General features: G+C 41.0%; 1 protein-coding gene across 1 annotated transcript; it reads left to right on the top strand.

Annotated features, from left to right (window-relative positions):
- Positions 1 to 4,724: 4,724 nt before the first annotated feature.
- ITGAV (integrin subunit alpha V) lies at positions 4,725 to 50,417 on the top strand. Its single transcript, XM_062506775.1, has 30 exons — positions 4,725 to 4,879; positions 8,808 to 8,935; positions 20,920 to 21,011; positions 21,553 to 21,667; positions 22,898 to 22,959; positions 24,502 to 24,547; positions 26,054 to 26,179; positions 26,913 to 26,957; positions 27,130 to 27,173; positions 27,263 to 27,319; positions 27,716 to 27,768; positions 28,164 to 28,366; positions 30,446 to 30,637; positions 30,747 to 30,792; positions 31,343 to 31,444; positions 32,166 to 32,224; positions 33,211 to 33,365; positions 34,765 to 34,902; positions 35,390 to 35,457; positions 36,575 to 36,722; positions 37,065 to 37,157; positions 38,174 to 38,253; positions 39,959 to 40,039; positions 40,952 to 41,057; positions 41,751 to 41,909; positions 42,869 to 42,982; positions 43,281 to 43,394; positions 43,487 to 43,594; positions 44,595 to 44,717; positions 45,097 to 50,417. Exons 1-30 carry the CDS (start codon positions 4,725 to 4,727, stop codon positions 45,190 to 45,192), a joined length of 3,108 nt encoding a protein of 1,035 aa, XP_062362759.1. The 3' UTR covers positions 45,193 to 50,417.
- Positions 50,418 to 55,154: the final 4,737 nt, after the last annotated feature.

Below are 55,154 nucleotides of genomic sequence, written 5' to 3'. Positions count from 1 at the left end.
TGGGCTCCACAGCTGCTGTGCCAGGTCAGGTCAGCTGTTTCAGTGGAACAACAAAAGCAGAAGTACAGAACTTTCATGCACAATATACCATGTGAGACAAGTGCACAGCCTGTTGATTTCAATGATTTCAATCTCTTTTCCCACACTAGGAGCAGAAGGCCAGTTCCATCACGCTCTCTAGATTAGCAAATTCTCCCCATCCCCTTCTAAAAAGTTTTCCTGGGACCTTTCCCAGCCAAAGATCCAAGAGCCCCATATCTCCATGGTTCTCTCCAGGGAGCTGCATCACTGATTACCCAAGGACACTGCACTCCTTCTGGGAAAAGGTGTGATGACTTCCCAGGCTGTTCCTTCTGGGCTGGTGTGTTCTCACACCCTCTTCCTTAACAGAGCAGCATGGTATTTAGCTTTTTGTCTCTGTTGCATCTTCTACATGCATGCATATTATTAAAACATTTTCAGAGAGATGGTGCAGAGAATATTGTGGAGCTTGGGTTTTTTTCCTGATCCATTTCTCCTTTTTTATATTATTTCCTGTCAAAGCTTTTCTCTAGGGGACAAGTACTCTTTAAAAATATCTAAGTCTTTGGGGGTGTTACTGAGCAGCATCTGGATAAATTTGTTTGGTAATCTGCTGAATGCTTTGTGAAGCAAAAACTGAGTCACGTGTGATTTATAATGACCAACTTTGTCAGACTAAAGAAATACATATCCTTGGGTAAATCAAGCAGTGCTGTCCCGGAATTTGATGCTGTGAAATCCTAATCTAAAAAAAAGGGCCTGGTGAGTAATGAACTCTATAAAACACAAAAAGGGTATTGCAGAAAGACTCTGACTAACACTGGAGTAGTACAGCTATCAGTATTGAACTGATAAAATCAGTTCAAAGTGAAGAAATCAGGAAAAAACCTGGTACAGCTCACTTCCTTTTGAACTGGGAGATTTCAGACTCCGAGCTAGGAGCTGATTTAACAGATGTAGCCATACCCTTGTTGTTCTAGTGAAAACATTGCCCCATAGCCCCGGGCTAAGGACAGCTTTTGCTAACAACCAAAGGAGATTGGGCTATTGTGAATTGCTCATAGGAGCAATACAGCAGATCAGGCCTAAACATCTCTAGTGGTTTTCTCCTGTTTCACCACTTAATGCTTCCACCGTTTTCAGAAGTAATGTTTTATTTTTCCCAATGGATATCGAAAATAATACTAAACAAAATAGAAATAAAAAGGCACTAACTGACTGAAGCAAACTAGTACGTGAAGTCCATCTTATACTTCGTTTTCTACTGCCTTATTAGAAACTGAGTTACTTCTTAAAAGGTCTGTTCAGAGCAGCTAAACCTCTTGAAAAGCCCAAGTGTCTGGATGCCACAAAAGCAAAATATTTACTAAAACTCTCACAATCGATGAAGGCTTTTCTGGGAGACTCGTAGTAGTCTCAATGAACAAATGAGTGGTGATCCTTTCTTTGCTTCAGATATTCATTCTGCTGGTACTGTAAAGCAGTGTTTTAGAGGCTGAAGTTTATTGCTCACGTACAGGACCCTTTGCTGACCCTTTGAAGCAGGACCACAGTGGTTTGCACATTTGCAGTTTCTACCAAATTGTGGCACTTTGTGCATTTCTTGCTGCTGCCTTTCATGTTATGAGGTGGAGACTCAAAGGAAAAACATTCTGAAGTACTCTGTGTTACAGGCTGGACACTCAGGAATAGCAAAAAAATAACACCTGCTTACCAAAAGTACTTTGCATCTTGCAAAGTTTTATTCAGCTGCATTAATAGCTTGTTGTCTGAGTAAACACTAACAAGACCAGTAACTTGTAACAGAAGTACCAGTTTAATCTGCTGGACAGAGTTGGAGTCTTTAGACTCCAATACATTCTGAAATAATTGCATTCTATTTTAAATACAGGCAAAAGGTTTGGTGTCTTGGAAGGAATCCGAGTCCTGCCCACTTCTTAGCTGTTGATTTTCACCACTGAGTATCCTAGCCTGAGAACTGAAAGCTACAGGTAACAAGTAAATATAGAAACACGTAATTAACTTGTTTGCATTCTGTACTATGATCTCATTGGCTCTTCCTTATCTATTTGTTAGTCATGCTGAGAACTAAATCGGCAAGGGAGGAAAAATCGCATCCTCACTGGAAGGTGTTCAGTGCTCTACATAAACAGCAAAGTCTGGTTTTGACTTTCACTCGTCTGTCCAGGATTCTGTCAGACATTTAGCTCGATGCAAGCAATGGAATCAATCACTCAGCCTCTCCTCCAGCAGAAAGCACTTTCCCTCATTTACAGTAAGGTTGGCTTTGGTTAGAAGCGCATCCCGAGCCTGTACACTTGGTTACCTTTCCCAGGTGCAGGCTGGGGGCTGTGATGCCATCCAGGGAGCTGCGGCTGGGCTCTGGGGCTGTCTGGACGGCTTGACTCGGACTGTGCTGTGAATTCGGGTCAGAAGGCAGGCCCGGGAGAGGAGCAGGGTGCCCGGTGCTGAGTCAGGGCACTGGGGGGCAGGGAGCAGACACAGGCACCAAAGCGCAGCCGAGAGCCAGAGGCTGGAAGGCAGCAAAGGCTTTGGGAAAAGATTTGCCGTGCCTGAGCAACCCCGACTCTGTGTAAACATCTGAGTAACTCCAATAGCCTGGCTTTATAACTTCTGACAACAGGCAGAAGTGCTGCACAGCCAGTGCCCAGGAAGCCAAAACTGCTCATTCACTAAAAAAAAAAATTCTAGTGTCTTAAAGATAACTTATCCTTCAGTTGTTGCTAATACAACTGACTAGAGAAAATAAATCCTCCTTTTCCCTCAGTTACTGACTTACTGATCAAAGTATTGGAAAGCACTCTTTTAGTTTATTGCCCTGTTTATTAGAGTTTGGGAACTTATTAACTCATCTGCAGTTTTGCTTTGATCAGGTCTGTAGTACAAAAGCTCTGACATAAGTCGGTAAATAACAATAAAAGTAATGTTGGGTGTTTTCTTTTTTTAAAACTGCTGAGGCAGCAAATTTAGAAAAACTAGCACCAACTATCAAGTCTATGTATAGGAACTCCCCTTCTTGACAGAATTTTTGAGGGGCTTCCTGAAGAAATAATAATTAATTAATAGCAAGAACAAGTGAATGGAACACAGGAGTAAGTGGTGGTTCTTTGGGTTTTCCTCTGTTATTGTGGAAATATTTTTCTTTTGGGATTCCCAGTAGACTAAATAGGTGCCCTGGTAAATACGTATGGGGATATTTTTAACTTGTGTTTAGGGCCTGAAACATCATTATTTGTTCTGTTGCTTTTTGTCATGTTCACATGAGAAAAGCAAGAAGTTTAGACTTTTGGTGGCAGTAAACACTAGTCCTGTTACGTTGTACAAATTAGTATTCTGAATTAATATGAATTATTTGCTCTTTGTAGGTGTTCAGCATGTTTTCTTTTACCTGCTGTACTCAGCAGCTGATGAACTCTTGTGTCAGCTGAGGAGGGCAAGGCTGGGAAGGGTTTGCCAGCAGCCTGCAGCTGACTGAGCCAGGATAATAGTACTAAAATGTTATTAAGTGAGAGATGATACCAGAGCTACAAACTGCAGCTGAAGAGTTTGGAGCTGTGCTGGATGCTTCACCCAGCAGAGACCTCCATCTGGGAGGATTTGCAGATCCACTCTTCCCAGCCTTTCACCTCCTGCTGGGCATTCCTGTGGCTGGGGAGATGCTAAATGTTTGAAAATCAGGGTTGTTTTTTTTGTTGTTTTTTCTTTTCCCCACCATGGCTGGGGCAACACTGGCACTCCCTTCACTCGGGTTAACAGCTTTCCTGAGAGACTTGTTCACAAAGGCTTCACCGAACACACTTGGCAAGGCCTGGCACGGACACGTGCCCCTCTTGAAATTTCTAGCACTCCTTCATAGGATGGTACAGTGGTTTGGGTTGGAAGGGACCTTAAAGACCATCTCATCCCACACCCCTGCCATGGGCAGGGACACCTTTTACCAGACCAGGTTACTCACTGCTCCATCCAACCTGGCCCTGAACATTTCCAGGGATGGAGCAACCACAGCTTCTACGGCTAACCTGTGCCGGGGCTTCACCACCGTCACAAGAAAGATTTTCCTTGACCTTCCTCCAGCCCTTCAGCTCGGGCGGAGATAAAAGCAGGACGCCTGAAGCTCGGGCAACTCCGGGGCCGGAGTTCGGCGGGTGCCGTGCCAGGCTGGATGTGCCGTGCCGGGCTGGCTGTGCCGTGCCGGGCTGTGCCGTGCCGGGCCGGGCTGTGCTGTGCCGTGCTGTGCCGTGCCGGGCTGGCTGTGCCGTGCCGGGCTGTGCCGTGCCGTGCCGGGCCGGGCTGTGCTGTGCTGGGCTGTGCCGTGCCGGGCTGGCTGTGCTGTGCCGTGCTGTGCTGTGCTGGGCTGTGCCGTGCCGGGCTGGCTGTGCCATGCCGGGCTGGCTGTGCCGTGCTGTGCCGTGCCGGGCTGGCTGTGCCATGCCGTGCCATGCCGTGCCGCGCTGTGCTGTGCCGGGCGCTCCCCGCCCGCTCCCGGCGGAAGAGAGCGGCGGGCCGGGCTCGGAGCGGCCAGGGCCCGCCCCCGGCACCACATGATGCCGCCTCTCCTTCCTGCCGCCCCCGTCCCGGCAGAAAGGGGAAGTGACTGCGCCGCGCTCCCCGCCCCGCCGCGGGAACCGCGCGGGGCCGGCGCTCCCGGCAGAGCCGCGCCCGCGGAGCAGCGGGGCCGGGCCATGGAGCGCCTGGGCATCGTGCTGGTCCTGCTGGGCGCCGCGCTGGCCCCGGGCAGCGCCTTCAACCTGGACGTGGAGCGCCCGGCCGTCTACTCGGGCCCGGCGGGCAGCTACTTCGGTTTCGCCGTGGACTTCTTCGCCCCCGACCCCTTCTCGTAAGTGCGCGTCCCGTCCCGTCCCGTCCCGTCCCGCCGAGCCGCTCCCCGGGTCTCCGGAGCGTTGTCCCGGCGCGGGGCGAGAGCCGGGCGGAGCGTGGGGAGCGGCCCCCGGCCCCTCGGCAGCCGAGCCGCTGCCGCCGGTCCCGGGCGGCTCTCGGAGGGGACGAGGCTTTGCTCGGGCCCCGGAGCGGGGATGGAGCCGGCGCCTGCCCCCGGCGGTGCCCAGCGGGGACCGCTCCGCATCCCTGCCCCGCTCCCCGTCCCTGCCCCGCTCCCCGTCCCTGCCCCGCTCCCCGTCCCTGCCCCGCTCCCCGTCCCTGCCCCGCTCCCCGTCCCTGCCCCGCTCTGGTGGCCGGGGAGCCAAACCCGATGGCGAGCGGCCCATGGGACACGGACCTTGCGCTGCGGGATTTTCTGCGTAGCCTGGTCTCATGCAAATAATGGTGGTGATAAACGCAGTGTAGACAGATGTGGTTGTGGTGCTTTGGTTCCTGAAGCTGTGTGCCGTGGCGTTTCAGAAGATCGCTGTTCTCTCTTGGAGTGTGCTTTGCGGGAGTGCTGTGTTTGAATTGTGCTGAGTCTGTGCGAGTCACCAAGCTGCTGAGGAGTCTAGAGAAGGAAAAGTTCCCTGTAAGCACCGTCCAGTCTGCTTCCTGAATATGTTCCCGTTTCATGTTAAATATTAGGCAGTGTGTAGTCGCTGTTGCGTTTCAGACCTTTGAATCCTCGTGTCGCTAGCTGCACAGCCTCTGTTCCCAGAGTGAATCAGGCTCTGGTTCTGAAATGTGAGCTACAGTAACATCCAGCTTTTGTCACTTTCCCCCACTCCTCTCCCACCTGAAGAAAGGGCTGTACGACTGGAAAAGCTCCTGGCTTTCATCCTGCTGAAGAGATATTCTCTCCCTGCCCTTAATCTTTAGCTTGTAAAACTTTATAATCAAATTGTGCAGCCATTGAGCAAACCTTTCTGCAGTACATCATCTAGCCTTGTTTGCATTTTTTTATTGCCTACATATATTAGAAGCCATCCTGTCTTAACTTGCACGCATTGCACCATCTTTCTCTGCTATCTTAATCCTGTAAGTCTTGGTACTAAAAGAAAAAAGCTTCTAATTTTGTCCTGCCCTTTATTTTTAAGTCACCATGTGTGTCTGCAGACAAGAGACGGGTAAATGCATGTAATAAACTCTCTCCTTTGCTTTCTGATAAGGAATTATGTGACCCAACTCTCCATGAAATCATTATTTGGAACTTTTCCATTATTTTTATAAGAACTATTGACCTCAAAGTGCACTGCTGTAAAAGGAAACAGTGGGGTTGTCAGGCAGTATGAAAAACTTCTGTATATTTATAAGGGATTTCTCGCCTCGATTTTTTGTCATCACTAAAAGTTTGTTTGTACCTGCTAAGCTGAACACTTTATTTTACATTAAAGTTCCTAACTGAACAAAGTAGCTATGCAACTTGTATAGGAACAGGCTCCAGTGGTGTTAAATTTTCAGTTTATGCCTATGGACACTGATATTTTGCCTCCTGAAATAGCCAGAAATACTTGTATGCAGTGTCCAGGCATATGGGGTGTCACGTGGTTTCTACATCTTTCTTTTTGCTTTGGTGAGCTTTTATTTATCACCTATTTTATACACGAGCACCAGAGATTAAGTCAGTTTTGTTGGGCTAAAGCTATTTTGGATTGTCTAGCCTGACAACAAAGGCATGGTATTAGTTCCTGAATGCTCAAGCTGTGGTTCCTCAGTCTATTTTGACCTGCTGGATGCCAAGCTGAAGTGTATTTAGAAGTCCAGCTTGGAAGTCTTATTCTAGGAGTGGAAGTGGTGGTGTTGTGTCAGGGGGCTGCGTGGTGCCTGACAGTGGGCACAGCTTTTAGAGGAGCACAGCTCCATAACAACTGGACCAGGATTCCACGCACCCTCTGTTCCAGAGCAGTTGCACTTGATAGCCCAGGGTTCACCTCCATGAAGTCCCAGTTTCTTTGTTGGCCTTGGGAAGCTCTGGAAAGGGGCTGTTCCTGAAAGCACACCAGAGGTGCCAGAACACTGCCAGCCTTGCCCCAGCATTAGGATGGGGTGGATGGTTCAGGAGCATGATTAGGGAAATTGGCAGTATCAAAGCGTAGCTGGTGCATTCCCATGGAAATACAATTGTCCCTCTGTTCCCTCTTTCCCAAAGTATGTAGATTGGAGACTTCTTAATATTTGGGTAATTTGCATATTATTATATGAGCTGTGACAAAATCTGCTTACTTGGTCTTTGATGATAAAAATGCATTTTTTTTTTTATTTGGGGAAAAGACCTTCGTGGAGCCACAAAATGATTCCTTTATTTGTAATCTTTTTAATGAACTTCATCACAAATATCAGCTTAACAAAATTTTAAAAGATATAATTAGAATGGGAATAATTAAATATTTTAAACAAGCATTTAATTTGGGGGACTTCTCAAAAGTCAGTAGTACAAGAGTAAAATGGAAGGTAAGCTTACCACTTGTTTAATGGATTGTAATTATAATAATTGATATGTTTCCTTACTTGGCATTAAAATGTTTATTTTTAAGCATTTCTGTTCTGCCGGGAGAGTTGATTTTAAGTTGATTAAAGTATTTCAAATTCCTGTTCTATAAGTCTAGATAGTATATGAATGGCAACTAAGGAAAACAAATGGATTGCAAGCTAGCCTGGATTTTCTACCAGGGTCCATGCTGGGACATTTTTAAGGGTCTGAAAATTCACACAGGTTGAAAACTGATAGGTCTTCATGCAAACTGAGCTTTGATGAGGAGCTACATGTTTATACCTATACTTATCTCTTTACTAAAAAGGAGCCTGGAGATGACTCTGAAAACCAGAGCAAGTTTGATAAGCCTGAATTTGCTCGCCATAGACATTCTCTCCAACCAGTCCTGCAGCTTGTTCAGCAAACCCAGTTTCCAAACTAGAGAACTGTGATGCCTGACAAGACTTGCTCTTGCAAGCTGCATTCCCTCCTAAGCAGTCTAAAGGGAAGCAAAGGAGCAGACTGATTCTGATGAAAGCAAGCACTTGATTTTGTCTTCTAAGCATGACTTGATGCTTTAAATTGACTTTCTCAGTCAAGTGCTGATGAGTCAAGTGGGTCTCAGAGGTGCTGGGGCTCCTGGAAGGTGCTGGAAGATGCCAAGAGCCTTGTTCAGTCCGTTTCTTACTTTGACACTTCTGAATTTTGCCACCTGTGCAGGCACAGTCTGGGGCAGTTCGTGCTCAGACTGCTCTGTGGAAGCAGAGATGCAGAAGAGCACAGCAGATCCTAATAAGAAAATGATGACTGTGCAATGAACGTGGGGAAGGATTCATCAGCATGCAGATCTGTGGCTGAGCCTGGCTGGCACTTGGAGACTGTTTTTACAAGAGCACTTGCTGGGGCAGGGCTGACTCATCACGTTCAGTACATGCTGAGCTCCCAGTGCACTACTGCTTTGTTTATATATTGTTTCCATTTTTGACTGACTTCCTGAATTACCCTTACTCATAAAATTAACCAGAAATTATGCCAGCTGATGGCTTTCGTAAGGTACAGAAGTACACAATTTCCTGTTCTGCTGTACACGTACATATCTTTGAAAGGAAAAAAAAAAGAATATAAAATGTGTTTCTCCCATCTAAAATGTAATCCTAAGCAGGCCTGGATACTTTAAATTTATAATATCTTTTTTTTATCCCTGCTTTTGGTAAATGGTATTTCTATGTGTGCTTTTGCATGCAGAGTAGAGAACCTCATATGAATTTCTCTGTAACTGAGAGTAGTTCAAGTTGGATTTAGATTAGAGTAGGCAAGACTTTTGCTTTATTAACTCTTCAGCTGTCATAAAGTTATAACAGCTGTTCCTTAGGTGTTGAAACCTTTGTTTTGCTGCTTCTTTTTCCTGCAGGACATTTCTTCTGGTGGGAGCTCCAAAAGCAAACACTACCCAGCACAACATTGTAGAAGGAGGGCAGGTGCTCAAATGTGACTGGAACTCAAACAGGAACTGCCAGCCCATAATATTTGATGCCACAGGTAATGTGTGGGTCACTGTGGCGGGGATGGGAATGTCTCTGCTCTAATGCTGCTGTGGGGAAGCAGAAGGGAATCAGGTCCCTGTGGGATTTTTTCATGGTCAATGTCAATGTGGCTGGCTTTTGACTGGCAATTAATCAAGGCTTGCTTGTGCTTTCCTTTTCCTCTCCTCTCTTTTAGAATTCTGTTGTCCCTGGTATGTGCTGAAAGCCTGAGTGAGCAAACATTATTCTTCTTGTGTTTTAACCTATTTATATTTCTCCTCTGCACTTTCCAGCAATCCTAAAACATTTGGCAACCTAATTCCAAATGAACCCCGAGGGGTTTTCTTTCTATCAAGAATGTGTCATATGAGGAAAGATACTTTTCAATATCAGCAAAGGTGGTATAGGCAGAAATGCCCAGAAGTGTCATCTGAAACCAGGAATCTGAACTAAAAACTGTGGAAAAATATCTTTTTAAAATTTTTCCCCTCAGCTATAGCTCCACGGTGTTTGTGACTTGTGTGCTAGCAGCACTCAGGTGCCTCAGGCCGTAGGCATTCCTTACCCTTTTGTGAAGCACAGAATAGCCCAGCAGCAGCACTGTGGACATGAAATATTTCACTCATTCTTCATGCTCTGATGCACATAGTGATTTCCACAGGCTGTGGCAGGTCATGAGAATGCACTGCGTGTGCTTTTCTGCTCCAGCCACTCGGTGCTGAATCTTGTTTTCCACAGCATCTTTCAGGGCAGCAGAAAAACCTCCCCATGTCGTGGGAGGGGATTGGCAAGAGCCATGTGGGAGGGCAGAGGAAACACCTGTGCCTCGAAGGTCTTCTTGGTTGTAATTCATTCTTGTCTCTGCCAGTATTTTGACTTGGCAGCCTAGAAGTTGCTAGATTGATGCAGCCTTTTTAAATTGAGTGCAGTGGAGATGCCCTTCTTCCAGTTCCACTGTCAAGGTATGCCACTAAACATTGTTAGTGTTCAGATTTCTGAAATCTTCATATCTTTTTGTGGAAACCACTATATTGCCAGTTCCATTGGAAAAAAAAAAAAAAAAGGTATGTAATGGCACCCACAAACCCCAAGTCATTATCATTCCTTCTTAACTCAGTTGTCATTGTCTCATATCATTCTATAGGACCATATCTGCCAGATTGGTAAAAATCTCTGATAAGCTGCAAAGTCTGACATTTTTGTCTGCATCAGTGTCAAGACAGCAAAACCAGATTATAACTATCTTCTTTTTGTTGTTGTCTGGGCTAATTGTTTACTAGCATACAAGTGTACTTTTTGTTAGTTTGGGTAATTTTAAGAAAGAATCTCCATGTCCCTGGTTAATAATCATCATTAATATCATAGCCCATAAACTTCTGGTGGGGGAAGATGAAGCACATGTGTAGGTTCTAGACACATCTTCTAATGGGAATTACAGTGGATTTAAGGGTTTATGCCATGAACATTTGCAGTAGGCTTTTCCACCTGCCAGGTAGAGTTGATAGAGGCCACACTGCTTTGCTGCATGTCTGTGCTTAAGGTACATGCTCTTGGGCAAACAGACAGTGTTTTCCTCATCATTTGCCTTTAAGGAGCAGGCATGTTAATCACTTGAAATTTAACAGTAAAAAATAGCAGGTCATAACAGCTTAAGAGGATTTCTTTCAGGCATGCTTTAACTCACTCCAGCTTTGAGGCAATGAATGGGGGAATAATACATTTGTCAATTATTCTTCTGGTGAAAGGGGGCATTGTATTTCAGATAAAATAATAAATGCCCTGAGTCAAAAAAGAAAGTGTCTTTTTCTTTGTGCATAACACAATGCTCGATTCCCTGTGTTCTGGTGACAAAGTGACTGCCAACACTGTAAGCCCCTGCCTTGTTAGGGAACAGGGCTTAGGGAGGACTCCTCACCCACTCTGGGGAAACACGAAGAGGAAGATCTGACCACCAGTTCGTGGTGCTGATGTGAAAGGGCTTTTTGCAGATGACTAAATGCAGCCTCTGCAGGAATCCAGGCTCATCCACCACTGCTTATCATTTGTGCAATACTACTTGTAACTCCAGAGGTACTGCTTAGCCCTGCAAAAGCCCTGATACAAAGCAGATTTTTTATTCCCTCTCAGATTTATGGGGAAAAAAAACAGGTTCTGCATCATTACTTATATGTGTTTCTTCAGAGTTCTTTTCTAATTGCTTACAGCCATTAAATCTGACCTGTGAAAATAATGAGAATGCTTGTCCTTGTGGCTTTCCTCAGCCTGTGGATGCCACACTCTGTGAAGCTGGATGCTTCATAATTAACAGGAGTCATGACCCTATTCCTGCTCCTGCTCCCTTCTGCCAGGTAGCAGAGCTGGAAATGCCAGAGCTGGCCAGGCAGTGAGTGAGGGCAGGGCAGAGGCCCTGTTCCTGTGCTGGGAAGGGCAAGGTCACAAGGGAATGGAGGAAAGAGCAAGCCTTGTTCTGACAGAGTAGGGTTGTGTTTGTTCCTTTGTCTTGTATCACAAATAAATATCAGAGTAGGGCTTTACAGAGGTCTGGCAAGCAAGGTGTTTTTCTCTACGTGTAGTTCTATTACTATTAATTTGGACTACTTCTTAAACATTCCTTGTTTTTTATGTGACTGTTTCTGCACCTTTATGGGTCCATTTCTATTTCTCATCTGTACAAGGGCCATGCTGAGCTCACTGGCTGGACAGGGCTGGGTTTTATTTTCTAGCTCTTGCTTTTGGCTCTAACATTGTATTTGCACAGCAGTGTGGCCATTTATGTGATCAAATGCCACAGCTCTTCCATAGCCCAGGAGGGAAGGTAGCAGCTCCTGGAGGATAATCTGGAGGAGTTGTTCCAGCCCTGATGTTGCAGCAGCATTGCTTGCTTGCTTGCTTGCACTTCCCCTCAGCCCAGCTGCCCTGGAGGAAAGCAATAAGTCATTTGTCTGATAGTTCCTGTACTACAGAATTTACTACTTTGTTTATTCCTTCCTGTGGGTGACCACTCAGCTCTCTCGGGAAGGGAGGTGGGCAGTAGGAGTCCATTTGTGCAATGTCATTTATGTAGCCCTCATGCTGAAATTACAGGTATTTTCCTCTTTCTCATGCCCTTCTCCATCAGTCTGTGACATAGGAACAAAAATCAAACAAAAGCAGTCATGGTAATTTTTAAAACTCTGGCTAAAAAAGCGGCATTCTTTCACAGCATATTTTCTCATTTAAAACAGCAATCTATTTCATGGAATCACAGAATGGTTTGGGTTGAAAGGGACCTTAAAGATGGTCTAGTTCCCACCCCCTGCCATGGGCAGGGAGAATTTGTGAAAAGAAATCTCCCCTTGTCCTGGATCTCTCAGCACAGTGCTTCTGCTCACTGAAAATACACTGGAGAATGTTCTGTCTGTGTGTGTTTCTGTGCACATTATACTAATTGCTTTTGACATTCTGGTATATATGGTGCCTTTGGAAGGCAAAATGTTTATATGGCACATTAACACTTCCCAAATGTAAAGATGCTTAGCTGTGGGGCTTCCCAGCCTTTTAGCAGTGACATCAGTTGGCTTTGATTTAACACAGTCATGACTGTGTGACAGTGGCATAGCAGACATGTGTGGTAGAATCTGCCCTGAAGTTCAGGGGTGCACAGGGCTGTGCTGCATGTGCTTGTGTCATGGGGCTAGAAATTGAATGCTTCCTTAAAAACAGGCTTTCTCATGTCATCAGGCAAGTGCTTTAGGCTGGCTTCTGCTCTTAGGAGCACATAAAGGCAGTAGGTTAAAAGGACCCAAGCACCAGAGCAAGCTTCCTCATCTGCACACCCCTGTTGGTCCTATTGCAAAACTGAAAGATGAAGCAGTGCTGCTGTTACTTTAACACGGTACCCTGCAAGTCTAGATAGAAACAGGTTTGATTTAAACACTTTTTTAACCCTGTTCCTGTTTATGTTGTTGATTCAGCAGTGAACATGCCTCTGTCACAAAACTAAAATTTCTGGTATTGGTTTACTTTGATATCTTGACTTCTTTCTACAAGTGACAAAGCATTACTACAATTTCAATTCAACGGTTATTCACATACTTGGATTTTTTCCCTTCTGTCCCAATTAACTTTCAAGCTTTCAGAAAGTGTAGGAGGGCCTGGTTTTTCAGGACAAGCACTAAAGGGAATTTTATGTTCTCAAGACAGCACATTCTTCAAAATTGTCACAAGCACAAGCAATGAAATTAAATCCTTTCTTGTGCAAGATGTTTTACATTGCACATTCAAATTAACAAAAATCACAGGTTGTAGCTCAAGGTAAATATTTATATTCATGCATTCTTATCTGTCCACGCTGGATAATTTTGTGGCCGAAAATTTAGTTTATTTTTTGTTTAAATCCCTAGAAATAGGGGGATGCTCTGAATTTTCTGAAGAAGGAAGGAAAGCAAGTAGTAGAAAAACTGTTTTTACAGCTGGTTGAGCCCTTTTTACCAGACTGACCAGAGACGTGGTTTCTCTTTTAAAAAGCTTAACACTTGGCTTTTTCTGCCAGCTGCTCAGCAGCATTTTCCAGGAATAACATATTTCTTGTGGGTAAACTGTGAAGGGAATGCACTTAATAGAGCAGCCCATTTTCTGTTTCTGATAGTTCTGAGGCCAAGGTCCAAACCCATTTGTTTTAAAGATGTTATCAGTCTCCCTCTCCTTTTTTTCACCTCCAAAGCCTTCACAGACTGGCACAGCAAATTTTTTTATAGATAGTACAGACATTGCCAACAGTGTTTCCATAATCTTCCTCAGGGAAAAGATTCTTGAAAAGTTAAAGGGTATTCCACAAGTTAAAAGTTATTTTGTGCAGTTGTCCATTTCCTGTGTATAAAGTTAAACATATATTTTCTGTTCAACAGGAGGATCAAAAGTTCACTGAGCCAGACAGCAAAACCAGTGAGCAGAGGGGTGGCCAAATGTGCTTTTTAGGAAAATCAACATATCATCTTTATGTTTTCACTTATGTGTTTTACAGTTAGGCATGCATGGAATGGCAGGGTTAATACACTTTGCTAATTGTCTGATGTTTAGATAAATGCCTCCATTATTTGCCTCTGGAATTTTAGAGGACCATGCTGAGTTTTCATTTCAACAAACAAAAAATTTTTCAGAGACTCATGTAACCAGTTGGAGTTAATCAGGCTACACATGTGGCAAATTAATATAAATCAAAAATTTCCTGTGTGCTTGTTTTCCAAAAAGAAACAATCTTCATAGTTATTTGTGTTATTTTATTTTTCTTATTGGGGTCCTAGCTCATCATCAGTCAAGAACTGTGGAAAGTGGGTTGGTAGAAATAAACAGCATTTCTTCACGTGTCTGTGGCTTTTCATAAAAGCTCAACCAAATTATTTTATTACCTGCTGCTTTTTTAAAAAGAAAACTTTACTTGAGAAAAGTATCTGCTGCAGTACAAGATGCTTGAAACTGTAGCTCTTTATGTCAGCACCAGAAAGTGCAGTCCTGAGGCTGCCTCAGGAGCTGCTGCATTTGGAATCCTCTGATGAAACGCAGACAGCTCTGTGAGCTGCTGCAAAGGAAAATATGCTCACAAAACCAATTTGAACTTCCATGCTAACGAATTGCAGATTTCTTGAGCGGCATTCGTGTTAAGCCCAGGAAGATTTGCCAGTTCAGACAATGGATTGTTTTGCTTTTCTGAGACCTGTGGTAAACCAGGGATGCGTGGCTGAGTGGTCATTCCTCCTCTTGGGGAAAGCTTTCCTTACTGCTCTCATTCTCCATAGCAGATCTCGAAATTCAGGACTGGGGAAGACTTACAGGAGCTGTTTAATACTAGAAGCTAGGAGCATCTCAGATGTTTTCATCTCACTGTGCTGTGTTTTTACTGCTTTGGGGAAAGAATTCAGTGTGGCCTCTGCCTGGAGAAAGTTTTATCTCTGACAGTTGTACTGTCCCTCCTCTTCCTCTTTCCCACGTTTTGATGCAACAAAGTAATTTTAGATAAACTGTCTGTTCTTAAATGCTTTTGGATACAATTCTTTGGCAACTGGATATTTTGTTTTGTGCTAAAAGAGGAGGGAGGAGACTTCTGCCAAGGAAATACCCTTGTAAAGAACTCTCCCTATTCCTCCTTATGTTTGCAGATTTGTTTTTTTTCTGTCCCCCAAGTGGGTGATTCTAGACAATAGGAGGCTTTGTTTTGAAGCTAAACCACCAGTTTGGCATGGCTGGATCTATCTGTGACCTATTTAGCTTGAAGTGGGTATTTTAACTGCCCCGGGCTGCTTTGGGCTGTGGCATTGCACCCGGTAAGATCTGCTGGTCCTGAAGCACACCTTGAAGATCTGCTGATGCTGAAGTTATGGCTGGAGTTGGGTGACCAGAGCTTCCATTTCCCCCCTGGAGATTCTGATCATTTGTGCAAAACAGCCAATTGTTCAAAACTCCATCATTTCCACTTACAAAGTAAGGAAGTGTGAGATAGGTTGGTATTCTTTGAAAACAGTTTGCTTTAACAGAGTGCTGCTTTATTTTTGGCTGATTGCTTTATTGGTATCACCATGGAATCCACAGAGGAATTTCAATCTCAAAGGCCATTGATTTAGTCAACACTAAAGCAATAAATCTTGTGAAGACCGTTCATTGATTGGGAGTGAAGTGGATTGATTTTTGTCTGGCTGAATCTCTCATTAGCTCACTCCCCCAGAAGTTTGGCTGTTATCCTTTTGCTGGATAACTGAAGGTGCCTTGGGATCTGGGTGCTGCTCTGAATGCAGAATGTAGCAAACCTCCTCTGCTTGTTGTTGGAGCTGGCAGCAGGGATCTGCTCGTGCTTTTGTGATCAGGCAGGCTCCTGCATGGCCACTGCTGGCTCTGTGTGCGTGTGGCTGCACCGCAGGGCCGTGACGAGTTGGGAAAAAAAGGCATCTGACTTGTGTTAGGCAAGGGAAAAGATGTTTTTGTTCCAGCACCGCCCGAGGAAAATCGTGGGATTCATACCTCAGAAGAGGGAAAGGGAGAAGTGGGAAGGTCTGTATTCCCATCTGCCTGAGTCATTGCAAAACACTGGGGCTAAACCAAGGTTGCTAAAGCATCAGCTGCCTCCAGCACGGGGAGTTTCAGATGAAGATGAACTTGTGTTCACTTGCTCCTGCTGCATCAGCGGAGGTTTGAATCATTCAGATTTTGGTTGTAATGATAGATGAAAGATACGTTACACTGCACAGAGTTCTCCTGTTATGAAAAGAAGGCTCTTGCATATTTTATAGTTTTGGCTAGCTGCATAGTTTCCTTTTACCTAGGAGCTATAGTTACCTTTTGCCTATCCAACTTCATTCATATTGAACTGGCATAGTTACAAAGAGGTTTATTTTAACGAGAGATCTGTGAACTGGGTAACTGCATTTTGCAACTTCTCAGGTGTTTCTAGTATGGTGACACTGAACCAGGTTTCATCAGTTCAGTGCCTCTTGACTCATGATCATCTCTGTCAAGTCTGGCTGGAGATGGGGTGAATGTTTTAGTTCAGTTTGCTCATTGCCATAAAAACAGATGGGCTGCAAGTTACAACTGGATCCACTTACTCAACAGCAGGACTGTCCTAGTAACTGCTTTGTTCCTGTCTGCATATACAACTGATAACAATTACCTTGGGAAAAGAAGGTGCCAGCTATCCAAAGGTGATAGTTAAAAGAAATCCATTGCTGAAAAAACTTGGTATCTTTTTCTTAATGTTTGGAAGATGGATTTCTTCTCTTCTTCTGCAATTTCTACCCAGCATATCTCCATATTAATTTTAATTTATAAATTCAAATCCTATGGAATGTAGTAAAGAGACAGTGCTCTATTGGTCCACCAGCAATGCAGCATTTTTTTTATTTTTTATTTTAATTCTGTTCTTACCCTGACTACCCCATCCCTCCACCTGGAAAGTACCTTGTGAGACACAGCACTGTTGACTTGACATGTCAGCCCTTATTCCCTATTGAAAGAGTCATGTAAAATCATCTTGTGATGCCTGCTACAATCAGGAGGAGCAAAGGAAAGAGCAAGGCATAAGCTGCCTTTACAGATAGGAAATAATACCCCATGGTCATATGACATAATCTTGGAATTAACGACCCATCAAGTACAAGTCCCTATAGCAGTTCCATTATAGTCTGACAAATGCCATTGTATAAAAACTCTGAATGTTTTCTTGAATGCATATAGTCAGAATATAGTTTTTCCTGGCTAGATATATTTGTTTGAATGCCTTTTTAAAGGCTTTTTCAAGGCAAGGTTGGCTGGAGCTCTGAGCAGCCTGGTCTAGTGAATGGTGTCCCTGCCCATGGCAGAGAGGTTGGAATGAGGTGACCTTCAAGATCCCTTCAAACCCAAACCATTCTGTGACTCCATGATTAAAATGCACATCATTGGCTTAAAGACATGTGTAAGGTATTTTTGGGATCCTCTGAAATTTTAGAAATACAAGAAAAGGCTATAAGAAATACAATAAAGAGGAACCCCTATAGCACTAAGGCTGATTATAATACATCAAATCATGTTCATTTTGTTTTGAAAAAAAATTATATATATGTATATATTTATTTATTTATATGTATATATATATTTATATATATAACTACCACCAAAAATGATACAAAGATAAAATAATAATCAGGCTCTTTGTAATAAAACACAGAAATGCTGAAGTCAGTCCTGTACCTTCCCATGACACATCTACTTTATGGGATAGCTCAACATTTAACTGTGGTTAGAACTGCTTCACTGAGGGCTCATATTTAAGTGTTTTAATGTTTGTTTTTCCCAGTCACGAAGAAAAGCTCAAACGGTTTCTTGTTTAAAGTGAGGGGATTTTTGTTGAATGGGTGTTTTCCAGATTTCCTCATAAAATTAGTTTCTCTTTGGATCTGACAGAAAGGTTATCATCTATTTGCACAGTTTTTCCTGGGAAGAATTTTGAGTGAGGTAAGCTAATAGGTATAAAATAGATAAAAAAGGTTACTTTTCTTCTGTAATGGAGAGTTAACATCACATTTGGCCTGTAGCATTTTTTTACCTGAGACATCTGTCAGGGTTTGCAGTGTACATACCTACTACTTGATCTAGATCTTCTGTCCTCATGCACTTTCAGTGTTGCAGCCATTTTCAAGCTGAACTCAAGGCCCTCTTCTTAAGACCCCCCTACTTAGCTTTACAGAGCCTAAAGAAGCTTTGGATAGAAGAGAAACTCAATCTAAGGCATCTGAGCCTTGTAGCACATCTTGGTGTGTTGTGTGAGTCTGCACTGACACGGGGCAACTTGACTGAGATGTTTGCAATATGTTTCTACAGCAGCAGTGTGCTATAAATAAATAAAATCCACTTTGCCAAATTGTCTAATGGAACACATTTTTCTGTGGGGTGGTGGGGTTTTGTTAAGAATTCTTCATTTGTTGTTCAGGCCTTCAGAAATTACGATGCTGGCTTCTGAAGTCATGACATCTGGCACACAAACAGCATTTGGCACATCATTATCTTTGTGGTCATGTTCTTTGCTTTCCGGTTTGGAGATTTGGGATTTTTATGTGCCAGCTTCTGGTTGTATCTGAAGCATGGAGATTTCTAATATTATCCTCAATTTAGAGCTGAATCAGGGCTTTTTAATACTGTAGAAAGATATTTTTGTGCCCTAGACATTAAGGGAGATGCTGTCCTGGACACTGATCCTTCTTGGCAGCTGAAGAGTGCACAGGGAAAAGGCAGAGGAGCTGTTTGGGCAGCCTGTGCTGGTTGTTCTGCTGGCCCCCCTCTTCTCCAGTGCAGTCAACAAAGACCATGGGCAGGTGGCACCAGCAACCAGTACTTGGCTTTCTTTTTATTGTATTTTTTATTCTCATAATTCAGCCCAGACTTGAAAGAACTAATTTTCTTAACAGCTGAGATAAAATCAGATTGTTGATAATGCAGAATGGCTTCTTGCTCACTATTGCAACACAACCTTTCCTTCTACTTCCTGCCTGTTGTTTTAAGCTTAGACACCTTTATATTACTAGAACAATAGGATTCTGCTTTATACTATGGAACTGCTCTACCAGCTTTCGTTTTACATACATAGTCTCGTGTTAAGTATCCAACAGAAAAGTATAACATGCCACTCTGCAACTATTCCCAGGTTTTACACTGTTTAAAGCTATATTTGGCAAGTATAGCTGAGACATTTCTTTGTATTCAAGAGCATCTGGACAAGTAGAGGGTGGAAGCCAAATCTGTCTTTCCAGGCTATGTAACCCTGGGTGTGGTTAAAAGATGAATTAACCACTTTTAAATCCCTGTTGGTCCCAAAAGGGATATAATACCCAGCCTTGTGTTGCTGTCTAGCACTGCTCCCCTCCCCTTGCAGCCAGCTGGGTCGGAGCCTCATCCTGCTGAATTCTTTTTAGGAGGGTTCATTCTTAGGTGGTTCATGTTGTGGCCATGTAACCAGGGGAGTAGTACCAGGAGAGACATGAGCAGCAGGAATGAACACATGGACAGAAGCAAATGGGAGCTGCTGCCCCTTTGGTGGCAGCTTCATCTGAAACTAAACCAGTCATGTCTTTGAGCAAAACTATCTGTGGGTGGATTTTCATAGTTAAGGCAGGGAACAGAAAAAAAATGGTGATAAAACAGGGATTTTTAATTTTGTGTGTGTGTGTGCCAATATTTGGAAAACATCTTGATCAGGTTTTGTTTTTCTGTACCATGAAAAGGTGACATGCAGGTCCCCAAGCTACATTTTAGGCCGTGCAAGGGTGAGGGTACAAAGGTTCAGTGTACATCAATGTGTACAGATGTGCTGATCATCAGGCCCTCCAAGCCTTTAGCACCAGTCCAGTAAGAGATGGAGGGGAGGTAACAGAGGGAGGTGGGGCTTTTATGGGGCTGTGATGACATTAGGAGAAAACCACAATAGTTCTCTGTGTCACAATGTGCTTGGCATTGGTTTCTGTGCAGTTCTAATCTGAGAGCAAAAATAGTTCAGATACTTGCTTGTTTTGGCTGACTCGGCAGATTAAAATCTCTTCTGTCTTTTCCATGGGACTTTCCTAAAGGAAGTAACACAGTCTCTGCAGACAAAACATTCTTTACAAGGTGTGGAACAAGCAAGGAAGTTTTGATTCAAGTGGCCACAGTCTCTGATTCATAGCAGGGTTGGGTTTGGGGATCCCCCCTGGTACTCTGGAAGTGATACGTGGCTTTTGCCTCATGGATTCCTGGAGTTTCAGGCTCTATAAACCAGCCATTTAGGGAACTTTTAGGAAAGATATGTTTTTCAAAGTGTTACATTGATTTTCTCATTATGCTGGCAAAGTTTCCCTCATTTTGCCAATGAGAGTACAAAAGAAACACCAAATAATTCTGTGACTTTCAACATTCACACCTGCAGAAATATCACTTGTTTCTGGCAGCCAGCATCACAGAGCAGACACCAGTGCAAATTACTCTGTCTTTCACTTGCTCTCTTTCCCCATATCCTTTAAGCTTTCAAATTCCCTGCTTTGTGCATTGCAGTGACACTCAGAATAGAGGTGTTCCCAGTTGGTAGAATTAGGAGAAGGATCTCATTCCTGATTCTAGCCAAAGCTCACATGATTTAATCAAGGCAATATTACTTTTAGAAGCATTAGTCCTAACGGGGCTTTGGCTCTGGTTCTTGAGCAGTGCTGTAATCTGCTTGGAAATCAAATATCTCAGCTATGAGGTATTCACTGTGTGGCTGTCAAACATGCTGTGAACTTTGAGCTCTTACAACTAATCAGCTTTGTACCAATGCTCTGTGTGCAAAACCAGCTGCTTTGGGCCCTTGATATTAAAAAATACTAATAAATCCTTTTTAAAACCTGTTTCTATCAAAGTGATATTCTCCAAGGTTGCTGTTTCTGGTTTTCTCCGTATGCATCAAAACTAATGGCTTAGTGGGTGTTTTTTTCATTTTTACTGTACAGGTTCCTGTGAAATTATGTTTCTTTTTTCTTTTCTTTGTAGGTAACAGAGACTTTGCTCCTAATGATCCGCTGGAATTTAAGTCTCATCAGTGGTTTGGAGCCTCTGTGAGGTCCCAAAATGATAAAATTCTGGTAGGTGTTTGATGCCCTTCAGATGCATTAGTACTGAGATATTGCAGTGGAAGAAAATGTCAAGAGATCCAGATAATTTGGAATTTAAACAAAATGCCACTAATCAGCATGAATTGTCTTTTCTTCAGAATTTCTTAGCTGGGTTTTGTTTAACTCCTTATAAACAAAGGTTTGAGCATTTTTTCTAGTCTTAAGGAATGTAGGAAAATTAGTTTGATGAAGTTGTGTTACATTAGTTTGATTGAGTTTGATGAAGAATGTATTACAAATTCTTGATAAACACTTCACAGCTGTTGATTTAAGAAAATATTATTTCTAAAATTCTTGATAAAAATTAGCTGTTTATAAAATACAAACTGACGGTAATTCTGCCCCACTGCTGATAGTATATATCTCCTCTAATAAGACAAGATCTGCCAGGATTTTTTTGTAGCTTTTCTGTAGAAAATCAGAATTTCACTGTATTATTTGATAAAACACAAAATCCCACCAGGATTTTGAAGAGGAGTTTGTTTCCTCACTGCTGTGTGTTCTTCCCTAGGCCTGTGCCCCATTGTACCACTGGAGAACTGAAACAAAACAAGAGAGAGAACCTGTAGGAACTTGTTACCTGCTTGCTGGGTCAAAATTTGTGGAATATGCTCCATGCAGGTCAAGTAAGTAAAGGGCTCTTCCCTTGCTTTTCTCTTTGGAATTCCACTTTTGTCACATTTTGTGTACATTTTGGAGCAGGATCTTTTACAGCTATTTCTCCCTTACATGTATAGCAATTAGAACAAAACTTTAAAACTAGATTCAGACATCTGGATTCTCCTCCAGTTGAGGTTCATGATTTTCTTGTTTACTGTAGGCCAGAGGAAAATCTTAGGTCCAAGTATCATTGGACTTGAGGACTTCTGTTGTTGAAGGGACAAATTCTGTAGTAATCACTCAAGCAAAATTATGTAGCAAGTGCTTTTTCAAAGACCAGCTCTAGAATTTTTATGAATCTCAAGTAGTTTGTCATTATTCAAGTGCATTAAGGTACAAGCTCAGTTTAGAAGATGAGGTTTTGCAGAAATAGGTTCTGGTGTCCCTGTGTTGTTTCAATTCTACTAACTGTTGAACATTTGGAGTCTTATTTTCCAAATGCTTTGCATTTATTTCCTCTAGTTGAGCTGATAGATTATTCAGAGGTTTTTAACCTGAAACTTGAATGTTGAAGTTAGGATTGGCTTTATATTTGCTGAAAATCATTTGTGAGCAGCAGGAATAAAATCCAGCCTGGTCCAGCATAACAAGAATTTAAATAAGTAAATATTAAATCAAATAATGCTAGTTAAGCAGTTACACTTTCAGATAAGGAGCTTCCAGCATTTCTACTCTGAAGCTGTGTAATCCTAAAATTGATTCAGCCCTAACAATTCTTGCTGGGATGAGTCTCAGTATGGAGGTATTTTTTTAGCCAGGTGTGCTGTTTTTTGGTTTAAGCCAATTCAGCTTTCTTTTCCATACCAAAAGGAAAAGCTACCCCTCTTTTCCAGACATCTTATTTCCTGAATAGAAATTGCAAATATATGTTCTCCAAGACTTTTGAAGATTAAATACAAAGGAGTATGGGGTTGCTTTTTGCTTTGACTGTGCTAGTCTAGAACATGTGCTAATGTTACGTGTCTATTAGGCCAGCCCTAAAGTTGTTATTGTTATTTGTTTGAGAGTTGTTGATAAAGAGAAAATACTGATTACAGAGAAAATTATTCCAAGTTTCAAGTTTAGGAGTGCAAGTTTACATAGGAAGATGCATGTAAAAAAGGTATCTGCAGAATCAACTGAATACTGATAATACTTAATTTATTTATTTTTCTCCTCTTTCTTTTCTATCCTTTTTTGTTTTTTTTCTTTGATAGCAACTATTGATGCAGATGGACAGGGATTTTGTCAGGGAGGATTTAGCATTGACTTTACAAAGGTATGTGATTTTTTAAAATCATTTTTTGTCATTGCAGGTCAGCAGACAGCTGCAAGTTCACAAACACTCCTGATACAGAGCACTTAGAAGTACAGCTATTATGAAACCAAATGTTACTGCTCCTGGCAGGGAGCAAATCCACAGCCAAACAAAATTTATAAATAAACCACTTTATAAAGAGCTTTTATAAACCTGTTTGTCCCTACATTTTCACAGCAGCACACTTTCACCTCTTGTAGGAGCCATGTCCTGAACAATCAATCTGCTTTCCCATCTTCCTGCCATACCCCTCTGCTGCAGCTGGTCTTCAAATGAATTCAGCTGTTAATAGTCAGGATTTTTGAGTCATGGGATTGGTGCATAGCTTGTGTTACTTCTTGAGGAATAACTCAGGGAAGTGGTAAACAATGTGCTTGTGAATCATGTTTTCTCTTCAGCTAACAGAAGCACAGGGTTTTTTTACTGATTGTGTTTCTTCTACTTTTGTGTTCTCCCTGCCTGTTCTAGTTCTTTTTTTTTGTTTGTTTTTTTACTTCAAATGCACAATTACTTTTGAAATCCAAGCCCAGTAAAACACTGCACAGATCTGTGAATGTACTGCAGTGTTTTATACTGTACAGTGAAATTGTTGAGCAGTCAGGACGTGTTAAGACCATGCAAGCCCTATTTGTGATGTGGCTCTTTTTTTGGGTTCTCACATCTCAGGATGAGGTCATATCCCATCACTCTTTGCCCAAGGCCACTCTTGGTTTTCCTCCAGAGGACACTGCCAAGTGCAGGATAGGACTGTGAATTTTTGGGTTATTTTGCACACACCCTCAGATTCACTGTGCAGATTCCAGGCCCAGTTAAAATCAACTTTGGGCTCTAATCCAAAACCTTAGAGTGGGCAAGCCAGGGTGTATCTCCAAATGTCTGACCTAGATTTTTCTGAGTGGTGAGTACAGGAGTTTTTAGGATTAAAACCTGAATAAATGACTTAATTATGCAGCAAAGCCTACAGCCTAATTCAATACTTACAGAGCAAATTCCCAACCCCGGGACAGCTAATGTGGTTAAAGTTTCATAAAATGGTTTGTGAATTGCAGTTGTGCCAAAAAATATGGAGTGGGGGAATTACATCCCACTTACTCTGAGTTAAGCTTTTCTAATGATAAGTTACAGAAAATGGCAGAGGCAGAAGATGACACTATTTTGTGTATTGACCTGAAAACATGATGTAACACTCTGAGTTTTCTCCTAATTGTATTCCTGTTGCCATGCATTTATGGGGGAAGAAGGGTCTGTTAGAATAAAAACAAAATTCTGCCTTGCATTCTAAATGGGTGAAATAGTCACTGAAAAGTTTTGGTTAGCATTTTACACGATGCATTTCTAATTAATCACTCCTTCAAAAAGGAAAATGTGTGGTGGTCAGCAGAGCTAGTGATGTGTATGCATGGGATTTCTTCCCACAGGCACAGGATGTGTTGTCTGGCTTTATATGTGCTTCATGAGTTTTTCATTTTTCTTTCTGTCTTCCTTGTTTTATTCCCTTCCAAGGGAGACAGGGTGCTGCTTGGAGGACCTGGAAGTTTTTACTGGCAAGGTGAGATATATCATTTAAGTCACAGAGAAGTTGACCTTTATGATTTTTCTCTTTATTATCTTGGTCATTTTGATCCACACTCTTCCAGCTGCTGTCAGAGTCTTTGTCAGTAAGAAAATTGACAGAAACATTCCTTTGTCCTTAAGAATTTCTTGTGAAAAATCAAGGCGACCACAGATAAAGGTTGTAGTAATAATAGCAGAGATGTACTTTGCATTTTAAGTAATTCCATGGTCATTATAAAGGCATTTTCCCTGGAACATGGGATTTGTTTTCATCACCAGGATAAGTTTCCTTTAGCATATTTTGTTTCGCTATCTACACGTTTTATAATCTGACACACAGACAAAGTGTGCATTTTCAGTGAGAAATATCCCCTTCTAAAGGGATATTCCATTGTTTCCTCTGACAACAAAGATGCTTTGCATTTGTGTTAATTTGGTTTGTGTGGGGCACATTTTACTTTGCATTACCTGTATACTTTGCTCGTGTGGGATTCAGCTGGTGTTTATTTTGCAGGATTATTCAGCCTTTAACTGCAGCTCTCTGTCCAAAGGAGGGTGCTGCTGTAACCAGGACACAGCTGCCAAACTCTGCTGCCTGCTTTCTAATGTAACTTCTAACATTTATTAATAGATTTTCTGTATCATGCCAGCCTACATTTAGGTGCAGCAGCACAGGAGGCTTGTTCCAGTCCTGTGTTTTAAATTACAAACAAAATTGAATGATTGAATCTTAACAGCAGATACAATATCATATAAATTAAGTTCCTGTATTATTTGCATTGTTTCTTGGCAAAAGTGACACTTCATCTGCCAAAGCAACCTTAGCAACCTTATCTTCTTCTACTACCACAAAAACCCACTTGGCTCTGAATAGAAGATGATAGTATACTTCTGAAAATGAAATTTTTGGTCCTAAACTATTATTGCACATCCTGAGATGCTGGAGAAGGAGTCTTCCCTTCACTTCACACACCTATGAATATGTATGTGAAGTAAGTGCCATTTTGGGTTTTTTGGTGATTCAAGTTTTCATTTGAACTTTAAGAAAATAATGTAATGGAGTCACCACCTAGTGGCTGATGAAGTGAAAATGGAGAACATGACAATACTGTGCTCATCTCATTTTTGTTCATTTTGTTGGCTTCTTGTCTGCCAAACCAAGTTCTTCTGTTGTGGTATTTGAGCAAGGAGCACCCAAAGGGCTCAGTTCTGCACAGCCATAAGCATGTGATATCTCAACACTGCCTTTTAAATCCTGCCTTAGCATAGGATTGTCCTCTGTGTTCAATGGAACCCTGTGTGTGCCTTTGATTCTCATTTTTGCTGAAGCAGGATCCATATTTCCACATTTTATTGGTGTGTCCTTGTGCAGTTGGCCCCTCTCTGCTCAGTGTTGTGCAAGAGCCACTGCTTTTGAGGGCAGCATTCTGCAAATGAATCACTTCAGTGAGGGAGTTCACAAATCCTGGTTGTGGTTTTAAGCTGTTTTCTCTCTTTTTAGGCCAGCTTATTTCTGATCGAGTGACAGAGATTGTGGCAAAGTACAACTCCAAAGTCTACAGTACAAAGTATGATGAGCAGTTAGCAACCAGACCTGCCAGTGCTGCTTTTGATGACAGCTACTTGGGTACGTGGTGGGAAATGAGAAACCTCCACCTGGAACACTCCCTGCCCCTGTTGATGCTTTCATCTAAATCACACACCTAATAATTCAACAGCTGACAGATAACAAGGGTGACATTCCTGAAAGTGCAGTCATTTGCATATGATGGAATTGTAGTTATTTATTGTAGTTATTTTGCCATAGGCTTGACTCAAAAAGCACCTGATGGCAAAATAAATGGAAATATTGACATGATTTTCTGTGCTCTGTGATTCAGGGTGAATATGGGAATGGCAAAGGCATGATTTTTATGTGAGAGGTTAGTCACACGGGTGGGTGTTTGTTTGCTTGTTTATTTGATTGTTATTTAAAAGAAGCTGTTTCTAAATAACCTACCAAAACAAAATAAAAATGTTAAAGAATTATGTTTTGGAAGAAAAACAATGAGGAGTGGGAAATCATCATTTTGCTTCATGTATGTCTAACCAGGCTCAGGAAAAAAAACAAGGATATACCAGGCCAATTCCCAGGATGATAATTTTAAAATTTTCATCTTCTGATCTCAAATTCCTGGATACTGATGAATTACAGCCACTCGTAGAGCTCTTCATAGTCTAAACTGCTTCGAGGCAATATTTATATCAGTGCATTTTAAGATGAAGAGATGAGGACTGTGCGCAGAGACACCTGTGAGAAGCGTAAAGAGAGATGAGAGGTTTTAATAAGGTTTTTAGAGGTTTTTGTCATGTCTCTGCAGGTTATTCAGTGGCTGTTGGAGACTTCAATGGGGATGGCATTGAAGGTAAGCCCCTTGCTTCAGTAAGAACATCATGTTCATAGGCTGGGCAGGTCTTTCAAATCAGTGGTGCAGTGCACAGGCAAATGCACCAAGGGCTAGGAATGAGCTGCTCTGTTCAGCAAAGTCACTGGGCTTTGGGACATGACTTTTATCTGTGTCTTGCTTTATGTTTCAGACTTTGTATCAGGAGTCCCACGAGCAGCAAGAACTCTGGGCATGGTAAAAAAATTTGAAACATTAAACTTGACAATAAATAAAAAAAGGTGACTATTGCTGGTATTCTGTAATGTGTATTTCTTCACATGCAGGTGTCCATTTACAATGGGAAGAATATGTCTTCCATGTACAACTTCACTGGAGAGCAGGTGTGTGGGTTTGCTGAGTGTGGTGGGTGACCAGGAAGCCTTTCCTGTGTTCTAACAGTATTTAGGGTACTCGATAATAGTCTGTATATTACTGTATATTGATTGCCAAAGCAGAATTTTACAAAGTCTGAGGGAATTCTAATCTTATTTAAATAAAGGAAATGCTCCCTATTTTGAGAGCTGGGGAAAAGGCTAGATCATGAAAGGGGAAATGGGAAAAGTAACTGATGGGTTTATTTTCTAACGGAGTATGGAAGAGAAACAAAAAAGAAAGGAACAAAAAGGTTTTGGCATATATTAGCATCTCCCTGATGTATTTTGTATACACATTTGTGCAAACTTGTTTATGTTTGTACCGCTGCAGCTCACAGGTTTGGTTTGGATTTTCTTTTCCAGATGGCTGCCTATTTTGGGTATTCAGTGGCTGCCACAGATATCGACGGGGACAAGTAAGTGTCCTCCCTCTTCTCACCAGTGCCAACTTGTTTCTGAAAAGAAAAGAAAATAGCTTTTATTAAAAGGTCTTTCCCACAGTCTAGATTTCTGTCTTCATTGCTGGTTTAGCACATCTGCACTGCTCTGTTGCTAACCATCCACATTTGTTTTAACATTTGTAGGTTTGTTTTTGTATTTATCTATATAAATACATGTGTCTATTCACGTGCTTAAGGTCCATTAAATTTCCACGTGTTTCTGCTTACTTTGTCAATAAATACTTGCCTTCAGATGAATTTAAAGCTAGTTAACCTTCATCTGAGTGTTGACTTCAGTGCTGAGTTAACAGGTGCTGAAGAGAATGAATTTCCGTGCTGCTACCGAAGAGCTGTGTCCTTTTGTGGTCCAGTTACACAGATCTGTTTATTGGAGCCCCTCTTTTCATGGACCGAAGTTCAGATGGGAAGCTTCAGGAGGTTGGCCAAGTCACCATCTGCCTGCAGCAAGCCTCGGGAGGCTTTCACACGGCCAAGCTGAACGGCTTTGAGATCTTTGCGAGATTCGGCAGCTCCATCGCACCCCTGGGGGATCTGGATCAGGATGGCTTCAACGGTAGGATGGGGATCCTTGCTCAGGATCTCCTGGGAGTGGAGGGAAGCCAGCCAGCACTGCCAGTGTGGATGCTGCACACAAAGTGGGCGCTGTAGCTGTGGGACACTGAGGTCTAGACTCCTTTCGATGCTTGTATGCTACTCCCAGGAATGCTAACAGGAGTTCCATGGATGCATCGAGCAGAGACTATACCACTGACACGACACCATGGATGCTTTAGCTCTGCCACTGAACACTTCTTTGGTTTCTAAGTCATGCCCACAGTTAGAAACTTCAGTAAAATATCCGAGTCTCCTCTGTAACCTCTTAGGGCATCTTCAAAATAATTCTCTTCCCGTTGTTTAAAGACCATTTTCCTCCCTAGAAACAAAACGATGACAGAAAAGAAGGCTTTATTTCTGATTGCTGGTTAAAAATGTTCATATATATATAAAAAAAAAAGTACAGGGTTTCTGGGGTTTTTTCTTATTCAAAATGGAAGGGTTTGGTGGAAATACTGGATAGCAGCTACAGCCAGATGTACCGAGAGCTGAGTGTCTGGAGTGAGTAAATGGAAGAGAAGTTTGAGTCTGACACAGCTGGAGCTGAGGATTCTCTAGCCCCTTGCAGAAGCTTCTTGTTACTTTCTGATAGGAATGAAGGGCAGTGAAGCAGACAAGAATCATGTAGTGTTGGGATGGAGATTTCCAGGAATCCTCAGGAGAACACTGTTTTATTCCCTTTGTCCTCCAGTGTTGCCTAAGGAGTAGTGGGAATTTGACTTCCACCAAAAATCTTCATTTTTTTCCAAACTGCTTGCAAGCTAAGTATTTTCTGTAAGGTCACAAATTGCAATAGGTGGTTACTTCAAATTCCTGGTTAGCTCTAATTTATTTTCCATGAAATCGTAAATAATTGTGTAGAACTTTTTAGTTGCTAACTGGAGGTAGAATCAATATGAAGTTGCAGTATCACTGCAGCTATTTACAGAAGATATTGGACAGCTGATAGCCAAAATTCCAGTCACTTGATGAGATTATCCCAAACATTTTTTATTCCACCATACTTACATTTGAAATACACTGTAGAAAAGCAAATCATAGCAAAAGCTGCCTCTCTTTTATTTTTAATTGCTGTTATTTAGTCTGTCTGTTTTGGGTTTTATTGCACTGCCTTATTTTGGGAGTGTTAATTAAAATACCTTCCATCATAGCATGGTGCAAGATAGGAATTTTTGCTGTCTTCATTAGGTTTGTAAATAGGAGTCAAAAATACAAAACTGTAAACTTTTGAGTCCTTACTCTTTTCATCAAACTTTCCCAAATTTCAGAAAAGAGGAAGGAGAATCCTAGTTATTCCAAGTAGTGTTTTATGTTTGGTCCTTGAACTGTCAGTGGAAATGTTGAAATTAGATCAAATGTACATTTCTAAAGCTGTCCATACAGATAGTCTAATTAGTATTTTGTTTCTTACTGTTTATTAATCATTAACAATGAGTACTTTTAAATTTAAGAGATAGAATAACTGCACTAACTGGAAGTTCTCCATGAAGCATGCTGCCAAGCCATGACTGGGGTAGACTGGATTTTAATATTTACCATTATTTGGTTTAGGATGATTTAAATTTTCCAGAATTATTAACATGTCCCACCCTTTGGAGGAACATGAGCATGTAAGTGGAATGGGAACAGAGTCACACTTAGTTTTGTGGTTTGGCACCCACAGTGACTAACTCTGCTTGTTTTAATAATCTCAAAAGCATCCCAAATCCATATGATTTTACTGCAAGTCAGTCAGGAAAATGCAGAAGTGTTTGTAGAACTATTTCTCTCCTTCCCATCCCCATAAAAGCCTGTGATGTGTTCTTGTTAAACATTTATACTTTATAGAAAAAACAGCATCCAATAATAAAAGAAAAACCAGAACAAATAAAAGGAGCAATAAACAAACAAATGTTGATGAGCACTTTAAAGGCTGGTTGCATTTCCTCCCTACTGACACACACTGAAACTGTAATATCAGAAATTATTGATTGATGTAAGCACAAATACGTTCTAGTTTGTGTCTGGAGACGTTGATGAGCCTTCTTTTGACTTTCAGATATTGCAGTTGCTGCTCCATATGGTGGAGAGGACAAGAGAGGACTTGTGTATATCTACAATGGAGGAGCCAGTGGTTTGAATGCTGTCCCATCCCAGATCCTGGAAGGACAGTGGGCTGCTCGCACTATGCCCCCCAGCTTTGGGTACTCACTGAAAGGAGCCACAGATGTGGACAAAAATGGATATCCAGGTCCTCTGCTCCAAATGTTACTTACAATAACTCAGTAGCAGCCTCACCTCTGAGAAACAGCACATCTCAAAAAGCAAGTTTTAACGTGTAATGTCTCCTCTCTTTCTAGACTTGATTGTTGGAGCCTTTGGTGTTGACACAGCTGTTCTGTACAGGTAAGGGTCCCTCTGTGCTTGTACCTGAGTGAAAGCTCAGTGGAGTTCTGGAGCTACAAAAGACAGCAGGATCAGGGAAGTCTGAAAATCTGCCACTCCACCATCCAAACCTCTGGAGGTGAAAAAACACTATACTGCTTTGTTTACTGAGTAAACCTATCTGCTGTCTAAAATTCATCTTTCTCAATAATATATAATCAGGAGAAAAATAAGCTGTCTTCAAGGCTTTCTGAGTGACAGTTTTCTAGATTCTGACACAACAGCTGCAAGCTATTACTCTGCAGTCCCAATATTCTCTTCCCAGCTTGCTCATTTTGGGAGAATATGTTGGTCTGTGCTATAAGTAGGTAGGACTTCCTCTTTACACAGTTGTCCATGTTGTGGCTGATGGAAATGAAAGGGCACAGAAAAGCTTCATCTAGTCAATGGTTATTTGTTTTTCTTGTGGTTTCACTAAATACTGTGTGTTTGTGTATATTGCACAATTTGATGGGGGTAGCATTGTCAAACGTGGTGTTGAGTGCTCTTCAAGTGGATGTTTTCTTTGCAGAGCTAGACCAGTTATTAGAGTAAATGCTGCCCTGGAAGTTAATCCAACCATTCTAAACCCAGAAAACAAAGCCTGTTCACTGGGAGATGTGAAAGTTTCTTGGTAAGCAGAGTATCTACAGTCTCCTTTGAGGGGAGGGATTTCTTGGGTTTTAATTTTGTAAGCTTCCAATTTTGAAAGGTCTCAGGAAGTCTAGTCAGCTTATTAAAAAAAACAAAAAACAAACCCACAGATTTTTCTGAAAGAGCAGACAATGCAATACCAAATAAGAACTTTCTGACAGCAGTTGGAGGACCAGCACTGTCTTTAGTAGATGCCAGACTGACTCCCAAAACCTGCAGGGGACTGGTAGTCTCTCAACAGTTGTCCCTGTTGAGCAGAGTAAGGTCTCTCCAAGATGTCAGCACATGACAGGGTATTTGCAGTGTTTTTACCCACTAACCTACTCCCTTGGGCAATGATCTGCTCTGTAAACTAATTTTGCTCCTGGTTCCCAGGCTAATACCCAAACTCACTTTCCCTTGCTACTGCTAACTTTCTTTTCAGGGTCAGTATGATAGCTTTAAAAATAAGACTCATTTGATTACAGAAATAAATATTCCAGTCCACAGGTGATTGTCCCTAGACAAAACAAGACTCCAAAGCTTTGCATTGCCTGAAATTCTGTCTCCTTATTAATAGTTTATAGTTTCTCTTCCATCAGGAGGAAAGAGCTTTTGGAAATGAGCCAGAGTCTCAAAAAGAGCAGAATAAATAGTGAGGAATTTTAGAAGAAAATGAGAGAAAAAGTGTGTGAAATTAATTTCTTTTCCCTCTGAAACAGCTTCAAAGTAAAGTTCTGCTTAAAAGCGGATGGCAAAGGAAAGCTCCCGAACACACTCAGTAAGTTCTGCTCATTTAAAAATTGGAAGCCTTGTTGTATTGTTTGCAGACATGAGCACTGGTCATTGTTATTTTCATGACAAACAGCTGGTGCCCTTTGCAGCACACTGCTGCCACTTGGATGCCATGTGCATCTGTGGTTTTTTTTTTTTTGGCTGTAATAGTGTAGAAGTCATTTGACCATACCTGAGACTTTAAATATATGTTCAGCTACCTGGTTAACTAGCCTTGGAAAGCCCTTTGCACTTTACAGAATTTACAGTAACTCTCTTTGAGGGGAGTTTTAGGCAAGAATATTTAAATATGTGCATTGCTAAGCCTGAGAGATACAGACAAGCCATAGGGAACTTGTCACATCTGGTTGACATCATGAGTTTCTGATTGATATCACTGACGTTTTAATCAGAATCAGGAAAACATTCTTTCAAAAAAGTTTTTAAGTTATCTCCAAGGGATTTTGTAGTATGGCAAGCAGCCTGCTGCAATCAGGTTTTGTCGACTGATTGCAAAATCTTTTCCTCATTTTCTGTTGCATGTACAGAGCTGATGTTATCTGGGAAGGCTCATATAAATATCTGTTATGTGTTTTAAGTTTTGTTATCTATGTCTAATATTTCAAGTAATTAGATTAGCAGTAGTATTTAAAAATACAAGTGTTACGTGCAAAACTGCTTGAAATTTTCTAGGGGAAAAAATTCTAACTTTATTTCTTCCATTTCTACAGCAATTTCAAATTATAAACGTATCTGTGTTCTTGCATATTTCCAGCATTTAACGAAAAAGCAGAATCCAATTTAGGACAGCAGCAGTGCTTGAGAACTAATGTAGTGACAGATTTCACATGGAAAGAACTGGAAGTTTTAAGAGGGGCAAGCACTAGGTTGTCTTTGTAGCTGAAATCAGTGTTCAGCTCCATTTCTGAGGGAAATCTGCACTGAGTTTAATGGAATGAACTACCCCTAACCCAAACCCTATGGCTTGGCCAGATTTCCAGGTGGAGCTGCTGTTGGACAAACTGAAGCAGAAAGGAGCTATAAGGAGAGCTCTCTTTCTCCACAGCAAACAGCCCAACCACTCCAAGAACATGACAATTACAAAGGGGGGAAAAATGAACTGTGAGGAACTTGATGCCTTCTTGAGGGTAAGTAGCCATTAATGCTTTAGGCAAATAATTTTTGGTGTGTTGTCTATTATAAGTTCATTGTGTTAGGTGTTAAAAAAAATAAAAGAAGAAAAAAAATGCTAGAGAAACTTCATTTTCAGTGCCTAGACCCAAAATTACTGAAACCATACATCTATCCCAAATTACTGCTGCTGTCACAGGATGAACAATGAGTCTTATTGTGGCTAAGGCCCTGGTCCCTAAATGCATTGGAAATTCAATTCAGAACTTTGTTCTGGACTTCTTGGATAAGTCATCCGGGCACCAAATTAGTTACAATTTCCAGGGAACATGAAAGTCAATAAGCAGAAGTTGTCCCATCTACTTTGGAGGTTAAAATGTGAAGAAAATTAATGGACCTGCAACTGACGAGCCAAAAAAAGCAAATAGCAGAGGAGATGGGGAAAGTTGAAATACTAAGTTTGCTTTTTCTCAGTCTTTCTGTTTTCATCCCCACGATTGTTAGCAGATGCTAACACAATTTAAAAGTTTAAATCAGTAGAAGAAACATTGTGTGTAACTATGTAAGTTCTATGCAGCTCACATTTATCTCTGACATAAAAAATACTTGCTTCCCGCTAAAAAAAATTCAAATAAAAGTGCTAGCAACCTTTAAGGATTCACAGAGGGTAGGTAATACTTTCTTTGACCTGACTTTTGTGAGTGGGTTATAAATGGCATTAAACATCTCAGATCTCAGGATTAGTAAAGATTTAGCACATTTCCACCTGATATTTTCATAAAGAAAGTAATGACACATGATCTACATGAAATGATCATAAATGGGGTACAAAACCAGTTTAAAACTATGAGTAATCAATGTGTTTCTCCTTAGAAAGACATGGAAGACACGTTCTGAAATAAGATCCTGAAGTGAGCTGTGCCAGAGTCAGTAGTTTTCATTACTCTCTGGAACAAAGCAGGGTTTGCACTGAGCAAATCTGTGACTAATGTAAAGCTAAGAGATGGTTTGTAAGCTCTCTGAAAGGCAGGATCAACATTTCATAAACAGAATGATTTCACATGAACAGCAGAAAAGTCAGCCACTTCCTTGTGCTAAGTAATAATTTTAGGAAGGAAAAATTGTAAGCACAAAGATGAGTATCTCTGAGAGATCTTAGAATTAGACTGAGGTTGGTCTGACAGGAAAGAGCAGAGTTGTGTGGCCCTCAGGCTCCATGTTACTGGATTTCCATGATTTTATCTTTCTGTATGCTCCAGTTTTCCATTTGATAAACAAGCATGTTACTGCTAAAATTGTGCAGGTTTTCTGACAACAGGATTTCTACTTTGAAAAGAGCTCAGAAGCTTAAATGTTGTTTTGACCTCTCCATTCCTACTACATTTTAATTGTGATTCAAATCTTTGGTTTCCTCAGGATGAATCTGAGTTCAGAGATAAGCTGACTCCCATTACAATTTTTATGGAATATCGTCTGGATTACAAAACAGCTGCAGATGCAACAGGATTGCACCCTATCCTCAACCAGTTCACTCCTGCTAACATGAGCAGACAGGTACACTGCTTCCAGGGCTGATGAGAGAGATCTGAACAGACTTTGGTTCATCTTAGGGAGAAAGGCAGTTAGAGTTGTACTGGAAGTGTTAATATTGAAGGCTTGCAGTGTTTCATCCATTCTCATACTATGCTGCTCCATGTACTTTATGTTTTCCCCTAGAGGTCTCTTAAGGTAATAGTTTTTCTGTTTCTGCCCTTTTTACAAATCTTTACACTTGTTTGTAAAGAGGATAGTGAAGATGCAACTTAATATGAAGAGATTATTCAAAGTATGGACAGATGGTTAAGGTGTAGACATCAGTCCTAGAATTGCAGCAGGGCAGGATGAGGCAGTGTCCCCCACATATAAAATCTAATGACATGAAAACATTTTATAACCAGCTATGTGGATTTTTTAAATGTGGTGGTGAAACAGTGTTATTGAAAATGTATGTTGGAACAGATGAAGGAATTTTTACAACAGTTTGTGTTTGATTTTTGCACAGGCCCATATTCTGCTGGATTGTGGGGATGACAATATCTGCAAACCAAAGCTGGAGGTGTCAGTCGAAAGGTAAATGCATAACAAAAACATAACAAGGAAAAGCAATTTCCCTACTCGAAGTCTGAAATTCAATAGCTGGTAATACTTTTGTTTAAGGGATGTGTTGAAATAAGTAGGATTCCTCATTGTATATGACCTAAACTCAGATTTATATGCTTTAAAGAAAACCTATTTTCTGCTTGGTAACCTAATGTCTTTATCACGTAATGCACCAGTCCCACCCCAGCCTCCACTCTAAGTAGGCCATATTCATTCATTTATTTATTGGCTAAGCTGGACATGTGTAGTGAGAATAAACCACTGCTAGCTGCCATTGTAGCTGGGTTCTGTTGTTTAATATTAGGCACATGAAAATGTGATTTTATCCAGCAAGGGAAGGAGTAGGGCTCTCTCATCACATGTATGAAAAAAAATTGCTGGTACTGGTAGTATCTTTTTTTTCAAACCTGGAAAAAAGAAACAAGTTCTCAGTGGTAATTTGTTCATGAGTCTGAGCTTTTTGTACTTTGTTTAAAGGCCTAAAACCTCTCTTACTGTACTATCTCATAGTCTGTTTTTTGATGCATTATAGGTAGATAGGACACTAATTCATACAAACACTTCAGTAACATTTTACATCGGTGCAGATACCTTGATGTTTCCTTGTAGTTGGTGAAGTGAAAATACACTGTATGCCAAGATTGTCTCTCTGTATCTGGAACCAAAGGTATTGCAGAGGTCTTGGCTCTATTCTGTGCAGTTGAGCCTTCCCTTGAGTTTTATTATAAATTCATGCTTGTACCTATGCAAAGTGGGCCTGTAATTCAAAACGTACACAGAGATTTAACTGATCATAATTGTTCCTTGTGAGAAAAGGGTGTCTGTGTTTTTTTGTTTTGTGGTACATTATACAGGAAAGGTTCTTACCAAAGAACGTGTAATACTTGCTCCATTTGTGATTATAGACCTAGGGTTTTTTAGAAGTACCTTAGAGCTCTCCTGACACTCCTGAAGCAAAGGCACTGCCTCCAGATTTCTCCCATGTCTTTGTGAAATTTCAGAATGTCTCTTGTTTCTCCAAGTTCAGCCACTTCAATGCAATTTAAAACCCGAATGCAGAGCTCATTTTTACACTGTTTTCTCGTAGTGATCAGAAGCAGATCTATATTGGTGATGACAATCCCCTGACCCTCATTGTCAGTGCTCAGAACCAGGGGGAGGGAGCCTATGAAGCAGAGCTCTTTGTTGTTGTTCCACCCCAAGCAGATTTCATCGGAGTTGTTCGTAACAACGAGGTAAAATTCCAGCTGCTTTTGAGGAGTCGTATTTCAGCTGCTGCTGTGGAAGTCTGTAGAGATTTCTGTTATTTCAGTCTTAGAGCAAAGAAAGCACTGAAAAAGTGATCAGTTTTTTTAAAGCCCCTCTCTTTTATAACCTTGAAAACTGGTCTGTATTATATCAAAAACATCTGTGTCCTTGGAGACTTCTACTCAGATTTTATTTCGTTTTAGTACTTGACTGTGTTATGGATGAGAAATGATATTAAAATTAATACAGCATATCTAGTTCTTCCCTCCAGACTTTCACCCAGATGTAAAGAATGGCATTCCTTAGTCTTTCTTTCTGGTTTCTTGCAGGCTTTAGCCAGACTGTCGTGTGCTTTTAAAACAGAGAATCAGACTCGCATGGTAGTTTGTGACCTGGGCAACCCCATGAAAGCAGGAGCTAAGGTAAGGCTTGGTCACACACGTGCCTGGTAGCTCACCCAGGAGGGCAGGTGGCATTTTCTTTAATCACAGTACTGCTTGGGCAGGAAGCTTTCTCACAGGAATTTAAGATTACGTCTGACATTTAGCTGCCCACGTTTGGTTAGCACAGTGATAATTGGTTTCAAATTTTCAGCTAAGTTAAAGGCTGAAAGGAGTGCTCATGAGTTTTGGGTCACAACTCAAAATGAGTCACTCATTAAATAGTGAATTAATGGACTTTGGTCCCTCGTGAATTTTTTGTATTTATCTCATATGTATTTTTAGGATATAATCAAGAGCTAGCCCACAACACTTCTTTCTCTTAATTTATCTCTTTTCTGGATACTTTCATGAGAATGGACAGATTTTTGTCTCGTTGAAACCTCTACAATTCCACCAAATGTAGCTGAAATTGGAAGAATTAAAAAATTATTAGTGAGACCTGGCAGATTTTAAGGTGATATGATATACCAAGTCTTATTTTCTGAGGAAATGAAGTGAAAATCAGTCACAATTTTAACAATTTCATGATGCTTTTTTTCCAAGAGCCATCTTGTGCAGATGAATAAATGCTATTTCCAAAGTCTGTTGAAGTGTATCAAGCTGAATTGCCCAGAGGTTAAAGCAAATATGAATTGTCTTTAACCAAACCTTAGGAAGTAACTTTTAATTTTTAATGTGTTTCCTGCTCTTTAGATTACAGTACTTTTTGCAGCACCTGGGGAGGCTCAGTTATGTGTAGAAATGGCTGAAGTAAGGGTGGGGAACACGATGCAATCCTTATTTTGTCTTTTATGGCAGTGATGCCTTGGCTGTAATCTAAAAGAGGGCAGTTTATTTCCAGCCTGGATGAACTGGACAACTTTAATTTGCCATTTGTTTTTTGCCCGTCATTACTGGGAGCCTCAAGCAATTTCATTGTAGTCTAATAGCACTGAGAAGTTTATATTGTGTGTTTTATTGTGCTTCCAACTGACCCACAGTGATTTTTCCCCCAGCTCTTGGCTGGCCTGCGTTTCAGTGTGCACCAGCAGTCTGAGATGGACACCTCTGTCAAGTTTGACTTGCAAATCAGGAGGTATGGAAATGTCTGAGTATGTACTTCACCTGGGAGAGGACACACACAGTAAATAGACTGTACACATTATCACTCTGGCCTAATTCTCTTGTCTTTGCCTCGTAATGGCTTGAAAAATAAACACACTGAATTAGGTTTCCTAAAAAAGAGGAAGAAATTAATATTTGTACATGCATGTCATTGTGCTCTGCTGGCATTTGTGGTGCCACAGAATGACTTTAGGTTTTTAGCTCTCTTGAACTCTGAATTCCTTCTGATGTAAAGCCAGAATTTTATGCATGTAGAGGAGGAGAGTCTTCCAGAGCAGGCAATGCATGGGGTAGTCTGAGCAACATGCAGTGAACCATCACAGGAGCCAGCCTGAAAAAGCCTGAAAATTAAATGGAACAAAACAGTAGTGTTTCTGTTAATTATCAGATGAGCACAGCGCTGTCTTATAAATCTGATATATAAATCTGAATTTGTAACTTTTGGAGATGCTATTTAAGGTTGGAGATGTGATCATTAGGAGTATCTTTACCCAGTGCAGTCTTATGCTGCTTTTAATAGACAGTATGAATACAGCTGTTTTGTTTTTTCCCCGTGGTGGACCAAAAGCACCGTTTTTTTTCCCATTTAAGAGTGGTTTTTTTTTTTAATGTAGTGAATAAATTAATCTCATCCACATATGCATTTGTCATCTCTGGGAGTTAGGAAAGATTAAAGCTGCCATTCTATTTTAATGATAGAGTGGTTTGCCATACCCCTCAAAGGCCTTAGCACATGAAATATCTCTTTGATCTCCCATTGCTGTCTGTTGAGTTTTTCCCCTTCTCCATCAGCTGGCAAGGTGTACCAGTGACATGGGAGTGTTCTTTGCAGGAAGTGATCTGCTCTGGGGTGTCTGTCACCTTTCTTAGGCTAACAGCAGTCACCTGGCACTGTCACTGGGGCAGAAGCAGTCAGTGAGGTTGCTCAAGTTATGCTTGTCTCCTGGTGCAAGAGAAGGAAAGTTCCTGTAGTGTTTTAGGCCTTTTAAGGAAGAAAATTCCTTCCATGGCTTGTGGATGCAAGAAGGGTGAAGTGTGGTGCAATGGAACACAGTAATCACAGTTTATAGTGGCAGGCATTACCAGGGGATTATCTGGGAGAGGTTTTAAGGATCACACTGCTTGTCTTAAACTCACAAAGCTAGATTTCCAAAGCTGGCTCAGTTCCCAGCAGAGCAGGTCTAGTCTCTAAACAGAGTGAGGCGTTTACAGATCAGGAGGAAAGCACTGTTGCATGTGTTTGTTGATTACAGCAGCAGTGAAGAATAATTAGAAGATTCAAGAAGGTCTTTGTAAAGGAAAGTGTTTGGTTAGGGAGACACAACAACCAGATGTGCAGAAGGAGATCAGGACTCTGCTCCCAGCACCGTTCTGGGGGGGAGCATCCCCTGTGTTTTCTTACATGGCAGCTGTGTAACAGAGGCAGCATTACCTTTGTGTCCCTCACCACCCTCTCCCTGCTGAGGCTCCCCCAAACTCTGCACAGGGTGGGACCTCCATGCATTCAGGTGAGAACTTGCTGGAACCTGGTTCTCAGTTTTTAGCAATCATGCTTTCCTACAGTGGTTCAGGAGTCACGCTAGGGTGTTACATACAATTACTTTGAAGTGTGGATGGTTTTTTATTAAATACTTTGCTTATTTCATTTAAGAATTTACCTTTATTTTTCCCTGCAGTTCCAACCTGTATGACAACCTGAGCCCAGTAGCATATTATCAGGCTGACCTTGCTATTTTAGCAGCTGTTGAAATTAGAGGGTAAGAAATACTATTTTAATAAATACTTTGAAGGAGCTTTGCACATTTGCTTCTTTATATTCACTGAACTTCCTTTCAGGTCTGCATAAGTTTTCAGGAAGGTTTGGGCAATTTATAATCATAAAGACAATACGGGTCTCTCTAGCCAGCCTTTGCACTTTTGGATCTTAAATAATTCTAAATAATTACAAAATTAATTCTAAAAAGGAATATTGTGCCTCCATTACTAGAGATATTTTTTAGGAGAATCAAAAATCACCCCTCTTGTTTGCAGTTTTACATTTCTGCAGGTCACTTTTCTCCTCCACAAACTGACTGGGGTTTCATCTGAAAACCCCTGAAACCAAAGTTGAAGATTTTATGGAATTTAAGTTTGTAATGTCCTCACCTTCTTCAGTCTCAAGGATAGTTATTAATATTGTAATGACATGATTATCCATCACCTCTCTTTCCCACCTGAAAGTCCTCTTGCTTAACCAGTTAACTTGGATTCCTGAGTCATATTTTTTAAAATTTTCCACTACATTCATTATTGTGACGGATTTGTTCAGTATCTGAGAGGTGGGGGATGGCACACTGGAAAAGCATGATTGGTGTCTTCACTGTTTCAGGTCTGAGTCAATCTGAAGACTGTACTGCTAAGGCTCTACATCACCAATATTTTTCATTATCACAGTATTTCACACTGGTTTTGTTTGGAAGACGTGCGTGTCTTCAATCTTTTTTTAACGTAGAGAACAGAACGGAACATTTAATATTCAAACCACTTCTGTTCTTTCAGGTGTTACACAGACAATGAAGAAGTGGAGATTGCATATTAAGCGTGTTGGTTTTTTTTTATTTTGATGTTCTAGAGAATGGCTTTTATTGTTTCATGCTTGCTGATAACAACTCCTTTGCTCTGCTGTTTAGTGTGTCGTCCCCTGATCACATATTCCTCCCTATTGCAAACTGGCAGCCAAAGGAGAATCCCCAAACAGAAGATGAGATTGGGCCTCTAGTTCAGCATATCTATGAGGTGTGGAATTACTACTGATTTCAGTGGCATGGTGCTGTCATAAATGAAAATAAGTCTTTTGGTGTAGCTTTTCTCTGGAATAATTATGTTTGTATTTTTATTTTGCGTTGCATGTAAGGAGAGATTTTGTTTTTTTAATGCTGGGCCAATAACGTATATCCAAGAAGGGTTGGAATGCCTGCAATTAGTGTAACAGGGGTTGATTACCCACATAGCTACACATATTTTATTTTATTGCCTTTTAAAATCTAGATAAAACATTTGAAGTAATGTGAGCTCAGGAAACAGCTCGTGGCTGGCTGTAAATTATTGTACTCTTATCTGTTCTGAATCACTACTCTGAAGCCTTTGCTGTGAAAAAAAATATTTTAAATTTCCTTAAATGAATTATCACAGATTTAATCTAGATTGTTTAATTAAGCAAAACTTTCCACAAGAGATGTGTGAATAACAATAGTTAAAAGTTTTACCACTTTTAGGTAAGGTTTTGATGCTGTTACCATAAGTAGTTGGGGGTGGGGGTAATGGCAGTATCACATTTGTGGCTTAAATATAAAGTAACAACTATATTAATAATCATCATTACATAATTATTAAATAATTATCATACATAATTATCGTTAATTATAATGCACATTAAAAGAGAAAGTAGCGTTATTGTTTAATAACTGTAACTTTTATTCTCACAATCAGCTGAGAAACAATGGTCCAAGTGCATTCAGCAAGGTGATGATGACTCTGCAGTGGCCTTACAAATATAAAAACAACACGTTGTTGTATATTATGCAGTATGAAATTGATGGCCCCATGAACTGCACTTCTGACATGGAAATCAACCCACTGAAAATTAAGGTAAGCAGGACTTTCCCTTTGTGTGGAATGAAGTATGTGTGGTTGTTTTGTAAATACTCTAAATAGGCAAATCCCTGAGATTTGACAAACTGAGATAGTTTTTCATCCGTGGCTGATGAACAAGTCTACATTTTTCCACTGTACATGTCAATGTATATAGCAAGTGAAATAAAAGGTAAACAGCAGCTCAGAATTGTCAGCTCAGAGATCAATTTGTCTCGTTTCTTTTTATTGTGGGGTTTTCTTCCCTTTTTTTTTTTAACTTCAAGGCTGTTCTATATGAGTTCTAAGTTCAAAGCAATGGAATTATAATGAATGTGGTCATGAACTACAGCCTAAAATGTACCAGATGCTTCTGGACTGTTTATCATAATTTTCTGGGTTTTGTTTCTTGCAAGAAAACGGTATTTTTTATATTACATTTATCTATTTTTTTAATTGGATAAATTCATCCAATTTACATGAATTTATCTCTTCATCCAAAGGTCAGAAATGACAATAGGGGTTAGCTATCACTGCCAGCAAAACATGGGGTTTACAGAGCAGAAGAATCTCCTTTTTCCTGGGTTGGACTAGGCAAATAAACACCAGATAAAACCCAGCAAGTTTAATTGAGTATAGAGAGCTGATTTCTAGGATAGTTTAGAACAAACAATAAAAGTCAGTATGTTAGTTCAAGAAGAATTTGAGCCAAAAAAAGGACTGAGGGAAGATGTTCAGTGTATACAACAATGAAGAATGCTTGTGCATCTTTGATAACCAAAAAGCAGCTTCAGTTAATATATAATACAAAGTTCCTGTGCTTCTGCCCTACGATTTGCAATGTTTCATTTTCTGCCAGGGTCTGAAGAATAGCTAGGATAAAAAGAGAGAAACTTGCCGTTAGGTATTGTCTTGACCTCCAGCTTGAAGTCTGCAGTTAACTACATCATGGTTTGGGTTGCCTTGGTGTATCCTAGATTTCTGCTTCCAAGGATGATGACAGGAATGAAACACTTGGCAGGGAAGATCATCGTGACCACCGCATCAGCCGAAGGGACTTGGCTGCCGGGGAGGGGGACGTGCACACTTTGGTGAGTGAGCTCTCAGCACCCAGGTGTTCACACCTGTGATCCTGTGCTCCTATAAGTCCTTAAAAACAAATGTAAGGAAGAGTTTTCCTTTCTAAACATGATTGGAAATAATCTGTAATAGGAAATAAGCATAATGCCATACCACTGTAATTGCAAACTAAGTAATTATCCAGTACTGGAGGTAATTTAATGTATTTTAATACTTTATGGTGCTTTGCCAAGTGTAGATATATGGGTGAGGTAACACCATTTTCAAATATTTTCATACTTGGAATGTCCTTCCTATTTTTATACCCAGGGCTGTGGAACTGCTGACTGTTTGAAGATTGTCTGTCAAGTTGGCCACCTGGAAAGGGGAAAGAGTGCAATATTGTATTTAAAATCACGCCTTTGGACCCAAACTTTCCTGAATGTGAGTGACTGTGAATAATCTGTCACTGTTTCTGAGACATTAAAAGTGATTTTTCTACCCACATGCAATACTAATTTTGTTTTTTCTTACAGAAAGAAAATCAGAATCATTCCTACTCTCTCAAATCATCTGCTTCTTTCAATGTCATAGAGTTCCCTTATAAGAACCTTTCCTTTGAAGATATTCACAATTCTACAGTAGTAAGTCATTTGCATCCATCTTGAGCTACCATATACAATCACTTAAAAATTAGTGCAAACGTAGTTATTGTTGAGTAGCATTTTTATGGCTTAGTTTAATTTTAAATTTATCAGCTATTTCTTTCATGTAGTTATTTCAGTTTTACACATACAGTTGAGAGTAAAGCAGACTGGAGCTGACAATATTTGGGGCTTGAAAGGCTTAACTGAAAGAGAAAAAAATGTGAACAGTCCTCATGTTCCTGTTAATGCCATTGTTAGAGAAGTGTTTTACTTGGAGATTGTTTTCAACTGTGAAAGCACTTACAGCTTGAATAAGGAACTTTCATTATATTATATGAAGCACTGTGTGAGGGTGGAACAAAAAGACCTTCTCTGCCTCAGGGGGTTTCAAGGGGAAAGGAGAAAGGGTGCAAAGAAGATATTGGCCACTTGTTTGGGCTGGCAGATTGAAAGTATTTTGTAAGCATTATAGGGGAAAAGGTAGAAAAGGATTATGATTGACTTATTTTTGAATATGGTTTCTAATGCCTGTTATTAACTGCTTTTTGTTTCCTCTCCCAAATCTTGTGGACTTGATTTTTTGTTTCAAATAGTATTGCCTTTTAAGGAAAAAAAAAAAAAAAAAAGAAAAGTCCCTAATTATTTTTCTTTAATTCCAAAATATTTCCAGATTCCTACAGTTTTACTGAAAATCATCAAGAATTACAGAAGACATGTTGCCATGTTATCACTGATTGCAAAAAAAAGCAAACCCAGGCAAAACAATCCCCAACCCCCTCTTATAATTTAATTTTAAAATCATATTAAATTTGGGTCAGTGAAGTCTTTATGTCACCAAGAACCTATGGCTTTTGATTAATTCTGGAGGGAAAAAGTAATTTATACTGAATTAAGATTATAATCATGACAGGATAAAGGTATGCAAGATTTAAACTTCATGGATGAGCTCAGCGTGTCACTGTGGTGCAAAGTGTGACTTACTGTGTTTTTCTATCAGGTTGCTACAAATATTACATGGGGCATTCAACCACAGCCCATGCCTGTGCCAGTGTGGGTTATAATTTTGGCTGTCCTAGCAGGGTTACTGCTCCTGGCTGTTCTAGTGTTTGTCATGTACAGGGTGAGTACTGTTTCAGGGGGTTTTTATGTCATTTGCTTTTCCCTACTAGCGATGTATTATTTCATGTAGTACCAGCACTTTGCAGAAGTGCCTTGGCCACCTCATCATCTGAATCTGAAGTTAAGTTTTTGGAATAATTGTAAAAGCTTTTTCAGGTTTGTCAGGAGGAAGCTGAATAAAAGAGCATGCCTGTGACAGTGCTGAACTCAGTTTAATTTTTCAAGTGATATTTACTGTCTTTGGAGGTCAAAAATGAGGGAAGAGAGTAGGAGTGAAAAGACCATTTAATTAGTTAAGATCTGATCATGAAGGGAAGAGAAAGGATGTGTGTATGTTTTGCAAATCACAAAGAATTTCTTCATTTTTCTCTGAATCACAGATGGGCTTTTTCAAACGTGTGAGGCCACCTCAGGAAGAACAAGAAAGAGAACAACTGCAACCACACGAGAATGGGGAAGGAACATCAGAAGCTTAAGCAGAGTTTTATCTGTTAGACATTCTGAAATGTACACTTGCCTACATCTTGGTTACAAATATTGGCTTCCCCCTTCATAAACAAGCACTCACCACTGCAGAGCTGCTGGTCTCAGAAGGCATCAGCAAAACAAGGGCAATACACTTAAATCCTCCCTCCTGTATTAATCCTGTTCCTACCTGCCACTAACGCATCTGCACTGACCCTGTGTGACAAACTCAAGTGAGAGTAGAGCTGGGATTCTGCTTTCTGGCATACAGGAAACATCATCTTTTCTGGTTCATGTACTGACTCTCCATGAATTGCTATGCAGATTCTGCATTTGCTCTTGGAGCCAACAGCCTCCAGAGGTGCTTGCTGCATTACATGTTTAGTTTTGGTTGGTTTTTGCTGGAGTACACTACATTTCATTGCCCAGCTCTTGAAAGTCAGTTGCACAAAAAAAGAGAAGAATGTAGCTTGTTTTACAGTACTGCGGAATGTTCTTTACCCATTAGCTGTGATGATGATTTTTTTCTTCTGCTCAAGAAATAGGAAATAGTCAAGTGGAATCATTCACATCTGATCCCTGTTCCCTTGCCTACTCAGTCATCTGTCTTGTGGTTTCCCTGTAGACCTTACAAATTCTGTTCTCCAGGTCCTGGGTGTCTTACTGTAGGGATTGAGCCTACAAACACCAAGTGACTCATAGAAATGTGGGGCTGATGTACTTTCTGTAGGACTTGGGGAAAAGATTCAGGGCAAGATCCCAAGACTCTGCTATGTATTTCCACAGAGCAGGATCCAGATGTTCCACTGAGTTCTTGGCAGCATGGATGCATTCATGCACTGTCAGGGCCAAGATGGTGGGCTGAGGCTGCCAACAGACATGTCTGAGAAAACCCTTGATGTCCACAAGTCAAACCTCTGCAGGGTTTGAAGTGAAGGCTGTGCATTACTTGGACTGTATTTTGGTTTCCAGCAGAAAGCAGGGACACTGTGTGACAGGTTGCTGGTGCGCTGTAGGGAGCTGTTAATCCTCACTTTCCCTGCTTGACCATGCCCAGGTGCAGGATGGAGTGGTGCTGGGTCTGTGTGGTCCAGGCTGTCTGCCAGCCACGTCCATGGATCTGCATTACAGCTGTGCTTTAGCCACACCCTCACCTCCCTCACCTCCTGTCCTCAGAGGACAGGGAGTCCAATGAAACAGGGAAGAGCTGGCAGTGCACAAGGGTTCGAAAAGTAAGGGTTGATTTGGATTGTTTCATTTCACTCATTCCTTGCTTCATTGGCTTGTGTCATCTGATTCATTCATTGTTTCAGTCGCTGCATGTTTCATTGCACAAGACATTTCATTGCACAGGACATTTCATTATGTTCAATGCATTTCATTACCAGAAAAGACACTAAGTATTTTGATTCATTGTTGTTTTTTGGGTTTACTCTCAGCTTATTTCCCCCACCACTGGTGTAGTAAAAGGAAACTTCTTACACTGATTGACACAAGAGCATTGTCTATGCATTTCAGTAGACAAGTACCTGCAGAGCAAGAGGTTGTTCAGCTGGCAGCTATAGGTTGCACAGAAGTGGACATACTTAAACCATTACTAAGGTGCCTTCTATGAGGTATGTTTATTCTCTTTTCTAAAAAGGGAATAAATTGCAGCATAAACTCCCTGCAGCCAGGTACACAAAGGAAGAAATCTACTGTACTTACATCAGTGAGATGTCTATGTAGACAAGGTCTTAAAAGGGCAAAAACTCTGGTTTGGTTTTGTACCTTGGGGCTTTTGTTCACAGCTGCATCTCCCCCATAAATACAGCAGTGCCCGCTAAACCCAGAATTTTCTGAAATGAGCAGTGTGTTTCAACTCTTTCAACTCTCTGCATCCTTTCAGAGATTTAAAATCCACCAATGGCTTTTGTTGTTATTTACATTCCTGGTTGCTGATCCGTGATGGCACCTGAGCCCTTAAAGGATACAGCAGAGTCTGGGGGGCCAGTGTGTTCACCAGATATAGGCTTGCATATTTATCCATTGACATGGGTTGGGTTTAGACAGTTTGTTTAGATAAAATTAGTTTACATGAAAGGGTATAGGGCATAATTCTGCTTTCACTGAACTTTCAAGATCTTCAGTGTGGCCAATGTTTTATTTTTGTCTTTATTTTAGTATTGTTACTAGTAATGTAGTAGAGAATCAGGAGTCAGGCTTTGATCCTGGCCTCAAAATGTGACTTTGATAGAACAGCATTTTCAGTTACTTACGTGGGCTTGTGTTCTCACACTTTATCAGCTGATTATTTATGTGCAAGGAGATGGGTTTTACCCAGTCTTAATCTTGGTAGGGTAAGAGGTTTAAGAGACTGCCAGACAGATTATAGCTCTAATTCCTACATGTGTGCTTTCATTACATGTACACTCCACGGTGACTTGAAATTTCTTAGACTACTTGCATGTGTAGGCATTATTAGGAGATGAAAAAGAGTATTTAAAAAAAGCACGGTCAAGATCCCTCCTTCTTACATGGATGGGGATCCCATAGCATTGCTAGTATCAGTGCTAATTACATCCTAATTTTGCTGTGGCAACTGGAAACTCTCATTTTGCTGATTTTCAGGATAAGGAGGTACATTTTATTGGTACAGCTACTGTAGCTACCTATGGAAAGTATATTCCATTTTTGAAGTCACATAAAGTAAGACTTATTTAAGTGATTTTTATTACTTACCTTCTATTGGAGAATGAAAGCAAATGGTTGCTTCTTCCATGTCCATTAATTTCCAGTTTGGTTAAAAAAACAGTAGCATGTGTAAATGGAGTATAGAGGTTACTTAGTGAGCATAGATGTAACACCTCAAATTCAACTTAAAGCAACATTTGTGTTTCACAGAGATTCCAATTGGAAATTTTACTGAGTGGGGGTGCAGGAAACTTTTGATAGTGTGTTCTAGATTCAGTAATAAGATTCCAGATTATGTATGTACTTGTGTCAATAGAAATTTCACACTGATTTACAGGCATTGATTCTTGTATTCTTACAGCAAGTACTGTAGAATGATGTTAAAGCATTTAAAGAAACTTTAGAAAATTTATTTTAGAATGAAATTAATGCCTTTGAGTCAAAATTGTATGCATAAGATGCATACTGGAAGCATTTAAAAAATACAGGTACACTAACAGAGAATTAGTCTTCTTCTGAGAGTTATGTTTCAGGAGCAGATTTTTAATGAATATAAAATCAACAGCTATGTAATTATTTAGACAATAAAAGCATTTTAAAAGCACTGTATCTTTTATAATGAAATATGAAATTGTAAGTATTCCAGTTTGCAATTAATGCATCTCACGATCAACATTGAAAAGTGATTTATATTACAGAATTCATATTATCTATTACTATATTTGACAATATTTAGAAAATTTAAAGCAAGGAACCTAATTCATAGGTTTACATTTCTTTCAAGAAACTATGAAATTGTGGAAATTCCTTTTGTTTAAGCATGACTGTAAAGTCAAATATGGGCTGTACTTATCAACATAATTTGAAATCTTTCCATAAGTTTGCCAGCATTGTTTGCCAAGTTATCAGGGTTTTTTCCGTTTTAAATCTTGATTTACACATTGATCTCTAATTCACATAATGCTTGTGGAAACTTTCTAAAGTTTGCTACATGTGCTCTTTCTTTATAAAACATTTATTCCAAGCAAAGATATTAAATATTTAGTTGTTTCTAAACTTGTGTCCATGCTTAAATAGTCTCAAAGTGTATTTTGAAAATACTTCAGCTATGATCAGAGTGGTGATTTGAAGGAATCACTTAGATTTTTGCAGCATTTGGGTTGGTTGTTGGTGACAGAACCCTGCAGTATTTTTTCCTGCACCCTCCCAAACAGTCACAGAGCAGCATCGTGCTGGTGAAAATCAAGGCAGTTTTTTGTCTTTGCTCCAGACTAACGTGACCCTTTGAATGTGATCCTTTGTGTTCAATGCTGCTGGCTGTTAACGAGTCGGGGGAAAAAAAAAGTATTTTATTAAAGAAAAACAGGAATCCAAAAATAAAAAAAAAAAGGGGAATGGCAGGGCCCAGGTGAGCCAGATGCCACAGCTGGGGCCGTGGTTCTTGCTGAGCTCTGGTGACTCCTGTGGGTGGGAGTGGGATCTGAACTCTTTGGTACTGAATCTTTAGCCTCCAACCCCCACGTGCAGTATGACATGGTCTGACCTGGTTCACTGCCAATCCTCTGCCCAGTTTTTTTTTGGCCCAAGAAGGACCACGGTGTTTCTTTTTTTGTGCAGACATTATTTGTGAGGACAGTGTTGGTGAGGACGTGACAGAGCCAGCGTGCTTGCTGGAGGTGGTGAATTAATGCTATTGCAAGTCTTTGATCACCCACATTGGGTGAAGCTTGATGTATATTCTGAAGTGTAGTACTAACTAGTCCTGTACTAACTCGTGAGTTCTTGAGAACTGCTACCACCTTCCTTAAGCCCACTGTGGAAAATTTGACTAGAGACTGTACAATAAAGGGGTTGAGTCTGTAGTACTACTGCTGTTTCATGTGATTGTGGTATTTGGGTCTATTTTGTCCCGATGTGTAGAATTTTAACATAACACAGGAAATCTAACCTTTCATGCAATGACTTTCTCCACACATGCTGCATTAAAGGTGAATAACTTGACCCTTGGCTTTTGCAAAGTAATGGAAGTTTTCATTTAGCATTTACATGTTCAAAAAACTTACAGGTTTTGCTTTTCTAGTCCGTGAAGGAAACCTGTATTTGCTATGATACAAATACGCTGAAAATGTAACATTTTATTTCTTCATAATGGATTTTTTTGCCTTTTTTTTGTGTTTGCTCGTGCGTTAAATCAGTAGAGCATTATTTGCACAAGCAGAAAATTAACATAGTAATGACAGTGTTGCATTTTATGTTCCTTTGTCATGCAGTAAATACTTGCAGCATAAATGGGAATATTTTCAGTTACTATGAACTTGTTTCAAAGGTCTTCGGTACATTTAAGGAGAGCAATATACATTTGAAGTCACCTTATTTTGTATTAAATTATAAATTGTGCAAAGAAGTGGGTATTGTGGCACAGTAATTTTGTACTGATATGAAATATATAGCTATTAAAGCTATAGTTTGCTTTTTAACTCATTCTTTTCATCCTAATGCAAATTTGAGTGTTTTTATTAGGTTGTATTTTTCTATGTATATATACAATTTCAAAATACTATGATTGGGTAAACTGAAAAATGTAAGTATTGATTTGATTCTGATATTTAGAATTTTGGAATAAAATACCTCTTAATCAACAGAAATTCTGCTGTAGGTGTGTTTTTGCTTTTTTTTGTTCTTAGGCATATATTTTAAAATGCATTCAGTTCACCAGAAAATATTTCATAGTGTGTGTTTGAACTCCACAATTACATGCTAAATTCAAAAAGGTTATTTTTACACAACTTTTACATTCACACCTCAAGTGGCACCTTGAGTCAAAAGATTTTGTAATCACAGAAGCAAGAAAAATGATCCTAGTCATAGACTATATTCTATCACCAGAAAACTGAATTCCAACAGAGATTTCCACGTACCAGAAATAAATTATTTTAGACTTTATAGGTACCACATTGCTGTAGAAAATGGTGACATCTTGTCCTCAGGTTAAGAAAACTTTCAGAGAGCTGATGTTTCTTTTCTTGTTGTACTATTAGTCTAATTTTATCTCAGGGTTACTTTTTTTTTTTCTGATTTCCAGTCATACTCACCCATGTGAGTGGGGTGACAGTAACATTTTGTGTCGCAATAAAGGCAGACATGAGTATGTTTTTGTGATAAAATAAACAGTGAGAAGTAAATGTTAGTGCATGTGAACACTTGAGAAAAGCTCCAAACTAGTGAATTATCTGGCTTGCTAGTAGAGAATTTGTTAACATAAAGAGAATACTGGAGCTGTACTCCTGGACTTTTTGACTCTTTGCACACCTGAATGATACTTTATTGTGTGCTTTGATCATTAGTTAGATTGTAAATGAATTGGTACTACATTACTACTTTATTGCATATTAGAAAATTAATATTTTTAAACTGCCAGTCCAGGCATTCTCAAGAACATGGTGAACAACTGGAAGTACTTTGTGAAAATCTTCAGAGGAACTTCTCAGCAATATGTTGTCTGATACACATAAATAATTAGGGTTAGTGCTGTCAGCTGACCATCTTCTCACAAGGTAGTTCACAATCAATCTGTTCTACTGCATCTGCCTGATAAACCTGAAAGTTCTGAAAGCTGAATTATTACTCCTCTTGACAATCATACAGGACAGACTAGGACTAAGTTTACAGGGCACAAAAGCACAACATAGACCTTGCAAATGTGAGAAACAAGAATATTGACAGTAAAATACCCCATTACTAGTGTTAGTAATTTCACATGCAGGCCAGGCCTGTGTCGTACTGCTTTGGAGAGTTTTGCAGAGTCCATATAGATTGGCATTTCTGTGTCATTTGTGCACACGTTTTCAGCCCTGGGAGAACCGCAGATGCCATGTTTAGTGGTTGATGACAAGGGCTCTAATTTGTTTAGAGTTTGAAAAGTGTGTAGCAACCTTTAAAGACTGCAGGAGTTACTGCTGGATACAGTCCCTCAAGAAAATAGTCAGGTAGTTGAAATAAATCACTACAAAACTTCATTTCTTCAAAGAAAACTTATTTAAGAAGGCAACCCTGAATGTGATAATATTTTTGCCAAAATGAATGTTATTGTGTACTTTAACTTTTCTTAGTAAATTTTTCTAAATGTAATACAGACAATTAATTTCCACATGTTATTCCCCTTTTGGAGCCATTTTCAAGAGAGCTTTTATCACACATTTAACAGATTTTTCCCCCCCAGAACTTTATAAATTAATAATTGTGCATATTCATATCATCAACATCAATTTAAAATGTTCCAGCTGCCAAGTTGGTTCAACTATTCCTCTCCAAATAATTTATATCCTGTTAAAAGCTCATGTCTGCAAACATTTGGAAATGAATTTGTGATCCACTCTTTCTCAACGCCACACCCCTCAGTCAGCAGACAAATTCCTGAACAAAGGAAGCTCACAGCAGCAGGTTTTCTGTAGGGCCCTTTCTTCCACCTGGGACCACACACAGTTGCAGGGAATCCAAAATTAATTCAGTTCTAAGAGTGGCTGTGCAGGAACAGCCACTTTTCCTTCATGGTGCCCACATAAAAGGTTGAAATAGGAAGCTGGGTGAGAGGATGTTAATTAAGAAAATAGGCACTGAGCATGTCTGCTAAACTAAAGAGTATTTTTTTTGTTCTTTATGAGCTCCTGGAGGAGTTTCATATCAAATAAATGATTGTTTTATTTGCATGGTTTTTGTGGTACTTCACTTTCTTTCAAGAACGTTCCTCTCAAATGTAATCAGGTTTTCATTCCAAAGGGTTTTATTTTGGTGCTGATGAAGAAAAGAGAGATTGAATAGAGAACAGTGTTGAGAAGTACCTGCTGAGAAGGATGTGCATTTCCTACTGCAGCATTACCCTGTGAGCAGGGACTGTTCCAAAATGGTGCCAATGAACTATCAGCAACTGCAATAAAAGCAAAGTGTATTTTCTATGTCAATCCCAAATCTATTTCAAGTCATTGTTAACGGCAGTGAATTAATTACATTGTACTGTACTGTATGACATGGAGGCATAAGGAAAAATGTGTTAGATTTTCTTCATATTTTATAAGAGTTATGTTGAAAATATGCACAGTTCTTCCTTTCAGTATGGGCAAATGTATACCCCACTATAGTTTGTGACTATTCCTCTGTTTCTCTTTCAATGAAGAAATTTTCTGCAATCTGAAAACTACAGAATTTGGCCTAGTTTACTATAGTGTATAAAATAAACCTTTTGTTTGACTGATCTTTGTTTCATTAAAAGGCAACCCAAGAAATTTTATGCTTTCAAAATGATTTCCTACTCACTATTTCAACATAGACTGAAAATTTGGTGCTAGCCCGTTCTGTGAGTGCTCACAGTGAATGGGATGTTTGCCTTGCTGAAATCATGGCAGGGGCACACTCAACCACACCAGTGTGAGATCCCACTGTGGGGTGATCCCAAAGGGTGATCCCAGTAGGGTGATCCCAGAGTGTGCTCAGCTCAGAGATCCCAGTGGGGTGATCCCAGTGGGGTGATCCCAGAGTGTGCTCAGCTCAGAGATCCCAGTAGGGTGATCCCAGTGGGGTGATCCCAGTGGGGTGATCCCAGTGCGTGCTCAGCTCAGAGATCCCAGTGGGGTGATCCCAGTGGGGTGATCCCAGAGTGTGCTCAGCTCATAGATCCCAGTGGGGCGATCCCAGAGTGTGCTGAGCTCAGAGATCCCAGTAGGGTGATCCCAGTGGGGTGATCCCTGTGCGTGCTCAGCTCAGAGATCCCAGTGGGGTGATCCCAGTGGGGTGATCCCAGTGGGGTGATCCCTGTGCGTGCTCAGCTCAGAGATCCCAGTGGGGTGATCCCAGTGGGGTGATCCCAGTGGGGTGATCCCAGTGGGGTGATCCCAGAGTGTGCTCAGCTCATAGATCCCAGTGGGGCGATCCCAGTGGGGTGATCCCTGTGGGGCGATCCCAGTGCGTGCTCAGCTCAGAGATCCCTGTGGGGCGACCCCAGTGTGTGCTGAGCTCAGAGATCCCTGTGGGATTTGTGATTCACTGATTCCGGGGCTCCCCGTGCAGCGCGGGCCGTGACTCGCTCCAGCACTGCGGCAACAACCGCGGGGAGCGATGTGAGGGCGGCCGCCTGAGGGGGACGATGGGCCCGGGGGAGGCGGCCCCGACCCAGGCCCAGCCCCGCACCCCGCACCAACCCCGGCCTAGCTCCATCTCCAGCCCCGGCCCCGGCCCGGCCCAGGCCCAGGCCCAGGCCCAGCCCCTCCCCGACACGTCTGTGGGCGGGCGGGCAGGCGGGCGCTACCTCCGCGGAGCCGCCGGCAGGGCCCCGGTGCGGAGCGCGGTGCCGGCCTCTCGCAATATGCCTCCGCTGCCCTCGGGCTGCTCGCCATGCCGGGCACCTGCGGGAGCCTCTCCGCGCTGCTGCCGCTGCTGCTGATGCTGACCATGGAGCGGCCGCCTCCTCCCGCCTTCGCCGCCGCCGCCCGCCCGCAGCAGCAGCAGCAGCGAGCGGCGCTGCCCGGGGCTGCCCCCGCCGCGGCATCAGGTACCGACCCCTGCCTGCACCCACCTTCCCTGCCTGCACCCACCTTCCCTGCCTGCACCCACCTTCCCTGCCTGCACCCACCTTCCCTGCCTGCGGTCTGTCCGGAGCGGAATCCGCGTTCGGAGCCTGCGGGGCTGTGTGCGGCCGGGAGCGCCCCGGGGAGCGGGCATTGACCCGCACGGGCGACCGAAGCCTGGCATTTGGCTAGCGGGGCTCCAGGGATTCCTGTTGGCTGGTAGGAATCGCCACGAGGAGATAGACGAGCGTCCGCGGAATATAAATATACGTATATAGAAATATATATATATATATATACACACACCATAGACATATGATTTACGTATTCATTTCTGTGTATATCTGCATCATTTTAAAAATAAACCAGCTGATAACTCGTGAGAGCATCTTGAGCCTGTCAAACGAGTGATGGGGCTGCTGAGCTCGTTAGTTTTTGCATCCCCTCTGCAGATGCTTATCCAAGACCACAGGAATAATGTGCTTATTTCAGCCTCAGGCCTTAGTTTTGCAGTCAAATGTTTGAGGGTGCTCCTTTGCAGAACCAGAACAAATTATGAGGTGTCTCTACTATCATCTGGTTTAAAAAATATGTGTGCAGTCTGAAGTTTAGTGGCTCAAATGAGGATAAACCCAGTATTTTTCTTGATGTACTTGCCTTTCGCCAAAGAATTTCAAGATGGTTTCAAACATGAATTAAAGCCTTTTAACACCAAGGCTCCGTCTCAGCATATCACTGGAGCA

Source organism: Cinclus cinclus, chromosome 21 (assembly GCF_963662255.1).
Source record: "Cinclus cinclus chromosome 21, bCinCin1.1, whole genome shotgun sequence".
Classification (NCBI taxonomy): Eukaryota; Metazoa; Chordata; class Aves; order Passeriformes; family Cinclidae; genus Cinclus; species Cinclus cinclus.
This window is presented reverse-complemented; position numbering and strand designations above follow the sequence as displayed.

Bases quoted from the DNA above. Each gene is read 5' to 3' on its own strand.
- ITGAV (XM_062506775.1), top strand. From the start codon at position 4,725: ATGGAGCGCCTGGGCATCGTGCTGGTCCTGCTGGGCGCCGCGCTGGCC. The intron at 21,668-22,897 runs GTAAGTAAAGGG...TTTCTTTGATAG, and splicing joins ATATGCTCCATGCAGGTCAA to CAACTATTGATGCAGATGGA. The intron at 27,174-27,262 runs GTAAAAAAATTT...CTTCACATGCAG, and splicing joins CAGCAAGAACTCTGGGCATG to GTGTCCATTTACAATGGGAA.